The 70,469-nt window shown below is 44.8% G+C and overlaps 1 protein-coding gene across 2 annotated transcripts; it reads right to left on the reverse strand.

The window, feature by feature from the left end:
• Positions 1–16,120: 16,120 nt before the first annotated feature.
• Positions 16,121–48,468, reverse strand: CMPK1 (cytidine/uridine monophosphate kinase 1). Of its 2 annotated transcripts, XM_044677202.1 has the most exons (6): positions 48,191–48,468; positions 25,358–25,504; positions 20,627–20,779; positions 19,241–19,317; positions 18,879–18,975; positions 16,121–16,691 (listed from the first exon to the last, which is right to left on the reverse strand). In XM_044677202.1, exons 1-6 carry the CDS (start codon positions 48,413–48,415, stop codon positions 16,650–16,652), a joined length of 741 nt encoding a protein of 246 aa, XP_044533137.1. In that variant the 5' UTR covers positions 48,416–48,468; the 3' UTR covers positions 16,121–16,649. The 2 variants fall into 2 exon arrangements, with proteins under 2 accessions (XP_044533137.1, XP_044533138.1); XM_044677203.1 differs by lacking the exon at positions 25,358–25,504 and having other exon boundaries at positions 48,191–48,466.
• Between the last annotated feature and the right edge of the window lie 22,001 nt (positions 48,469–70,469).

A 70,469-nucleotide genomic window follows, 5' to 3' on the forward strand; every position in this document is an offset into this window, starting at 1 on the left:
GGAAGAGGAAGAGGAAGAGGAAGAGGAAGAGGAGGAGGAGGAGGAGGAGGAGGAGGAGGAGGAGGAGGAGAGGGAGAGACAGAGAGAGAAAGAAGGAATGGGAGGGACAGAGGCAGACAGAGAGAGACAGAGATAGGAGACAGAGACAGAGGGAGAAATGGAAGGAGAGAGAGAAAGATAAAAATGAGAGAGAAAAGCTTGATTTCCAAAATTTCACTTTGGATAGTAGAGACCATCTAGAAGCTAGTACCCAGGACAGTGAGAGAATTGGTGATTATAATAATAAGAACTTATATTAATTAATTAATTTAGCCTTACAATAACTCTGAGAGATAGGTGTTATTATCCCCCTTTGATAGATGAGGAAATAAAGGTGAAGTGACTTACCCAGGATCACACAGCTAGTAAGGGTCTGAGGCTGGATTTGTCTCTGGCGGTCTGTTAAAGAAACTGGGAGCTCCCTGAGGTCAGAGACTGTGTTTTGCCTTTCTATGTATCCCCAGTGCTTGGTATAGTGCCTGGCACTCAGTAGGCACTTATTAAATGCTTGTTGACTGACTGATTAACTGATTCTGCCTGGGGAAAGGAGAGCTCAGAAAACACATGTAGCAGCTACATTCAAGTTTATGAAGAGTGGTCATGTGGAAATGGCATTCGATTCCTTCCGCTTGGTCAGAGAGGGCAGAACCAGAAGCAATCGGAGAAGAGGCAAAGAGACAGAATTAAACTTGATGTCAGGACACACTTCCTAGCAATCAGTTGGATGCCCAGGCTGGAAGGGGCTGCCTCAGGAGCTGGGAGGCTCCCCCTCACCGAAGGGCTTGGGTGTATCAGGCTTCTTGTTCAGGTGTGGGGTGCCCCAGGAGTTCTCTTTTAACTCAAGTGATTCTATGAGCCTGAATTCTGACCCCAGGTAGGAGAGGGCTTGTGAGATGGCTCAGGGTGGCTCCTCCCAACGGCTGCAGGCACAATTCCTCCAGCATGTGGAAAGGATGGAAGTGAGAATCATCAGCACAAGTAGGTCAAAGATGCCACATGGTTACACTCATTGTACCTGAACTTTTCCCATCATCTCCCCGCACTGAAAGGGGCAGGAGGCAGAGTTGAGCAACATGATCCCCTCTCATCACATCAATGAATCAAGGTCTAGACAAGTTAAATGCTCAAGATCACACAGCCAAGTGGTACTGTTCTTAGCCTGAGTCCTTCCTCCCTTCGGTACCTCCCTTGCTTCTCAAAGTATGTGCCTCTCTCCTCTTTTATGCCTTCTGTCTGTCCTTCTGTCCTTAGTCACTAGTCTATCATTCTTTCTATCTATCTAGCTGTCACCCATCTATCTATCTAGCCACCAATCCATCTGTTTATCCATCCATCCACCTATCATCCATCAATCCATCTACCTATCTATTCATCTACTTACTCATCTATGGAACTATTCATCCATCTTCTCTTCCATCTCTCCACCCATCTATTCCTCCATTCACCTGTTTTATCCATCTCTCCACACATCTATCTATTCATCTATTCACCCACCCACCTCCACATCCACCCATCCATCCATCCATCTGGACATCATCTCCCCACTGAAATGGTGCTCTCCGAAGTTACCAATAATCTCTTATTTGCTCAATCAAAAGACTTTTGCCATCTTCTTCCTTCCTGACTTCTCTGGGCCATTTGGCACTTTGGATGGCCTGAATATTCTCCTCCTAAAGTTGCCCAGTTCAGCTCCTCTATTTACCTCATTTTCATTTGTCCTTTCCCCTTGGGTCTGGGCTCTCCTTTTTAGTATCAGTCCAGTTCCAAATGATGCAAAAGGATGAGCAAAACTCTCCCAAGTCAGGGGCAGCTGGGTAGCTCAGTGGATTGAGAGTCAGGCCTAGAGACGGGAGGTCCTAGGTTCAAATCGGGCCTCAGACACTTCCCAGCTGTGTGACCCTGGGCAAGTCATTTGACCCCCTATTGCCCACCCTTAACACTCTTCCACCTAGGAGCCAATACACAGAAATTAAGGGTTTAAAAAAAAATCTCCCAGGTCTATGCAGGTCCAGGCCACTCTTGCCTGACTAAGGGGAGGAACAGAAATTTTCAGAGCCAGGAAAGACTTAAGAATGTCAGTGGAATTGCTTTTCAGCTCCAGGAGAGGGGAGGAAATCGGGGAGGGAAAGAACATGAAGCTTGTAATCATGGGAAATGAGTCTAAAGAAAGAAAGAACTACCAAAGAATGTAGAACACAGAATGTTAGCTACATGACATAGAACATGGAATGGCAGAGCTGGGAGGAACCATAGAATGTTAGCGCCAAGAAGGTTCTTAGAACCTAGAACAAAGACAATTATCACTAAAACGTAGAACAGAGACAGCACTGAGAGGAATCTTAGAGCATGGAACATCAGAACAGCAGAAGGAACCATAGAACTGTGAATATCAGCTGAAAATACTCTTAGAACAGAAAACGTTATAGCTTGGAGGACTCTTGGAACATGGAATGTCAGAGGTGAGCTGGACCTTTAGAACAGAGAATTAAAAAAAAAAAAGAACAGAGAACATCAGAACTGGAAAAGACCTTAGAACTCCTTCAGCATGGCAAGAGGTCTCCAGTGGAGCGCCCCAAGACTTAGCCCCAGGCTATTTGACATATTTACAGATATTTGGATAACGCTATAGAAAGATAAAGAGACATTAAATTTGCAAATTCTCCAAAGCTCTGAGGGACTCCAACGCTGTCACAGTGGATGACGGTCAACTCCCAAAGCCCAGAACATTGGGCTGAATCCAATAAAAGGAAATTCCATAGGGCTGAATGTAAAATCTTGTAGTTGGATGCAAAGAGTCACCTTCAAAAGGGAATAAACCCTTATTAAATGCCTACTATGTGCCAATACGTCATCTGAGATTCACAATGTCCCTGGGAAGGAGGTGCTACTATAATTCCCATTTTATAGCTGAGGAAAGTGAGGCAGACAGAGGTTAAGTGACTTGCCCAGAATCACAGAGCTAGTAAGTGTCTGAGGCCAGGTTTTAACTCAGGTCTCCATGATTCCTGGTCCAGCCCTCTAACCACTGCACCACCTGGGTGAGTGAAGGGCCTTGAAGCATATAAGAACTGGGAGAAGAGAAGCCTCAGGAGGGAGACACAAGAGCTGTCCTCAAGTATTTGAAGACTTGTCAAGCGTTGGAGGGTCTTGAGCCCTGTCCTTCTTGGCCCCCGAGGGCAGAACCAGGATTGATGGGGGGAGCCGTAAAGAAACAATTCAAGGCTGAAGCACAAACTTCCCCAAAATTAGAACTGATTGAAAGTGGAATGAGCTGCCTTGAGAGGTGGTGGGCTCCTCTTCCTTCGAGGCCATCCAGGGGAAGCCGTAGGACCCCTTGTCAGGCATGAAATAGTGAGGATGCCTTTTTGCCTTCTGAATCTCATTGATAGTATTGAGGCTCTTTTGAACTCTCCAATTCTGTGATTCTGGGAAATTTAAGCCCTTCACTTTACAAAGCAGGAAACCGAGGCTAAGAGAGTGCATGCGGTTTGCCCAAGATTATAAAGTGGGTCTGTAATGAGCCAGAGCTAGAATTCAAGTCTCTTGATCTTCCTCATAGGATGGTAAAGAGATAGCCCTGCTTAGAGGTAAGAAAGTAGATTTGATTATCTTATATTTACAGGCCGTACCTTCCAGCTTTAAATCTCTGAGCCTATGAACTCTGGATCCATTTTACCTAGTCAGGCTTACATCCAAGCTCCTCCACCTTCTCTAAAGAGTATCAAGCAGGGGGCAGCTGGGTGGCTCAGTGGATTGAGAGCCAGGCATAGAGATGGGAGGTCCTAGGTTCAAATCTGGCCTCAGACACTTCCCAGCTGTGTGACCCTGGGCAAGTCACTTGACCCCCATTGCCTACCCTTACTACTCTTCTGTCTTGAAGCCAATACCCAGTATTGACTCCAAGACGGAAGGTAAGGGTTAAAAAAAAAAGAGTATCAAGCAATCCTGCCCTTTCATGGAGCTCATCTTTACCCAGAAACTTTACAGTCTGCATGACTCACAATGCCAAGATGGGGCTATGTCTGTATTGTTTCTCAGAATAGATGACTCCCAGCCAGATCTGGAGGTTTATTTCTCTCTCTCTCTCTCTCTCTCTCTCTCTCTCTCTGGCTTTGTCAGTGTTCCAAAGTCTCTGGTACTAGTTTCTTAGTTCCACAAAGGGGGCAAATAGGTCTGAAGCCTCTCTCCAAATCCACAAGCATCTGGGCATCTCTTTGTCCTCATGTTCCCTCCAGAGCAGCCTCCAAAGAATAGGAGTTAAGGAGGAGATAAATAAATAAATAAGATATAAAAAAATAATAAAAATACTTAAAAAATTTTAAACACTAATAAAAATAATAATGCTTCAAGACTCAAGAAAAAAAAAAGGAAAGCCTGTGAAAGATCATGCCCTGGAAATTAGGTCTTGCTGATCCCAAGTAACAGCCTCCTGCGGCATTGACTTCTTAGAAGTCTGACACTTTTTACATTTCATTCCTTTCTGATCAATGAACCTCCAAATCCAAACACGGAAGCACTTCCCCATCCTCTTCCTCGACTCAGAGATACAATGAACCCAGTTTCCAATCATGGAGGAAAGTCAAGGATCTGGAACTTCTTCAGAATCAGGACTCCTGGGTTCAGCTCCCAGTCTGACCCTGGCTCACTACGTCCCTTTCTTTCTCTGAGTCTCTGGGTCCTCCTCTGTAAAACATAGGCATTAATCTTTGCCCTGCTTGGGGCAGAGGGCAGCTAGGGAGCTCAGTGGGTTGAAAGTCAGGCTTAGAGATGGCTTCAAATCTGGCCTCAGATACTCCCTAGCCGTGTGACCCTGGGCAAGTCACTTAACCCCAATTACTGAGCTTTTACAGCTCTTGCTTGGGGAGTGATATTTAGGATAAACTATAAGACAAAAGGTAAAGGTTTAAAAAAGTGATCTAGCCCAGCCTCGAGTCCCTGTCCCCACCTGCATTCCTGTGTCATGGTCATCTCCGCTGGTGCCCCAGCTCCCTCCTGGGCTGCAAGAGAAGGGAGGGACTGTCTCAGCTAACCTTCCTTTTGTCACTGCATTGAGTTGGGTTTCAAAGTCTAGAAAGGAATTCAACTGGCAGAGTGAGGCATGCTAGATAGAGAGAACTGAATGAACCCGGTCAAAGAAGCAGGCGTGAGTAGAACTCGCCACTCTTGCACCCAAGGATAAATGACATCAAATCCTCTCAATTCAGCTTTGTGATTTTTTTTTTCCAAAGAAGGAAGGGGGAGGTAGGGTGAGGAGGAGAGAAGGAAGATATAGAGACCAGGGTGAAGCTCATCCAGGGATTCACCCGGACGGAGAGGTTTGAGGGAGAGTGTAGTTTCCTATTTTAATTAAATAATTATTTACAATATTTTTATTTTTATACATTATTTATAAATGTCCATAACTATTATATCTCTACGTAATTGTTACTCATTTATTTACATTATTAATGTATAATTAATTGATGATATATCATTGCATTAATAAATTGAATTTTAAGTGATTAAAAATAAATTTCTCTATAAAACAATAAATACACATTATTTATTTTATAAATAAAGAAACGAATGTTTTTGCTAGCTAGGTGCTAAACTGCTGCCAGGCCTCTGACCCTCTGAGTGCCCTCTAAATCTGAGGCCCTGGGCCAGCTGGGTAGCTCAGTGGATTGAGAGTCAGGCCTAGAGACGGGAGGTCCTAGGTTCAAATCCTGCCTCAGACACTTCCCAGCTGTGTGACCCTGGGCAAGTCACTTGACCCCCATTGCCTACCCTTACCACTCTTCCACCAAGGAGCCAATACATAGAAGTTAAGGGTTTAAAAAAATTAAAAAATAAATCTGAGACCCTGATCACAGTTCTTTTTTTTTTTTAGGCCCTTAACTTCTGTGTATTGGCTCCTAGGCAGAAGAGTGGTAAGGGTGGGCAACGGGGGTCAAGTGACTTGCCCAGGGTCACACAGCTGGGAAGTGTCTGAGGTCAGATTTGAACCCAGGACCTCCTGTCTCTAGGCCTGACTCTCAATCCACTGAGCTACCCAGCTGCCCCCAGCACAGTTCTAATCACCCCACCTTAGCTCCAGTCCTGCAAGGTTAAGAGCCTCCGCTGCTTTCTGGGCACAGAGACTCCTTTCGCTTGGCCGGAGGCTGGTCTGTGGAGGCTCTCTCCCTGCCCGCACTTTCCCTCTCCCGGGTGCTCAGAACAGTAGCCATAACAAGAAGAAGAACCTGAAGACTTGGGAAAGGGGCCAGGCCATGGGGGCGGGGCGGGGGGCTCCCGGGCAGCCCCCACCCTTCTAGAGCCCGCGCGAGTCTCCAGCGTCCTGCCCCAAGAAAGGCTTCGGAGCCCGCAGCCCCAGCGCCGCCCAGTCAGAACGCTGGGAATAGCCGCTGGGCTTCCGCCGGGCCGACCCTTCCCCAGCCTGGGCATCTTCAGCTCTAGAACGGGGCTTGCTGGACTCCCCACGTTAAGGGCTTGTCACTCGGGGATCCTGTCGGGGCCGACCAGCAGGCGAGACGGGATCGGAGCAAAGGCATCCCCGAATTCAGCCTCCCTCCATCCCGAGCGCGCCGGTCTCCTCCTTGGAGGAAAACAGACCTGAGGGTGGCCGGGTGGAGCCCGCCTGCCCCCTGCTGGCCGGATCCGGAAATGCCTGCGCTCACGGCAGAACCGGCACGGGGAAAGCTGAGCCCCGGCGAGGAGGCACCTAGCAATCGTCCCTTCGTCTCCTCCTCCCCGTCCCGGCCATGCCCGGTGCAGCCCGGCCCCGGGACTAGTGCGGGAGCCGGTGGAGCCAAACCAACTGGCACGTGGAAAGCCGGGATGGCTTGGGGAATGGAGGGAGGGCATACCCGTGTGGGTCTACACGCATCTGTGTAGATGCCCTCTGGGTCTCTGATGGGGCGTTTGTCCGTGGGTCTGGCACGGCTGAACGTCTGTGAGCCTGGGTGCACGCACGTGTGTGCCCAGCTCCGTGCTTTCACCCGGATTAAGCCAAAAACACATCCACCGGGATCTGTGTAGTGTAAGCCCATGTGTGCCCAAGTGTGTGCCCAAGTGTGTGCCCACCTGTGCCCTCAGCTCTGTCTTCATCCAGATTAAGGCAACAACCCCTCCACTCGGATCTGTGTAGTCTATGCCCATGCGTATGCCCACATGTGCCCATGTGTGTGCCCACCTGTGCCCTCAGCTCTGTCTTCATCCAGATTAAGGCAACAACCCCTCCACTCGGATCTGTGTAGTCTATGCCCATGCGTATGCCCACATGTGCCCATGTGTGTGCCCACCTGTGCCCTCAGCTCTGTCTTCATCCAGATTAAGGCAACAACCCCTCCACTCGGATCTGTGTAGTCTATGCCCATGCGTATGCCCACATGTGCCCATGTGTGTGCCCACCTGTGCCCTCAGCTCTGTCTTCATCCAGATTAAGGCAACAACCCCTCCACTCGGATCTGTGTAGTCTATGCCCATGCGTATGCCCACATGTGCCCATGTGTGTGCCCACCTGTGCCCTCAGCTCTGTCTTCATCCAGATTAAGGCAACAACCCCTCCACTCGGATCTGTGTAGTCTATGCCCATGCGTATGCCCACATGTGCCCATGTGTGTGCCCACCTGTGCCCTCAGCTCTGTCTTCATCCAGATTAAGGCAACAACCCCTCCACTCGGATCTGTGTAGTGTATGCCCATGCGTATGCCCACGTGTGCCCATGCATGTGCCCATGTGTGCCCATGCCCGAGGTCTATGTGTGCCCCCCTGTGTGCCCAGCTCTATGCTTCCACCAAGATTAAGCCAAAAACATCCCCCTGGATCTGTGTAGTGCGTGCCCATGCCCGAGTGCCCGTGTGTGTACAAATCACACACGTGGATGGGGCTCCGTGCACAACCCGCACGCATGCCTGGGTCTGTGCTTGTGCTTGTGCGAGTAAACGTGTGTGAGGCGAGATCTTGTTTTGGGTCACACATTGAAGCAGTTAAGGCCCCATAATCGTATTGTTTGTTTAAAGTTTGCTTTTGGACCAGGGCCGTGGCCAGAAATAGAGAGCAGATGCGCAGAGCAGCCATTATGTATTTTTGCAATTAGCCGAAAATCCAGAGACTTTTCTTAAATAACAAACACAATTCTGTGGGATGCTGAGCGCTGGGAGCCACCCCTCTCCCGGCCAGGCAGGGCCAAACCCACCCCGGGGAGGGCTCTGTTGGCGAGTGATCCCCGGGGAGATGGAAAGAGGCACCAGGCTTTCCAAGGAGCGCTCGGATGCCAATGCACCAGAAGAGAAATGCTGCCCTGGAAAAAGAAGAGGGCGGGGGGAGAGAGGAGGAAGAGGACAGAGAAGAGAGGGAGAAGGAGGAGGAAGAGGAGGAAGAAAGAAGAGGAAGGGAGAGTGCCAGGCAGGAAAGAGGGAGCTGGCAAACTAAGTGAAATGGGCATCCATGATGGGTCTACACTGCCAGTCCTTGCACTAGGTTTTGGAGAAACACATAAAGTCACAAGGTCTCTGCTCTCGAGGAGCTTACAGTCTATGGAGGGAAATGCCACACATTCAGAGAGGGTGAGAACACCCTAGTTCAAGGGCGAAGAGAGGGAGATCAGGAAAGGCTTCCTGGGAGAGGTGGCACCAGAGATGAGCCTGGAAGGAAACCAAACAAACATTTACATGTGCCTTTAGGGTTGGACAAATGTTTTTCATGTGGTATCTCATTTAATCCTCACGACAACCTTGTGAGATGGGCGCTCCTATTACTACTCCCCAAAGGGCACAGGAAACAGAAGGAAACAATGGTAGAGAGGATTTGTAGAGGGGTCACACAAAGAGAAAGTACTGAGGCAGGATTCAAGACAAGCCTTTCTGATTCCTAATTTGGGCCTCTACCCACTCCCCTACCTGGCAGGCTAGTGAAGTCCTTAATAGAAACAGAACATTTAGAGGAGGGGTTCTGTTGTCGTCGTCATTGACATGCCTGTGGGCTATCCAAGGACAAGGGATTGATTGATGATGTAAGGCTAGAGCTCAGGACAGAACTGAGGATTGGATATGAAACTGTGGAGAGGAAAAGAGGCTCTGCATCAGACTATTAACGGTATTCATGGGAGCTGGAGCTGAAGAGATCACTAAGGTGGCAGCAGATGGAGGAGAGAGCCTCGGCGGAAGATCCGAGAAGAGAGATGAGAAAGAGGAGTCAGAGAGATGGAGTGGCATTGGGGAAGTTTACGAAGCATAGATTAGCCAAGAGAAAGAGGTGGTCCATGGAGTCAGAAGCTTTAGAATGGTCAAGGATGATGTAGTTCAGTCGTGTCTGACTCTTCATGACCCATTTGGGGTTTTTTGGGCAAAGATACTGGAGTGCTTTGCCATTTCCTTCTCCAGCTCATTTTACGAGATGAGGAAACTGAGGCCAGTAGGGTGAAGTGACTTGTCTGGGGTCACACAGTTAATAAGAGTTTCAGACAAGATTTGAATTCAGGACTTACTGACTGACTCCAGGCTCAGTGTTCTACCTGCTGTGCCACCCAGCTGCCCCCATCTGATGGTCATGAATCTTCTTTAGTGTCATTTCCACGAATAGCAAGTGTTCTGAGGCTACTATTCCAGCCTCCACTCCTACGCATAAGTCCCCAGAGCCTATCCATTTGCCTTCTAGTAAAACCTCTTCTGTATGTTGTCTCTCCCTATAAGAAAATGAGCAGGCAGCTGGGTAGCTCAGTGGATTGAGAGTCAGGCCTAGAGACGGGAGGTCCTAGGTTCAAATCTGACCTCAGACACTTCCCAGCTGCGTGACCCTGGGCAAGTCACTTGACCCCCATTGCCCACCCTTACCACTCTTCCACCTAGAAGCCAATACACAGAAGTTAAGGGTTAAAGAAAACGAGCCTTTTGCAAGGTTGGGGCCCCTTGTTTTTCTCTTGTTTCCCCAGTTGCCTGATGAGCACTTAATAAATTGTTCCTCATTCATCCATCAATCATCTTTTATTTTTTAAAAGATGTGTGCAGAAGAGGGAAGCAAATGCTAGTGAAAGAACCGAGACCCCTTGGCAAGAAGAGTTAGAGTAGGAGCGGCCAGGTCTAGAGTCAGGAAGATCTGAATTCAAGTCTGACCTCAGATGCTTCCTAGCTATGTGACCCCATTGCCTAGCCTACCTTGGAACCAGTGCACAGTATTAATTCTAAGATGGAAGGTGGGGGCTTAAAAAAAAAGAAAAGAAAAAAAGAAGCAGTTGGCATAGCAGATGGGGAACTCCAATGTCTCTGTTGGTCTTTAGTTGTGCTATTCATCCTCCAGACCTCAAGAGCTTTCTTCACTCCTGATCTTGCACCACATCTCTCATCCCTTCCAACCTTTAGCTTTGTTGAAGTCCAAATGGGCATCCCCTTAGAAGAGCAGTTTTTTAAACCCTTACTTTGTCCCTAGTAACAACTCTAAGAGAGAAGAGCAAGGGCTGGGCAATCAGGATCAAGGGACTTGCCCAGAGTCCCATAGCTAGGAAGTGTCTGAGGTCAAATTTGAATCTGAACCTCCTGACTCTAGACCTGGCTCTCTAACCACTGAGCTACACAGTCGCCCCATTACAGGAGCCTTTTGTAAGAGCTCCCGTGAGCAGAAATGGTAAGTATGGACTTCATCAAGCACGGGTCACGACAGCTTAGCCACAGTCTAGACGAGAGGTTTTTCTAAGGTCCCTTCCAAATTAGAGAGTATGAGAAGGGACAAAAAAAAAAAAAAAAAAAAAACCAAGCCAGTGTGTAAAATCTACGACGCAGATTTCCAAAGTAAGAATTAAGGTAGGATTAAGGGCAGAGAAGGGACCCCAAAGAAGGCAGAGAGAGAGTAAAAATCAGGGATGACTTTTCTAGTTTGAGGAATGGCACCCTACCTGGAACAAAATCCAGTTGAAGAAAGGTTGGTCTCAAGAAAAGTGAGGACGCGCCCAATCCACCCCTTGGTGGAGACGGGAGGTTCTCCAGTGGTCTGCGTTACAAATGTTTTCAGACTTTGCCAATGTGTCGATTGGTTGTATTAAAATTTTTTCTCTTCTGGTCTTTAAAAAATGCTATTTAGAGGGCATCTAGGTAGCTCAGTGGAATGAGAGCCAGGCCTGGAGACGGGACATCCTGGATTCAAATCTGACCTCAGACACTTCCTCGAGGGGTGACCCTGGGCAAGTCACTTTACCCCCATTGCCTAGCCCTTAGCGCTCTTCTATTTTGGAACTGAGACTCTAAGACAGAAGACTCTGTTTAAGCAGGGAGTCAGGGAAGGTTCCCTGGAGGATGGAGGTGCTCCTGACACGCAGAGTGGGTGAGTGGAAGGAGAAAGACTGTGTTCTGTTGGAGATGGGTCATCCCTCTTCGAAGCTTCTCGGGTGACTGGGGAGGGGTGACTCCTTCCCCCTTCCTGCCACGGATGTCCCTCGGGCAGCCCTCACCCTGGGTTTCTCCACACCTAAAACACCCCTTGCCTTTGCCCTGAGATACACACAGCCCTTGGGCTCCCCCGTCTGCCTCTACGTGCCTGGCCACATGAGTGTGGGGGCCAGCCTCAGAGCGACGGTCCCTGGAGGGGCCCGAGCGTCTGCAGGACTGCAGTGCCTGCCACATCATCACAGGCAGCTTCCTAAATGCTTCAAGATGCTCTTTCTCGGCCCTCCTCCTTGGACGTTTCCTCCTGCAGAGGCTCCCCGAGCCTACAGGGCCAGAGGGGCCGAGTATAAACTTCAGGGCAGGCCGGGCATCGGGCAGTGCCCAAGGAAGAGCCTGGCTAGGCTTGGCAAAGCTTCTCTTCTAGGTGGTCCAGTGGATAGAGAGCCAGGCCTGAAGACGGGAGGTTCTGGATTCGAAAGTGGCCTCAGACATTTCCCAGCTTATATGACCCTGGGCAAGTCACTTGACCCCCATTGCCTAGCCCTTACCACTCTTCTGCCTTGGGACCAATCCTGAGTACCAATTCTAAGACAGAAGGTAAGGGTTTAAAAAACAAACTCCTCTCCTGAAAGTGGCTTTTTAGCCAAAACAACTCATGAAAAGTCACGTCCCCTAAGGAAAAGGAAGGCTCTGATCTGTGTCATGGGGGCGAGGACTCCCATTGATTTTTTTAAGATAATTTTTATTTTTTAAAAATATTTTTCCGTGGTTACATGGTTCTTGCCTCGCTCCCCTCTCCCCTCCCTGCTCCCAGAGCTGACGAGCAATTCCACTGGTTATACATGTATTATCACTCAAATCCTATTTCCATGGGATGCATTTTTGTAATAGAGATCTTTTAAAACCCAAACTCCAAATCCGATACCCATAGAAGCAAGTGATGAATCGTGTTTCCTTCGGCATTTCTTCTCTAACCGTTTTTTCTAGACCCACATTGGTTTTTAAAAAGCCTAGACGTGCTCCCCGCTCAAGCATTCAAGTGATGCAGCCAGATCCTCTTCCAGGCTCAAAGACTACAAGAGGGCGGGAGGGCAAGGAACAGCGACGCACCCAGCCTTTGAGCCCTGAAGATGAGGGTCCCATCCCTGAGGAGCTGCTCCTGAGCCAAGCTCGGGATGCGTCTCTTGGGCGTAGACACAGAGAGAGAGTAGTGGCTTGGCCACATGTGCCGCTGAGAGCCCAGGAAGATCAGGCAACCATAAAAGGACCCAAGCAGGAGGGCCTTAAGTCTATTAAGAAGACCTCATCCCTACACCCACCCCCTGGGGCCAATTTCCCTAAGAATAGCAGAGCCTACAAAGGTGAGGACAGCAGAGCCTAGAATGGTGGGGACAGAAGAGCCTAGAATGGTGGGGTCAGCAGAGCCTAGAATGGTAGGGACAGAAACCTAGAACGTTGGGGACAGAAGAGCCTAGAATGGCAGGGACAGCAGAGCCTAGAATAACGGGGACAGCAGAGCCTAGAATGGTAGAAACAGAAGAGCCTAGAATGGTGGGGAGAGAAGAGCCTAGAATGGTGGGGACAGGAGAGCCTAGAATGGTGAGGACAGAAGAGCCTAGAATGGTGGGGACAGAGGAGCCTAGAATGGTGGGGACAGAGGAGCCTAGAATGGTGGGGACAGAAGAGCCTAGAATGGTGGGGACAGAGGAGCCTAGAATGATGGGGACAGAAGAGCCTAGAATGGTGGGGACAAAAGAGCCTAGAATGGTGGGGACACAAGAGCCTAGAATGGTGTAAACAGAAGAGCCTAGAATGGTGGGAACAGAAGAACCTAGAATGGCGGGGATAGTGGAGCCTAGAATGGTGGGGAGAGAAGAGCCTAGAATGATGGGAACAGAGGAGCCTAGAATGAGGGGGATAGAAGAGCCTCAAATGGCAGGAACAGCAGAACCTAGAACAATGGGGACAGCAGAGCCTAGAATGGTGGGGACAGAAGAGCCTAGAATGGCAGAGACAGCAGAGCCTAGAATAATGGGGACACAAGAGCCTAGAACAGTGGAGACAGAGGAGCCTAGAATGAGAAGATAGAAGAGCCTAGAATGGCAGGAACAGCAGAGCCTAGAACAATGGGCACAGCAGAGCCTAGAATAGTGGGGACAGGGGAGCCTAGAATGGTAGGGACAGAAGAGCCTAGAATGGCAGGGACAGCAGAGGCTAGAATGGTGGGGACAACAAAGCCTAGAACAATGGGGACACAAGAGCCTAGAACAGTGGAGACAGAAGAGCCTAGAATGGTGGGGACAGTGGAGCCTAGAATGGCAGGGACAGAGGAGCCTAGAATTGCAGGGACAGAAGAGCCTAGAATGGTGGGGACAGCAAAGCCTAGAATAGTGGGGACGCCTTGGATGGGGGTGTGGGGGGGGGGGGGAAGCACAACAGAGCAGGCTCTTGGGGCAATGGTCCTGGCTTCTTTCAAAGGATACAAAGGGAACTTCTTGCTCCAAGGTTCAGATGGCAGAAATCTCCTGGCTCCCATGGGTGCATATGGTGGCAGTGTTTTATTAGAATCACAGAGGCATAGAATGGCAGAATAGGAAAGGGCAGCTAGGTAACAGTGGATAGAAAGCTAAGTCTGGAGACAGCAAGTCTTGGGTTCAAAACTGGCCTCAAGCAGTTCCTAGCTTGTGACCCTGGACAAGTCATTTAACCCCAATTGCTTAGCCCTTGCCCTTCTGTCTTAGAATTGATACTAAGAAAGAAGGTCAGGGTTTAAAAAAAAATAAAGATGGGGGAAACCAAGGAACAGTGAATTGCCCCAAATCACAGGGCCAGGACTAGAACCTGGGTTCTTCCCTTGTCTCCTAATTCCATTGTAGCATCCTGCCTCCCCCAGAGCCTAAGGCTTGCCTCGGATCCTCGAGCTTCACAACAGTCTTCACAACAGCACAACAGTCTAGAATCAGGAATTAGCAAAGGCAACAGCACAAATTTATTGATTTCACTTTAAATAATTCACACTCTTTAACATCACCAGATAGAAATAACAATCATAAGTTAGTCAGTCAATAAACATTTATTAAGCACCTACTATATGCCAGGCACCAGGCTAAGAGTTGTTTAAAAAAAAAGAAAAAGAAAAGAAAAAGATTCCAAATGAGAAGCGTTTGAAACCCACACGAACGTCGCGGTGACTGTATCTTTAACAAAAGGAATGACCAGAGTAGCCAAGTCAGATGTGGCTCCATCAGCTCCAAAACTCAGCGGTGCCAACACGTTTTTCTACTTATAAACAAACAAAAGAACAGCCACCCAATTTAGCTATTCCTGGGTTTCTGGGTTTCAGCTTGAGAATATCTGATGAAAAGGAAACAAGGCAGCCCTCCTCTGTGGCCCTCGCAGTCGAGCCCTCGAGGCTGCCTTCCTAACATCCGAAGGCCCCCCCCCTCTCTCTCTCTGTCATCCTCTCTGTCTCTCTCTCTTCAGTCTCTCATTTTTTCTCTCATCCTCTCACTCTGTCATCCTGTCTCTCACTATCTCTGTCTCTTTCATCCTCTGTCAACCTCTCTGTTTGTCTGTCACTCTCACTGCCTCACTCTTTCTCTCACCGGCTCTCAATCTCTCTCACTGTCTGTCTCTCTCCATGTGCAGCTGGGAGGTCTCTACGAGCTCCTTCTCAGCCTTCACTTGACTGGATGCTCAAACACAGACCCTGAGAAGGTCCTTTCAGATTGGCTAATTCAGTAGAAAAGGGTTTCTGCGGCCTCGGCTCTCTCCTAAGAAGCCTCACCCCGGCTTTGGTGGGGTGAGACGCTTCACAGCACTGGCATCGAGGCAGGGAGGAGGGCGCTGGGCTTCCTATCGACTGGAAAATTCATCTGAGAAGCCCCCTCCCTGCCATGACTATGGTCACACGGCAGATCTGTAGTCATTTCTCAGCCGTTCCAGTCAAAACGCCTCTTCCCGCATCAGCCGGGGGCAGAGAGCCGGACAGCGTCCAGAAGCCCCGGGAAACGTGACAAACGTGCTCCCCAGAAAGCTACTCGGCAAGCCTGCTTTGTCCAAGCGGCCGCTGAAAGGGGAGGAGGACGGACCTGGGAGCTCGAGGTAAGACTGCCCGAGGAAGGTGTCGTCCCGTTCCGGGTGGACTAGGGAAGGGCAGGAGGCAGGAATTCTGTCCATAGGATTTCTCGAGTATGGCTCACTAATTCATTCCAAATCGGGCCATCTCCATGGAATATCTGAAGCTGGAATGAAACCCTTATAAGATATATTCATTTACTGTTTTCTTGAACAAACCAATAAGGGCAATTATTTGGGGGGAAATCCTTTTGTACAGAAAACTATGCAAAAAGGAATCCACCAAGAAAGCAAATACAAATGTCAAATTTTACCTTTAAGAGAATTTCGCCCCCTAGTCTAGACCAGACCTCACTTCAGGTATCCTGAATATCCGGGATCTCTGAAAATCTCATTTTCCCTTACCCCCAGCATATGTGTTTTCAGGTTTGTCACCGCAAGGAATTTTGCTCGGGTTCCTCTGAATCAGGAGGAGTCAATCAGAAGGGACGCGTCCCTCTCCCCGCTGCCGTGGCCCCTTGCCATGACTCAATCCGGGTTTCCCACAGCCCAGGAACATGGCCCGGACCCCTCTCCACCACGATCCACTGCAAACTGCCACAGCGGTTCAAACCGTGTCCGATTTCTTACAGTCAGTTAAGTAACAAACATGGAAACAACTCTGGGTCTTTATTTACCCATTTGATTTCCCCCCACCAAAAAAAATGAGCAAACAGTGACTTCATGAAAAAATTCCTGACATTTGGTCCACAGATCCACCCAGCAGGTGGCACCTGCTTTTTAACTGGCTGCTCAGAAAAGCCGTTGGTGACCGCCTCTACTAACGTCCTGCCACTACCAAGAGGATCGAGACACGCATGGCGCGGCGTGGCTGGACAGGCTTCGCTCCCGAAGGAAGGCACAGCAGGAGAGGAGGGCAGGGACGGTCTTATCAAGGAGCTGCTGAGGGCCTTCTCTGCGGGGTCAGGCCTGGACTACGACTAAGCAACGTCCCGAAGGGTCTGTCTACTAGTCATGTAAAATGGCCACTGTAAAAAAACAATTCACTTAATTCCTATTTATTTTCCAGTCATCCATCGAGACATAATGACAAAAAGATTAAAATTTTTTTAAACAAAGGGTGGTCGACGGGAGTAGCAGCTATCCAAGCGAGGGTCGGGCATGATTTGTAGAGGGACATTAGCCTTCTTTGTCGAAGATCTTCAGGACTTCCGCAAACACCTGAAAGGAGAAAAAGAAGATGGCCCACGTCACAGGACGTCTGAAGGAGGGGCATCCCCTTGCCTGGGGTTCTAGCCGGTGTGGCTGAGTCCCTGCATCTCCCAAATCACTGTCATCCTCTAAGAAGGAGGAGGAGAGTGTCCTTGTTGGCCCTGACGGCAGAGAAAGGGCAGTGGGGGCATGGGGGAGCACACAGGCAGAGCTGGGTCCGGGGGGAGCACACAGGCTGAGCTGGGTCTGGGGGGAACACACAGGCAGAGCTGGGTCTGGGGGGAACACACAGGCAGAGCTGGGTCTGGGGGGAGCACACAGGCAGAGCTAGGTCTAGGGGGAACACACAGGCAGAGCTGGGGTCCGGAGGGAGCACACAGGCAGAGCTGGGTCCGGGGGGAGCACACAGGCAGAGCTGGGTCCGGGGGGAGCACACAGGTAGAGCTGGGTCCAGGGGGAGCAGACCTTCTCATCAGCACAGCTTCCCTGCCAGGGAAGCCCCCTGGGGGAGGGCCTGCCAGAGGACATTCCTGGGCGAAAGGGGGCATCCTCTGCTCCTGTTTCTGGGGGGACCTCATCAGCCTCTTCTACTGACATGATGATGAACACATGCTCAGGCAAATAGCTCTACATGTACTGCAGAGTTTTGTTTTGTTTTTAAACCCTTACTTTCCGTCTTGGAAATCAATACTGTGTATAGGTTCCAAGGCAGAAGAGCGGTGGGCTAGGAAGTGGGGGTTAAGTGACTTTCCCAGGATCACACAGCTAGGAAGTGCCTGAGGACACATTTGAACCCAGGATCTCCCGTCTCTAGGCCTGGTGCTCCATCCACTGAGCCATCTCGCTGCCCCGGCAGCATTTGTAGCAGAGGAAGAAGGTGCTGCCTGGTAAGCCAAATGAGCCACAGAGAGGCCCTGATGGGCCTGATGGCTACATCTCAGGCCTGTCCTGGATGTATACCAAGTAGAGTAAAAATGAAGAGTGTTCGGGGAGAACGGGCATGGGCGCCCAAGGTAGCCCCGAAGGGCAGGGCTGATGACCAGGCTCAGACACGTTCCAGCATGCCGCGGGGCCCTTCTTCTTCCTCACTGGAGCACTGCCGGGCAGACACAAGTGCTCCCTCACCCTCAGAGGGTCCATACTGTCCCCTTCTACAGAGAAGCTGGAGGGGAGTCACTTTCTAGGCCGCCCTGTGAAGTCAGCAGCTGGCCTGAGAGAGACATGCAGGCCCCTTTCTGTGCTGCCCCAGCACTTTACAAACCCCTAAATGCACTAAAAATGAGCAGTTCTATGACTTGAGGATATACTATATCATCCCAGAGGGTTGGCTTCTGGTCTGTTCTTACAGTTAACGTCCTCCTCTTGGGGAGGCTTAGGCAGGGATAAAGCTGTCCCTGAAAGATTCTGCCTTCAGAGCTTTGGGGTCCTGTTTCCTATCCCAATGGCTGGGGCTTCCATGGAAGAGTGCTAATCCTCACGGCCAGCGCTGGGAAGGAGGGCTGCTACAAATGGACCTGCATAGGGTGGGCAGAAAACTGTACTCTACACAACTGGTGTCTGCCTACAAAGAGGGTGGACAGCAATCTCTGGCAACTTCAAGACAGGCCATGAGCTTGTCTTGATTTTCATCTTCTCTGTTGCTCCCCAAGGACCCGGCCCCTCTCTGGGAGAAGCAGAGCCAGGAAAGGTCTAAGGAGGGAAATGGGTATGGTGAGAGCAGCCAAAAACCTCTCCTGGGTCTCTGATGGCCTCCAACCACAGTCTGGAGATCAGTGATTGCAGAAAAAAGAATGAGAAGGAAAGGGAAGTGACGGCTCAAAGGCCCCTCTTCACTGAGGGGGGCAGGAGAAGAGAGAGGGGACCAGGATGGGCCTTCTGAACTAGATGGCCGACCCAGCCCAGCGACAAAAGTCTTTCCATGAGTCTGTTCAGACCCCCAGTTTCCAAAATACCCATTTTCCTAAGCACAGGAAAAAAGGGTTAAAGTTAGTAATAAATCACATACTCCTTATAAAGAGCAAGTCTGGAATTCTAAAACCCATCCTAAATGGAGAAAAAAAAATCTATTTTTACCCCATTGCCAACGACTTGAAACATACTAATCCTTCAAATACTCCTTCCTGTCCTGCCCACCCTGAGAGAGAGACCACAGCGCCGCTGAAATCATTTCCCCCTTTTCAAAGATCAGATACTTACCTCATCCACGGATTTAGAGGCGTCCACCTTCCTGACTTTCCCCATCTCCTCATAGAGGTCAATAATGGGCTTAGTGCACTGCAGATAGGTCTGAATTCTGTAACCGAGAAAAACAGGGCCGGATTTTATGCTGAAAAGTTCTCTCCCCTTTCCCCAGCCTGTTGGAGGGAGGCTCAGGGGGCACCACCCCCACGTCCTAATCGTGACCCTGGCCCTGGGCTCGGGGATCCTCAGGCAGGGCGTTCCACCTTTCTCTGCCAGGACCTCTGAACAAAAGGAGCGTGGGATCTGCCCTCCCCCCACATCTGACCCAGCCCAGCCAAGAGCATCCTCCCCCGATGAGTGCTGACAAACAAGGGTACCTCTTTCCTAGGCTTTCCCGATTGTCGTCACTCCTCCCACTGCTCTTGCCCCTCTCAAGACAGCGCTCAATGCAGGTCTGGTCAAATGGAATGTGGAAACAATTACTAGGAGGAGATGCAGCCCCCAACCTGTCATTCTCTTAACCTGAACAGCTTAAAGGAAGCAGAGGGGAAACTGGGGGAGGGGGGAGGGGGGGACCCAAACACGAGATTCCCTGCGCAGAGCTCCAAGTGTCTGATTCATTAATCAACGAGCAAAGGCTTTTACGTTGAAGCATGTGTTTCGATTTAAACAAACTAGGTTAAACAAGTCCAGAGCACCCCAAGAATCCATTCATGACTCAGTTTTTCCTGGGTATTCTTTTACAAACCGCAATAAAAAGAAGATCTATATGAATGTGGCTCCCTCTAGGACATGTTATTAACTTATTAGGTATGAATTACATGCCTCCGTTTGGGTCCCATTTTTGCTTACTTGTCAATAACACCATAAATATCCCAATATTTAATCATCAACATATTTGCACTTAAAAAAAGCATCTCTTGTTAGTAACAAATAAACATTCCTTCATTATAAAGCTGTGGTAACATTCTAATGCTGACTTTGAAGAATAAGTGAAAACAGATTGGTTTGGGGTTAGAAAAAGAAGGGGATGGATTTTCAAATAATGCAAAGTCTCCAGTGATTCTCTGTTACCACAAACAAGGGCGACTTGTGCTTGTATCCAAGCACATATCCCATGGAGTCTTCAAGGATCCCTTTCCAATCCTCAGCTTGTCCAGCTATTGACATGAGCTTAACAAACTTTAGAGCAACTGTCAACTGGAACTAAGTATCTTAGTTACATAATTCCTGAAAATCCAGGTCTCTCTTCAAATACAATTCCAAGAGCGTTCCAAGTTGTCTTGGAAAGGAGGAAACAACACAAAGGAACACCTGTCTTCTGTATCTACAGATGGTGTCATCTTTGGAGAAGAACCCCAGAACATCCTGAATGCTCTGGCTAGTTGGGAAGGTCCTTTTGAGTGCCCAGGAATGTCAAGCAGTGGCTCTGATCTGGTAGGGGCTTAAGACAAGGGTGGTTCAGCTTGACGGCTCAATCTTGCCATTTTGCCAATTCCCGTAAGAAATGCCCGGGCCCTCGTTACTGGGAAGAGAAAGGCGATTCTAGTTCTGCAAGGCTGACAGCCCCATCACTGATGCCAAAGTGTCTTCAATATTCAAGACACAGGGTTACCGTTCTTTCGGGCTGAATTCATTTCTACTGGCAAGTGCTGTAAGTGCCAACTGGAGGCACAGGTGAAAGCCATTTGATGGGCTTCTGCTGGTGACAGCCAATGTCTTATAGACCCTGGACTAGCAGGGAGGGTTAACATGCTCATTACCTCATTATCACAGTCAAAAAACAGAATGAAAGAGACATCTGCTTTCCCGTCCATGGTCTTGTTCCAGCCCTGAAGGTTGTCCTGATTTCGAGGAAACCCATCGATCAAGAATTTATTCTTCTGGGCATTGGCCTCCATCGTTTGATCCATTTCCTAGGGGTCAAAAAGACATTTTCACATTCCAGGGTTCATTAAGAGAAAGTTACAAGAAGGGCTGTTTAGGAGGACTATCTACCAACATCTTCCCTAAAGCCACTGGGAACCCTACAAGGAACCCCATCCTTTTCCTCCCTCCAACTGAGACACATCACTCCAAGGTCTGACTCAAATCTTTGCTAAACTAAAATCCACACTTCATTTTTCCCTCATCTGGGGATAAATTCCTGCTAAGGGGACAAGGCAATATTGCTATGCAAAAACACTCAGAAAAGAGGGAGCAGTAAGATGTAGGGGAAAGAGCACTGAATTCAGAGTTAGGAAATGGAGGTCCCAATCCTAACTCTGCCACTTAGGAGGAGTATACTAAAAGCTCCATCATTTCCCTTTGGTAGTTGTCGAGTCCTTCCAACTATAGAAACAAAGGAGTCAGACAACATGCTTCTCCTAGATCTCTTGGAGCATTCAAGTCTCCTCTGCTTTCCTAAATAGCACTAGGTAAATGTAATGGATTAAAACTCCTCTCACACAGTACTGGATTTCTTACTTTTTATTTTTAATTTTTAAAAATTATTTTAATGTTGGTCACATTAAAATTCCTAGGTATCTCCCTCCCTCCCTCCCCAATCTGTACTAGAGAAGGAATCATTTGACAAAAAAACAAAGATATATATATATATATATATAAACTGTCTTTCATGTTTCTATGTATCAGTTCTTTCTCTGGGGATGGATATGCACGTTATCCTTCAAACATTAATTCTTTATCTGTATATAATGTTTTCTATCTTTTTTTTTGTTTGTTTAAACCCTTGTTTTATGTCCTAGTAACAAGGCTAAGACAGAAGGGCAAGGGCTAAGCAAATGAGGTTAAGTGACTTGCTCGGGGTCACACAAATAGGAAGTATCTAAAGTCAGACTATAATGTTCTCTTGGTTCTACTTGTTCCATTTTTCAGTTTCATATAGGTTTTTCCATTTTTTTCTAAATTAACTTGCTCATCATTTCTTATAGCAAAGTAGTTATTCCATCAATCATATGCCACAACTTGTTCAACCATTCCCCAATTAGTAGGCATCCCTTCAGTTTCCAGTTCTTTGCTACAAGAGCTGCTATAAGTATTTCAGAACATCTAGGTTCTTTTCCTTTTTTTTTTCTGATCACCTTGGGAAACAGTAGTACTGCTTAGGGCATCCACAATTTTACAACTCTGGGCATAATTCCAGATTGCTCTCCAAAATGGTTGAATGAGATCACAGTTCCAACAGTGTATTAGTGTTCCCACTTTTCCACATCCCTTCCAACATTTGTAAGTTTGCCCTTTTATCATGTTTAGCCAAATGGATAAGTATAAAATGACATCTCAGAATTGTTTCGATTTGCATTTCTCTTATCGGTAATAATTTGCAACATTTTTTCATGTGCCTATATGTGGCTTTGATTTATTCATCCAAAAAACTGTTCATCTCTTTTGACCCTTTGTCAACTGGGGAATGGTGTTATAGGATTGCTTAACTGTTCACTGAAACCTCCCTCTGGAAGTCAGATTCTCCAAGGAGGAGCCATGTGCAAGTTCTCAACACTGTGGAAGTGGCAGTGCCCCAACTCTGGCAGGTCTTACCAGGCCTATCTGTTCTCCAAGGAGCAGGTTAGTTACCCTCAGAGACTCCCATGGCCTGGCTGCCAAAGGACTTCATTGGTAGAAAGACTTCCAGGTAAGGAAAATTCCAATAAGAAGGGGGTTGACACTCCAGGGCCATCTCAACCACAAGGTGGCACCATCAGCCTGAAGGACCAGTCACCTCCATCTAGGAGAGGGGAAGATAGGAGGACAGAGGCTCCTGGGAAAGGAGTTACTTTGGATGGTCATGTCCTTAGAGTTGAGTTCTTTGTGTCTGTATGTGCTTTTTTTTTTTTCCTGCATTTTAATTCTATCTAAAGAGAGAAATAAAGGCTGTCCTATATTTGACAGATACTGTTAACATGAATGCTTGCAAGGGAGCTGAGATCCCTTTTGCTGGACCCAAACAGCCCACAGTAGCATTGGAGAAAAAAAGTCTAGGTTGTTCCTCAACCTTGTGACTGTCCCTTGCTGTCTCTCCAGCTACATGAGTAGCCACATGAGTTTGTTCTTCTCTCCAAGAGGCCTGATTCAGAAACTCAAAGAGAACTCTGTCCCTCTTTCCTACGGAAGCTGGGATTTAAGAAATGTAGTCTAGGAAACCTTTGTCTCCCACAATCTCACTGTCTTTTCTGGACCAGATCTAGGCCTTCTCTCTGAGGCTGTCCAAGAACTCTTGCTATACCATGACCAGGCTGCAACCATCTCACTGCCTCTGGGGACAGGGGGCTTCAGGAGGGCTTTACAGGGACACAAGATGGATCTCTCTGTCTTCATTCTCATAGCCCTGGTTTCCAGCTCAATTCTGGCTCTCTTTTCTCAGGTCAATCTGCCTATTCTCTAATAGGTTCCCAAGACACAATTCAGGTCTATTATAGCTCTGACCCCAGAATCACAGAATCTGAGAGTTGGAAGTTAATTTCAAATCTCTAATCCAACACATACTCAAAGGAATGCCCCATTAAAACATCCAAGAAAATGGTCACCTAGTCTTTGCTGGGAGATGTCAAAGGAGGGGGGATCTATAGCCTCTCAAGGCAGCCCCTTCTACTGTAAAACAACTCTCTTGGTTAAAGAGTTCTTCTTGACATCCACCATAAATTGGCCTCTAGGTTCTCCCCCCAATCATTGCTGCTCCTGGTATTGCTCTCTAGGGCAAACAAAATAAGCCTAATCTGGCCTCAGACACTTCCTAACTGTGTGACTCTGGGCCAAGTCACTTAACCCCCATTGCCTAGTGTAGTGCAAAGAGGGTGCATAACAGCCCTGCAAAGCCTTGCTGTGGAGTTTTCTGTCAGTTGATATGCACCCTCTTTGCACTACACTAGCCCTTACCACTCTTCTGCCTTAGAACCAATACACGGTATTGATTCTAAGACAGAAGGTAAGAGTTTAAAAAAAAAAAAAAAAGCCTAATCACTCCTTCCCATGATAACTCTTCAAGTCTTCTTAAAGACTATTCTCGGTCAGGTCCCCTTCCTTTCCTTCTCTTCTTCAGGATTTTCTAACTAGCCTACACATGACTTGGACTTGAGGTCCATTCCGGCTGTCCTCCAGATACTCTCTGTTTATCAAGGGTCTTTTTAAAAATACATTTTTATTTATTTTATTAAGTATTTCCCAATTACATGTAAAAATTTAACAATCATTTTTAAAAATTTTAAATTCCAAATTCTCTCCCACCCCCTCATTTGCACATGTGAAATCATACAAAACATATTTCCATATTAGCCATGTTGCAAAAGAAAACGGACCAAAAAACCCCAAGTTAAAAAGGTCTGCTTCAATCTGCATTCAGAGTTCATCGGTTCTCTCTGGAGGTGGATACCATTTTCATCATGAGTCCTTTAGAACTGTCTTATCAAGGTTCTTATTACATGGTGGCTTCAAAATAGAACCAAGACTCTAGATGAGCTATTAACAGGGCAGAGTAAGAGCAATAACTGCCTCCCTGTTTCTGGAAGATCTGAAAGTTTCTGGAGGGACTCTTTTAGTGTATCCTGAGATCACAGTAGTTTTTCCCAACTGCCGCAGCTCACTGTTGACTCCAAGCTACCCAACCTCTTTAGGCACTGTGTGGCCTAACCAGGTCCTACCCTAATAAGTTCATTTTTTGAACCCAAGAGCAAGATTTTACATTTACTCCTACTGAATGTCATCTTATTAGATTCTGTGCAAAGTTTTAGCTGAGAGGCAACAGAGACTCAGCTATAATACCCAATTGTAGCCCAAACCAGATTAAAATGTAATTGGGAAATATTTAACAAAATTTTTAAAAATATAATAAAATAAAGATGATAATATATTTTAAAACCAAATCAAAATGCAGCCCACAGGGATTTTTATCTACAGATTAGTGGTTACATATATACATATATTACATATACAATTCTATACTGTATAAAATCATTGTAACATTAGATAAGTAATACAGTAGAGTCTGAATGGCTCTAATAATGGCCACTCAGATGTGTGAAGCTGTCATTATATAACAGAGGTTTCCAACTTTTTTCTGCAAAACAGTGGCCTGCTGCCAAGAGGCAGTTAGGACAGCTGTGGCTATCTTAACCATCTTCCATGATATAGTTCATGTTTCTTTCCTCATCCTTGTACTTTTTCCTTTTTCCTTTGTAATTTTTCTCCTTTCCTGTTCTTTCCTTCCTCTTAATTTTTTCCTGTTTTACCCACATATGAGGACATACATATACATTACACACATATGCCCATAAAGGAGGCTGGTCACATGTAAGGACCTAATGTAGACAATTCCTAATCTAATAAAATATTCCTTCCTCTTTCATTCTCTAATGCCACAATCTCTCCACAATGTGGTCACTGCCTGTAAGACAGAAACATAATACTCTGATGTCTTCTTTTAGTCTGTTCAAGTGAAAGATGGATTTAATTTCTTGCTTGTTTGTTGGAATAAATTAGTCATCATTCACACTCCTTACCCTTTTTAGCAAGCTGATGGTTATCTCAACTGGCACAATCTCTCCTTCTCTTATGTACTTTTCGATGAGCTCACCATACTGAGAATCTGGCTTGTTCCTCTCATTACGAAGAAGATCTCCTGCAGAAAGGTGTGTATAGCCATATTTCTGAAAGTTACAAAAAAAAAAAAAAAACTTAACACACAATCCATTCTTAACCAGGGTCTTGAATTTATATGGAGGTTTCAAAAGAGACAAGGTAGTAAAATAGTGAAAAGAACATTAGATTTGACATCGGAGAACCTAGTTTTGAACCCTGAGTGGTTATGCTACTTACTATGGGTTTTCTAACATCTCTGAGGATATTTCCAAGGTTTTAAAATGAGGAGATTAGCCTAGAAAAGCTTTAGCAGCTTCCTTTCCATCTCGAACTATCTGAACTCTAAGAATCCACAGCAATCCATTTTCTTCCTGGAATCCCAAGTGCTGCCTCCTTCCTCAAGTTCTTCCTGACGCTCCCTCCATCCTTCCTTCTTGGTACTAACCACAAACTTCCATTCTCTAACCTCAACATGTCCTTGCTGGACACTCGCCCCATGCATGACCTTATGTAATGTAGTTCATGTGGGGAAATCTATCTTCTTAAATCAAGTGAGAGTTCCCTAAGGGCGGGGAGTCTGCCCTGTACTCTGCACACTTAGCTTGATGTTTTCTAATAAGGGTTTAATGACTGTTAATAAAATAAATAAATCTGATACAGAGAAACAACTCCATCTAGTAGCTCAAAAACTTTTTCTTCTTCCCCCAACCCCTCAACAATCATCCCCTAAGCCCACACTAGTAAAGAGAAGAACATCATGACTTCAGTATGGCTGTCCAATTCAAGGGGTATTTATTGAATGAGTAACTGCTGTTGAAGACCAAGACAGAACTGGACTCAGCATTCCTTCCAATCTTATCGTGGCACTAAACTGCCCTCTCCAAAGTTCCTGATGATCTCCCAGCTCTCAAACCCAGTGGAGTCTCCCACCCCCCCACCCCCCAACCCAGTGACAGTACTCATCACTCTCTCCTCCTCGATACTCTTCTCTTTAGGTTTTCAGGCCCTGACTCTCTCCTGCTTCTCCTCTGACCCAGCCTTCTCTGTCTCCTTGGCTGGATCCTCCTCCTGATCAACCTGTCCTGGGTGCCCTTCTCTTCTCCCTCCCTACTGCTTCACTTGGTGATCTCATCGGCTCCCAAGGATTTAATGACCATCTCTATGCTGATGATGCTCGGCTCTTGCTTGCTTGAACCTCTCTTTACTCTAGCATCTGCAACGTCTTAAACTCACTAAGTCCAAAATGGAACTCAATCTCTCCCCCCCCTCCCCGCCCCTGAGCACTCATTACCATAGAGGGCAACACTCTCCTCCCAGTCCCTCAAGCTCACAACGTTGGTCATCCTGGGCACCTCCTCATTAGCTCACCCCACCACAGCCAAACTGTGGCCTTGAATCTCTTCCTTCTCTCCTGACACTGACCCCTCATCATCTTGTGCCTGGATTACATTACTGACATCTGCCTGGGAGGCTCTGCCTGCCTCGAGATCTCCCCACTCCAGTCCATCCTCCGTTTGGCCACTAAAGTGATTTTCCTAAAGTCTATGTCCTGACCGTGTCACTTCCCCTCTCAGTAAACTCCGGTAAGGAGCTCCCTATCTGCTCCAGGACCAAAGACAAAATCCTCCATTTTTACATTCGAAGCCCTTCATGACCTAGCCCCACTTCTCCCTTTCCTTTGCTGGATCTTCCTCCTGATCCAGGCTTCCTTCCAGGCTCCTTACACCTTACATAGCCTAATACATACTTCTTCCAGTGACACTGGAAACTCCCTGTTGTTCCAGAAACAAGACCTACCCCTTCTCAGCTGGAAGTATTCTCTCTGGCTGTCCCCCATGCTTGGAATGTTCTTCCCTTCTTTCCTCTGACTCCTGACCTCTCTGGCTTCCTTTAAGTTCCAACTAAAACTCCACTCTCTCCAGGAAGCTTTCCCAACCTTTCTTAATCTAGTGCCTTCCCTCTGTTCATTATATGTATTTTTTAGCATGTTGTCTCTCCTGTAAGATTGTGAGCTCCTTGAGGGAAGGGGCTATCTTTGACCTCTTTTTGGATCCTCAGCACTCAGTACAGTGCCTGGCATGTACATAGAAAGTGCTTAATAAAGTCCAAAATAAAACTGAATTTTTCCAAAAAGATGGATTTGAGAGATGTGTCGTGTGCAAAGAAGAACAAGGAGGAGCCAAGTCAGAAGCCTGGAAAGGTAGGAAAGGGTGCTAGGGAGTTTAGATTTCATCTAGGAAACAGTGAGGAGGCCAAGTGGGCTGGAATGTAGTGTGCATCCTGGGAATGGGAAATGTCCACAAAGAACCTGGAGCTATCAGCCGGTCGTGGGCTTTAAATGATACCCAGAGGACTTTGTACTTCATCCTGGAGGCAACGGTGAACCACTTATATTTCCTGACAACAAACTCCCATAGTCAGACTTATGTTTAGGTAGATCCATTTGGCAGATGTGTGGACCATGGGTTGGAGAAGAGAGAAGATGGATGGAAGCAGGGAGGCCCCAGTACTAGGTAGAATTACAGTCATTTTCTTCAGGGGCTCTGGGGACCGACAAACAACCAGGCATCTCTAGAGAGGAACCACAGCCACATGAGCATCAAGGAATGTGGCATTTTACTTCTTATGGGCCCTGGGCATCCTGTCACTGCTTCTCCAAGGGGCAGGCTATCTGGCTATGTGCATAGGAAAAAGCAACAACCTGGGATGCTAGCTCTTTAGTGGCTCTGGGCTTCAGTTTTCTCAAAACAATAACTTATATTTACATAATTTACAAATGATATCCCCCTTGCCCCAACACCCCTTGGCTCTTCCCCTCAAAACCCCTTCTGAGGTAGGTGGTGCAAGTCATTGTAATAGCTGCTACTGAAAGAGTTCTCCGAGGTAGTCAAGCTTCTTGCAAGCATTCCCTTAACGGTGAGGTTCTGTCTTCACTTCAGAGAGGAGCCACATGAAGTGACCTGCCTGAGGTTGCCCAGCTCTTAGCTCTAGATCCAGATGGCTCCTCCTCGTGTCTCCAAGGCCATCACAACACACTGTCCCTGAAATATCTGAATTCCACAGATAAGGAAACAGGCTCAGCAAGCGGAAATACTTTCCTGAAGATCTTGCAGCTGCTACAGTCCTGCACCAGAATTCACTGCCAGGCCTCCACAAAGTCCCCCACGACGGTCCCATATCTGTAAAAGGTAGCATGTGGCCTACCTGGATGGTTTCTAAGGTTCCTTCTGGCTCCAAAGCAAAAAAGGCTTTGTCTTGAAGCAATGACGTGTCGATGCTTACCATAATCTACAAACATGGAGAGGTGGGGAAGGATCCAGGAACAGGTTTGGTGACCTCAGGCAGGTTCTGTTGCTCTCTGGGTCAGCTTCCCCCTCTATAAAACAAGGGGCTTGGCCTAGGCTTGGCATCCCATGTTCTAGCTGACCTTTGAACTCTAGGTTCGATTCCAACCTGCCTTAGCCTCAGTTTCGTTGTTTGTAAAATGGGGACAGCAATATCTGTAGTATTTACTTAATAGGGTCGTTACAGGATCAAAAGCCATCAGTTATGTAAAATGCTTTGCAAACCTTATCAGTGAGAGCATTAAGTGCCTACTGTGTGCCATCCCCTGGGGATGCCAACAACGGGAGAGGCGGCTCCTTTGCGGATGGTCTGCAGGCTGAGATTCCTTCTTGCTTTCAGTCCAGGAGGTACTGAGGAGCATCAATCAGCAGAATCCTTCCAACACTCTCCGCTGTTTTGTTAAGTGCTTCCTGGCCTCTTCCAAAGTGCCCACTTGGGTCCCAGATTCCCTAGAAGCTTCTCCAAGCCAGCTGCCTCCAGAATGTTTGGGGCTCAGCTGCTTTCACACTCAGGCTACACAATTTCTTTTCTTCTGAAAGCATTTCACAACCATGAGCAACTACTGTCCACACAATTTTCCGGCAGCTTCATTGTTTCCCCTGTTTGTTTTGGCGCTGCCTTGGCAGCTTCCCTGCTGGCCTGCTGCTCGGCCTAGTGATTCCAGGCTATGGTAAATATTGCCCAAATGAAGACACAAACATTACCAAACAGCAGTCAAAGCGTATGCTCACATCCCGCCCCCACCCAAGAAGCTTTGCTCCATAATGGTCTGCCATGCATGCAACATATACATTATGAAACCAGGCTAGTAATTTAGAAATTAGTGCATATGTGGTGTGTTTCCTGACATTGCCAAACTGGGGCCTGCATTAAAGTGGGTTTTGGCAATTACATTCTTATTTGGTTGGGATTTTATTTAGAGAGAAAAAGAGCATGGAGTTGGGAAGGTACCGAATAGTTTCTAAAAATAGAAGCTGCATCACTGAGAGAGAGAAAATAAGCTCCTTTGACAAGTCCTAGAATTTAACTCACTGGGAAGATGACCTGAAATATTTATTGCACCTGGGTCAAACCCACCCAGTGATCTTTCTACCCAGTGAAAATTTCTTTCCTTATTTCATTTCTAAAGCTTCTTTGAGAGTTACCCACTGGCAATTACATTTTATTATTTACCTTCCTTATATTTTACCTCTCAAGGAACTGAAGTCTTTGCTGAAGTTTTCCCCATCCCAAAGTTGTGGGCTGTTTGTTTTCTGAACAATCACAGTACAGTGGTAATCAGGGTATTTTATCATAATAAGTAGAGTTTAAACAGCACTCATACTTTCAAAGCATTCCATCATAATCAAGTGATAGCCAAAGTGAATTTTGAGACAAGCAAAGATGGAAATTATGGAGCTGTACCCCAAACATTTTCCCATTCCCCAGAAGCTCCTAGCAATGGAAAACAAGGCCTAACTGCAGCCTCAGCAGCGGGACACAAAACCACAGCAGGTTATAAATACCATAAAACTACAGGAATGAAAATTCCAATCTTTTCTCTTTAACCTCCAATGGGAAAGGAATCCACTAAATATGCTGCCAGCAACGGCCTCAAATCTTCACTTTCAGATCTCTCGTTATTAAATTACAACACAACCTAATAATTATTTTATATATTAATCTCATAGTCTGAGGGTAAGAAAAAAAAAGCATGAGACACTCCTTATGTCATGATTCTTATTACAACCAGGTCTCATGCTGACAATTTTATGGTATTAGCTGCCCCAGATAATCCCAGGCTATTTATCTTTCTTGTACAACTCCTCAGGTCTCTTCTACTACTTCCCTGTTGAGGTCCCTGCATGGCAAGCCTCCCCTTCAGCTTTTCATTCACACAGGCTATGAATGGCAAGTCTCTGAGCCAGGCCCTATACCACCCCCCAATGGGGTGGGCAGCAGCAGTAAGGGCACAGATGAGAAACTTGGCGAAGGTTGTCTGATACAAAGATTTTCTGAAAACATCTATGTGAAGAAAACCTGCCAGCTCTCCTTGCATTCAATTCACAGCTCAGAGATATTACAGAGACATCCAGGTAAAATGGACTCCCTCTCTTTCGTCTCTAAAATCTACACCTGAGCACCACCCTGAGGTGCCCATCCATGATGACCACCAAGAAGGGTTGCCGCCTTTCTTGTCTGAAGATATAATGCTAGTGTCTATCCCCTCTTCCATGAGCAGGGCTGAGCCCGTCCATCTGTCTGGCCCTCCTTTCTGTTTCCAAAAGAACCTCTCCAAACCCATGAGTTGAAATGGCTGATCATGATCTCCCAACACCAGAGAACTTTCCTTCAAGGCTGAGTGTGATTGCGCCACAGCTTCCAGATGCTTCCTACTGGCCAATTTTTCAAGTTTCCATCCAATTCCACCCACAGGGAGTTGGAAGAAGTTTTCTCCTCCTATACTAACCATTTAAGGGAAGTTGTTACTACAAAACAGGCAGCCTCCAGTAGGAGAATGAGAGTCAAGATTTGTTTTCAGTTGCTCAGAGATTCAAAGCCAGCCCCATTTGGTCCATGCCCTCCCTGGGGCCTGCATGAGCAGCATCACTCTGGGGCAGATCTATTGGGTGCAAATCTACATAATAACTCCAAACAAGAAGTAGTAAAGGGACTTACCCTTTTCATAAACAAACTTATGCAAGCCATCTCTGAGCCAACAGGGAACTTCTGTTCCAATTAAAGGGTGATACACTATTTTAAAAACCCACATTGAACAAAAGAGAGAGTACCAGTGTAGCTCACAGTGCGCCCCCCTCAACAATCTCAAGAAATGACAGTTTTGTTTAAGCTCCCTACATTTTATCCTTCATACTAGAAAAAACATTGAACTTGGGCAATCCTTAAAATCTTCCTCACAAGACAGAACTTAAATAGTTCTGAGTCTCCAAAGAAAAGGCTTTAAGAAAAGGTGAACAAAGTATTATGGAAAGCTTGCAGCAGAGCCTGGATGACATCTGCAGACTTGAGTCCTGCTAAGGAGAACATGAATGCTTCGCAATTCGAGAGCACTTTCCCCCAAGCCACGTTCACAGCCCTTTGCCTAAAGGACAAGCAGGCCACATCTTGGGGCAGCCTAGAAGCTCAGTGGATAGAGCCCCAAGCCTGGAGTCCAAATCTGGCCTCCAACGCTTCCTAGGTGTATGACCCTGGGCAAGTCGCTTAACCCCAACCTCCTCACCCTTCTTGCTTTCTTCTGCTTCTGAAAGGATACTTGGCATAGATTCTAAGATACCAGGTAAGGGTTTAAAGCAAAGGAAGGCCACATCTTCAGAAACTGCACCCAAAAGGCTGATTTGTGAGGGAGCTCTAGAGGGAAGGAAGGGTCACAGAATCACTGACTTATGAGAACCACTCAGGAGCAGCTCTGAGAATCTCAGAAAAGGTTTGCTGGAATCAGGGCTAAACAGGCGTTTGGCCAACTTTGCTCTGGTCAGCAACAGAGTGAGGTCTAAAGCCAAGATCAGGCTCCAAGCCAAGGCATTTCCCTTTATCCTGGGGATTGGGGAGGGAGGAGGGTGCCCAACGTGGATCTAGAAAGCAAAGCAAAGCTTTAAGTTCCGGAGGCTTCTGCTTTTTCTCCCCAAGGCATCCGGGATATATGAATGCTTCTGGAGCATAGCTCACACAGCAGCTCACTACTTATGTGGAACTAAACTCCTCCCACCTGACAGCCTGTTTCCTGATCTCTATTAAACCAGCATTTGTTCAGAGGGTCACACGGGGGTATAGGCATAAACCAGTATTTCCTACATTCTGTTCTCTATTATTCCTGAGTTCCATGGGACATAAATGTGGAGTCGTGAGAAAATGCCAATGCTGACAATATTTTTATTCTAAAATATTAATAGGAATTTGTGTATGAATCAAAAATGTTACATAAGGCAACTTTTCAATAGGAAAAGAGGACTAATTCTTTTTCTCTTTTGCTCCCAAATATACCAAACTCTCTTTTATCCCAGAATATCCCACATGCCCCAACACCCTGATTGGTTCCATTAATATATTTCCAGCCAAAAAAAAGCTCTGTGGCCAAAATCATCTGGGAAATGCAGTCCTGAGCCATTCTGGAAGCAGATTGGCTGATGTAATATAGGAAAATACTCAGATGTGCCCATGCCCTCCGTTGTGTGTCACTAATATCAGACCACACAGAACAAGAAAATGTGTGCCAACCGTAACAGCCCAGGGACCTCCAGGAACTACCCACATTGAGCCCCAGTGAGGCTCTCCTGGATGCCCCCAGAGGCAATTCACTGGCACTGGGAATTAGGAAGATGACACAGATTCCTCTCCTCGAGTCACTCCATGCAAACACTTACAGGGATCAGAAGGAAAAGGACCACTCCAGTAATGCACACACCTCACAGGCACAAAGTCCCAAACTATCTGGACCTAACCACACAATTCACACTAATCACAAACAGAACTACCATGGACACTGCCTGCATTGGCACAGGAGCTGAAGAAAGGGAAGGACAACATCCAAAACTTCTGATCCCAGGGCAAGCAGATTCCCACGAACAGACTTTCCTAAGGACTGAGGACACAGCACAGGCCAAAATGGTCCCCAAAGAGAGGGAAGAAAATTTCACAGGGAAGGCACAAGCAGTGCTAAGGAAGCAGGAAAGTGAGATTTTAGCAGCATCTTAAAGAGTCAGGAACACTAAGAGATGGAGGTGGAGGGGCAAAGCATAGAACATCCAGGAGATAGCCAACAGAGAAACATGAAAATGGGGATGTTCAATTGGGAATGGCTCAAAAAATTGTGGTATCTGTTGGCAATGGAATACTATTGTACTGAAAGGAATAACGAACTGGAGGAATTCCATGTGAACTGGAACAACCTCCAGGAACTGATGCAGAGTGAAAAGAGCAGAGCAAGGAGAACATTGTACACAGAGACTGATATACTGTGGCACAATCAAATGTAATGGACTTCTCTACTAGCAGCAATGCAATGATCCAGGACAATTCTGAGGGACTTGTGAGAAAAAACACTATCCACATCTAGAGAAAGAACTGTGGGAGCAGAAACACAGAAGAAAAACAACTGCTTGATCACACAGGTCGATGGGGATATGATTGGGGATGTAGACTCTAAACAAGCACCCTAGTGCAAAATATCAATAATATGGAAATTGGTTTTGATCAATGACATATGTAAAACCCAGTGGAATTGCACATTGGCTATGGAAGGGGGTGGAAGAAGGGGAGTTAAATAATATGAATCATATAACCATGGGAAAATAATAATCTAAAATAATTAAACTTAAAAAAAGGAAACATCAAGATGGGAAATGACAGCTAACATTTCTATAACTAAGTGCTTAGATATTTCCAAATACCATCCCATCTGATGCTCACAGTAACACTGGGAGGTAGGTGCTATCATGATCCCCTTTTACAGATGAGGAAACTGAAGCAAAGGGGAAGGGACTTGCCAGGGTCACAGTTAGTGAATATCTGAGGCTGGATTTGAACTCAGATCTTCCTGATTCCAGGCTCAATTCTCTCCACTATAGCCCCTAGAGCAGTGGTTCCCAAACTTTTTTGGCCTATCATCCCCTTTCCAGAAAAAAAAATATTACTTAGCGCCCCCGAAAATTATGAAACTATTTATTGAACTCAGAATAGAATGTAATACAAAAAAAAGTGTGGCCATCACCGCCTCCATGGATCACTGCAGCACCCACCAGGGGGCAGTAGCGCCCACTTTGGAAATCACTGCCCTAGAGCATAGATAAATCATAGAGCAAAAAGCAAGACTAGAGAGGAAGGAGAGGCAGGCTCTATGATCTGGGAAATGACAGGGTGCAGTCAGAGTCCCTGAGCAAGGGTGACATGGTCAAGACTAGATTTTAGGGAAAAAAAAAAACAGCTCTGTGGGTGAGCACAGGCAGGTCTTAGTGTGTTGCATTAAAACCCCAAATGACTTTTCAAAGACTTGTACAAAAATATTTATAGCTGCGCTCTTTGTGGTGGCAAAAAATTGGAAAATGAGGGGACTGTCTTTCGATTGGGGAATGGCTAAACAAATTGTGGTATCTCTTGGTGATGGAAAACTATTGTGCTCAAAGGAATAATGAACTGAAGGAATTCCATGTGAACTGGAAAGACCTCCAAGAATTGGTGCAGAGTGAAAAGAGCAGAACCAGGAGAACTTTGTACACAGAGACTGATACACTGTGGTACAATCAAACATAACGGACTTCTCTACTAGCAGCAATGCAATGATCCAGAGCAAGGCTGAGAGACTTATGAGAAAGGAAACTAGCCACATTCAGAGGAAGAACTGTGGGAGTAGAAACACAGAAGAAAAACAACTGCTTGAACACATGGGCTGATGGGAATATTATTGGGGATGTAGATGCTAAACAATAACTCTAGTCCAACTATCAATAATATGGAATTAGGTCTTAGTGATACATGTAAAAATCCAGTGGAATTGTGCATCAGCTATGGGGGGGGGATGGAGGGTGCAGGGGTTTGGGGGAGAGGTAAAGAACATAAACATGTAACTATAGGAAAATATTCAAAATAAAAATTTTAAAAAAGGGAAAAAATGACTTTTCAAATTTGAACAAGGATTTTTCTTAATGCTCCCCCATTTATGAATGAAAGAGAAAAAAATAATAGGACAATCCAAAAACCCTCTTTAAGCATAAAATCAAGAGTGATTGAGATAGAAAACAGTGAAATGCCAGTACAGAAACAGATGGGGATTTAGTCACCTATCCATGGAACATAGTAAACTAATAGAAGAGCTTACACCTGACCCAACTAGAAAATCCATGTTTGCTTTTCCTCCTACACAGATCAAATGGCATCCCTGAAAAAAGAATGGAATTGAAACACTCTTTACTTGTATTTGGTTTCTGGGCAGTGCTTGCCTTTCCTGGTAAGGATGTGAGGAGGCCCCAGAAGGACTCATACTGAGAAGTAGAATGAGATGCCCAGGCAGGCTTAGACTTTGAAGCCTCTCAAACAAGGAATAGACTGTTGGCCAGGATATCTGGGCCATCATCTCTCTTATTGTATGGGAAAAATGCCATGGGCAAGGGCAAGAGTTTAAAAGCCAGACCAAATAAAAACTAGACATGGAGAACCATTTGCTGTCCCCACTGTAGAATACAGGGCCCAGGGAGTACTTAACAAGGTCAGTCTGTATAGGTGATATATATATATAAAATATATAAAATGCCTATGGGTTATAAATGGCATCTAACTGGATATTAAGGTTAAAAAGTCTAATGAGTGCCCTGATGACTAGGCATGTATAGTCTTTTTTTTTTAATTTAGAATATTTTTCCATGGTTACACGATTCATGATTTTTTTTTTTTTAAATAAAAACCCTTACCTTCCATCTTGAAGTCAATACTGTGTATTTGGCTCCAAGGCAGAAGAGTGGTAAGGACTAGGCAATGGGGGTCAAGTGACTTGCCCAGGGTCACACAGCTGGGAAGTGTCTGAGGCCAGATTTGAACCTAGGACCTCCCCGTGGTTCTCAATCCACTGAGCTACCCAGCTGCCCCGGATTCATGATTTTTCCCACCTCACTTCCCTCCCTCTCTCCCAAAGCAGTTCCACTGTGTTATACATGTGTCATTGTTCAAAACCTATTTCCATGTTATTCATATTTGCAGTAGAGCAATCCTTTAACATCAAAATCTCAATCACATCCCCATCGAACCACATGATCGATCCTATGTTTTTCTTCTGCGTTTCTGCTCCCACAGTCCTTTCTCTGGATGTGGATAGTGTCTTTCTCATAAGGTCCTCTGGATTGTCCTGGATCGTTGCACTGCTACTAGTAGAGAAGTCCATTATGTTCGACTGTGCCACAATCATGTATACTGTCTTAACCGTTCCTCCATGGCCCTCAAGACATAGACAGGAAACTTCTTTTTTTATCCCCCTGAATCACAGAGGCAGCCTTGCCCTTGGCCACTGGCCCAGTAGGCACCAAGAGACTGAAGTTACCAAAATAACAGTAAGAAAGATGAATTCTTAATGTAGGAAAACTGGGAGGAGATGCCATTTGAAGCTTTGCATGTAAATAAGCACAGGAAGAATATATTACCAGAGTGATTAACAGCCCATACATAGGAATAGTTATAAGGTACAGTAGACATTGTCTAATCCAGAAGTATCAAACACCATGTCCTCATTTGGCCCATACCACTCCAGGGTGTGGCCAGAACCAGATTAAACTATAATTGGGAAATAAAATAAAAAATACAATAAAACATAGGTATTACATTTTAAACCTAAGCCAATACAGTGATTCTGAAGTATCTCCACCCCACTCTATTTCCATTTGAGTTTGACAACACTGATCTAGTCCAATCCCTTCATTTTCAGATGAGGAAACTGAGGCTCAGGGAGATGGAAATTGAACCTCTAATTTCTAATCCAATCCTCTTCCAGTTCTTATATATTATCTTGCCTTGGAGAATAGTTAGGCCAGAGGTTCTTCTTCATCACCTAGGAGGCAGGAATTTGTATTTGTTTTTGTTTTTCATATCAGGATAGTCGAATTTTCATTGATTTCATTTGTAACTATGTATTTTAAACAGTTAAAAACATCATCCTAAGAAGGGGTCCACCCCTAGGCTTCATCAGACAACCTGCCAAAAGGATTCACAAAAATGGTGATGACTTCTCTACTCTAATCCAATCCCTCTTGTTTTAAAGATGAAAGTAGGTGGGGCAGCTAGGTAGAATCTGGCCTCAGATACTTCCTAACTGTGTGATCCTGAGTAAGTCACTTAACCCCAATTGCCTAGCTTTACTGCTTTTCTGCCTTGGAATTCATACCTTAGAAGGTAAGGGTTTAAAAAAAAAAAGACAAAGGTGAAGCTCAGAGAGATGATACAGCAGAATACAGTTTGAAAGCCTGGATTTGGAGGAGCACCATGAAGGAATCAGGAAAAACTTCACATGGGCACCCTTTGAACTGGACCTTGAAGAAGATTCAAACTGGAAACAAAGTAGACGTCCAGCACTTTGGGCATGGCTAAGCAAGGTGCGGTACATGAATTGAATGGAACATGACTTGAGCTAGAAGGAGAATGTGATGGATCCATGGGCAGACTTCTGTGAACTGATACAAACGGAAGTAAGCAGAGCCACCCAGGAAACAATACATTCGATGGCCACAACGTGAGTGGAAATGAAAAGAACCACAGCAACATCATGAGCAGGCCCAACTGGCCTCAGAGGAGAGCTATGAGACATGTTGTCTCTGTCCCTTCTCAGCAGAGGTGGGAGACCAGAGGTGGGAAGACTGTGGATATCAGGTCCTTTTCAATATGGTGGTCAGTTTTGCTGAAATTGCTTTTTTCCTTTTATATTCTTTGTTATGAGGGGTGACTCTGGAAGGGGAGAAAGGAGAGAGATCCAGGGGAACATGCAGGGGATTTAAAAAAAAAAAAAAAGACAGCGATACACTTTTATTCTTCACAAAATGATTCATGATAGATTTCATCGGGAGGAATAATGGCTGAGAAAAGGATCACTGGCAGACGGTGGGTACCTAGGGCAAGAAAGCCCAGGACGAGCTCTGGGAATAGCCAGGACTAACAGCGTGGTGGGAAATGGAGTTGAGGGGCCACAAAGCAGGTCAGACAGATGTGGCACCAGTTAGAGGAAAGGGTCTTTTGGGTGAAGAAAGGCCCTGGACATGCCTGGGTAAACACATGGAGAAAGGAAGGGGCAAAGGGAAGATGGATTCATCTCTACCAGTCATATTTCAAGCCTCTATTCTGAGGAGGAGAGGGAAGAATAGCCCAGGGTTACATAGCAGGAGGATGCTAGAGTCAAGGCTAGTGCCTGAGGCTGGTCTCTGATAGGTCTCTATGTCTCCTCCTGGCCTCAGCTGCCTCTGTACAGATCCTGATGGACTGCTCAGAAAAATAGTTCATGGGGGCAGCTGGGTAGCTCAGTGGATTGAGAGTCAGGCCTAGACAGGAGGTCCTAGGTTCAAATCCGGCCTCAGACACTTCCCAGCTGTGTGACCCTGGGCAAGTCACTTGACCCCCAATGCCCACCCTTACCATTCTTCCACCTAGGAGCCAATACACAGAAGTTAAGGGTTTAAAAAAAATAAACAAAAAAAGAGAAAGAAAGAAAAATAGTTCACGCATGGGGGCAGCAGTGGATTGAGAGCCAGACCTAGAGACGGAAGGTCTTGGGTTCAAATCTAGATTCAGATACTTCCTAGCTGAGTGACTCTGGGCAAGTCACTAACCCCCTTCCCCCCCTTGCCCCACCTTTATCACTCTTCTGCCTTGGAACCAATACACAGTACTGATTCTAAGACAGAAGTAAGGGTTTAAGGGGGGAAAAAAAAAAGAGGGGGCCAAAGAGCCTTTAGGAACAGCTCCAGTGCTGGAAGGAGCATCTTTTAGGATGCAAAAGATTTGCTATCCAAAGCTATTGTTCAAAGCAGGAAAAAATTAATTAAAAAAAAAAAAAGGAAATCTAGCTCTGCAGTGCTTTATTTTCCTCTCAAAGGGTTTCCTCTCAAAAGTCACATGCCTAACTGTGTGACCCTGGGAAAGTCACTTAACCCCCATTGCCTACCCCTAACCCCTCTTCTGCCTTGTAACCAATACACAATATTGATTCTAAGACGGAAGGTAAAGGTTTATAAGGGGGAAAAAATAGCCCGTGCCAAAGCAGTGAGCACAATCCTAGCCTCAAATGGGAGGCTCTCAGAACAGTTGGGAACAATCAATGCTTTTCCTTTGGTGAAGCTTGCACGAACTGGCAGCCTAAGACTGTCTTCCTGGCAGGATGTCAATCACACCTGTTCCCTATTACGTTCTAAACGCTCTTATCAAATGTTTAGTCTGGGAAAATGTTCCAAATTTGTCAGGTTAAGGCTGCTGGAATGTTGGGGCAAATATGTTTTCACATGGTAATTAGGCTAAAGTAACAGCTTAAAGCCCGATTAACCCCTCCCACCCTCCAAGCAGTCCAGATTTGATATGCAGAGGGAGGGCCATCCCCACCCCAGGTGAGCCTAAGGAGACAGGGCCACCAGCCCTCCTCCTCTCCCCCCAGCCCCATCCCATCCACCACCTGCCCCCCTCTCGCTCCCGGACCCCAGCCAAGAATTCTCTTTCTCTCTGGGTGGCCAAGCCTTGAGGTGTGTGTTGGGGGGGGGGGGGGAGGGAAGGGCCACTCTCATTAGCATTAAATAGGATCCGTTAATCAGATTAGTTACAGCTCAGGAGACAGCAAAAGCATCACCGAGAAAGGCCCGGCCCTCTCACCCCATCCAGGCCAGGCTGGAGCTCGGTAATGGTCTCTCGGCATTTCCACTGAGCCCCACTAGCTGAGCCCATCCAACAAATAATTAAGTGAGCCACGCGGAAGGCTCCGTGCTAGGAAGAAGGACAAAACCGGGGAGCAAACTCTGCCTGGGAGCACCTCACGTTCTAGTGGGTCAGGAGCCAGTACCGCCAAGCGGTGTCAAGAAGCAAAGGCCCCGCCAGGAGACCTGCTGGCCCTCTCTGGACAGCCTCCACCTAGGCCCAACCTCCCCCGCTCAGGCCTTTGTCTTCCAGCCTCTTCACCAACAAGTCCCCACTCCAGATCTGCCGCCCCCTCAACGGCCCCTCAGGCTTTCCCCTTGGAACGTGGCTCGGCGGGGCGGCCCATGGCCGAATGCCTGCCATCACTAGACGATGCCCCCCACCCTCTCAGGAAGCCGCCCCCTCGGGCTGGAAACCTTCCGGCATTCCCCGCCTCCGAGCCCTCGGCAGTTCTGGGATGGCGCGCTCATTTCTAGCGGGCGCCCCACGAGCCCACGAGCAGGAGCCCAAGGGTCCTCAGCCCTCCCACGAGGGGGAGAGGCTCCCGAGAGGCTGAAAGCCGCCGTTTCCGCTTTGGGAAGGAAGCTCAGGAAAGGGCTCGCCCAATCAAACGGCGGAAATAAATGGCGGTGTCCTTACAGCCAGCCCCGAGCGAAGGGCAGGGGAAGGCAGGGAAGGGGAGCGAGCGGACCCGGCCCGGTAACAGGCCGCCGCCGCAGTGCCGGAGGTCCAAGCTGGACAAAGACATCCCTGCGCGGCCACGGCCTGTCCCGCCAGGGGGCGCTCTCACAACGGCAGGGGAACATGGTCTCAGAGCACCTACAGCGATCCCTGCCGTCCTTTTCCGGTAACACCAGAGAGAGGGAAGGGCGTTAGTCCATTCTGGTCCCCGCCTCCCCGGCACGTTCAAGGAATGACACACACCACATAGAGGCGATCGCTCGCTCTGGGTTTCCCACCGGCACTCTACGACCCGGCCCAAATGCTGCCTCTTCCCCAGAACGCGGGAGCCCTTTACGGCCTGCCCCGGCTCCACCCTCCGAGTGAGAGGAATCAGCCTCCGGGGTGGGCAGGAGCCACAGACAGGCCTCCTCCCGCCCAGTGCAGGGGGCAGCGCCTGCGGAGCCAGCCCTGGGGTCTGACGGAGGGCAGGGGGGAAGGGCCAGGGAGGGCGCGCCCCCCCCTCCTCCCCGCAGCCTGGCCACAGCCTCCCTTCCCGGCCTGCTCAGCCCTCCCGGATTTCTGGCTGACTCCTCCAGCCTAATACAGGCAGCCCTCAAACTGCCCTCGGCCTCAGGGAGACCCTTCCTCCCTTCCCCGGCTCTTCGGGAACCACCGTCAAATCTACTAGGCCATTATTCCTAGCCCAGCAACCTCCTCCCCTGGGGTCCCGCCCTAGGCAAGCAGAGGGCCTCTATCCAGCCACCACACCTTCCTCAGTGGATAAAATACAGGCTCCTCCAGGGCAAGGAATTTTATTTCATTTTTTTTTGTATTTGTGGGGCAACTAGGTGGGGGTGCAGTGGCTAGGCTGTTGGGCTCCGGGAATAGGAAAGACCTGAGTTCAAATTATGCCTCAAGTACTAGCTATGTATGAATCCCTAGGCAAGTCACTTCACCTTTGCCTCAATTTCCTCATCTGTAAAATGTAGATAATAGTACCTACGATGAAGGTCGAAGTGAGCTTCAACCCAAACCTGAAACTTCTACAGAAATATCAGCTTTTATGACTATCATTCTCCTCTCTGAATCCATTTCTTTGGGGGAATCATCTTTCTGTGAATCCCAATAGCCAAGTCATTCTGAACTTCTCCCTCTCCTCATTGCCCACACTGAATCCATGGCCAAATCCTCTCTTCCACCCAGAATAGGCCTTCCCGTAGCACCTCCTGCCAGGCTCATGGCTTTCCCCTAGTCTCCAGCCCCATTTTGGTTCCCCTCTCCCTCCATCTCCTCTTTTCCCCAACATCTTCTCCTCCTCCCCTCAGCCCCAGCTCAGACTCATTCTTCCCGAAGGTTTCCATCTACTTCCCCCTTGGATTCTACAGCTCCATGGTTCCTTGAGCCAGGACATGGCAAGACCCTGGGAGCCACCAGAGTCCATGTTCTAGTCTAGCTCCAGCCTGGGTCATACAGACAAAGTAAAAATGACTTTACAAGGTTCCCTGCCCTCAGAAGAATTTGGGTGCTAGAAAATACCTGCAAAGCTCTCCAAGAGAAACTAGGCTAGCCAGAGGGCCTAATTCTAGAGCTTCTGTGATAGAGCCCAAGGGGAGGCAGGTTTTCTTGGTATTTCAAGAAGCATCCAATAACAACCACCTGACAAAAAGACCCCCTGGGGGAGCAGAGTTTAGGTCTGGTGTGAGTGCCTGGTGTCAATTCAAGTGACTCCTTACCCTTTTCCTGGCCGTTATACAATAACAATAATTCACCTTTCTAGGGTGCTTTAGAGCTAACGCATGTTTTCCCCATAATGAGACAATAGTGTAAGCTTTAAAGATGACACAGGAGGGCACCATCGGGTGGAGGACTGGACTGCTGGGGCTAAAGTCACTAATAAAGATGGGAGGGAAATCAAGAAGCCCAGGTGTCTACACCAGGAGGGTTAAATAGAAACCAAGATCTCTAATCCATACATGAAGACCCCTATAGCCACATATTAGTATTATCATGTTTTACTGTATTTTTATTTATTTTGTTCAGTATTTCCCAATGACATTAAAAAAAAATTTTTTTTAAACCTTACCTTTCTCCTTGGAATCAATACTGTGTGGTTCCAAGGGAGAAGAGTGGTAAGGGCTAGGCAATGGGGGATAAGTGACTTGCCCAAGGTCACACGGCTGGGAAGTGTCTGAGGCCTCAATCCACTGAGCTACCCAGCTGCCCCCTCCCAATAACATTTTAATCTGGTTCAGGCAGCACTCAAAAGAGTTAAGGGCTGCATTCAGCCCCTTGTGTTGGATGCTTCTGGTCTAGACAAATTGCAAGGGCTTGGAAGAAGAAAAGACTTTAGAGGGAGGGAAAGAAAGAGAAAGTGGGGCAAAGCAGATGGAGCTCCAGATCTGTGCTTGTTAGCAGGGGCTTTGAATCCTTAAGAGGCTGTCCCACAAAGTCTAGAAGGCTTGGGTGACCCTAGGAGTCTAGATAATACCAGGAACTCAAGTTCATAATAAAAGGACAGTCAAAGATTCACAATGTTGTTAGCAGCCACTACTGTGCCCAGATAGGGAATGAGAAAGTCCAGCTCCAGACCCCATAGATTATTTTTAATTCAGTAAAGCAGGTGGTGGTATTGTTTTGGGGGTGGAGGTGATGCCTGACTGAATCACAGGCTTCATCACTAAATCACTTAGAATATCCACAGGCCTCATCTGAGGTGGCTCAAACCTACCCATGAAAAAGGTTTCACTGCAGCTAGCCCTCCCACCCTGGACAACCCAATCCCAGCCTAAAGGACAACTGAAGTGTTAAAGAGGGAAAAGCAAAAACATACAAAGTGAAAGCAACGTTGGGGGGAAAGGAAGCACAAATTTAGGTGGAAGACACTGAGGCTGCCTGCCCCATTTCACTAACCTTTGTCAAAGCCCAGTCATCCTTTCTCTTTTAAAATAAGGGTACAATCAATTGAATGTAATGGACTTCTCTACTAGCAGCAATGCAATGATCCAGGACAATGCTGAGGGACTTATAAGGAAGACGCTATCCACATCCAGAGAAAGAACTGTGGGAGTAGAAATGCAGAAGAAAAACAACTGCTTGAACACATGGGTTGATGGAGATATGATTGGGGATGTATATTCTAAACTATCACCTTAGAGCAACTATCAATAATATGGAAATAGGTCTTGATTAATGATACATGTAAAACCCAGTGGAATTACTCATCGGCTATAGGGGAGGGGGAGAAGGAAAAGAACATGAATCGTAACCATGGGAAAATATTCTAAAAAATAAAATAAAATAAAGGTACAAGGGGGCAGCTAGGTGGCTCAGTAGTTTGAGAGCCAGGCCCAGAGATGGGAGGTCCTGGGTTCAAATCTGACCTCAGACACGACCTAGCTGTGTGACCCTGGGCAAGTCACTTGACCCCCCACTGCCTAGCCCTGACCACTCTTCTGCCTTAGAACCAATATACACAGTATTGATTCTTAAGTCAAAAGGTAAGGGTTTTTAAAAGAAAAGAAGAGTAGAGTTGTACATAGGCTTATTAAACACCAATCTAGTTGGCTGCTAAATAAACAAAGTTTTTCTCTTTTTCTTTTTTTCTCTTTTTGCTTAATAAGTTTCTGGGGGCACACTTTGTGGGCTATGTTAACTAAACTCATAACTAAAATACAGACTTGCCAAATGCCTTAGAGGGAGATGGGGATTTAAGTTTAGCAATAGGTCTGGACTTGAAGAAAGCTGGGGAGAAAGACCAAGAGATAAATCCCAGCTCAGACTTTTACTGGCCCTGAGATGCTAGACAAGGATGTCACCTCCCCAAGATTCAATTTCATGTTATCTGTAAAGAAGGAGATGAGGAGACTTGCAAATTGATTAATGAACTCAAAAGATTTAGACTGATTAAAGAGTCCTTTGAGACCCTCAAGGATAAGGATTCCTCACCTCTCAGACCCTTCTGGATCCATCTGGAGCAGCCTGAGAAAGGGTCCCTGCTCACCAATCATGCTTTGGGTTAAGTGCAAATAAATAAAAGGTTAAGTGAAAATAAAGATATTAAAGATATTTGTTTTCTATCCAAGCTCAATGAAATCCATCCACAAGTCCCTTGAGTAGTCTGTGGACTCCAGGCTAAGAACCTCTAATCTAGTTCAATCTTCTCACTTTTCATTTCTTTCTTTTTTTTTTTTAAACCCTTACCTTCCATCTTGGAGTCAATACTGTGTATTGGCTCCAAGGCAGAAGAGTGGGAAGGGTAGGCAATGGGGATCAAATGACTTGCCCAGGGTCACACAGCTGGGAAGTGTCTGAGGCCAGATTTGAACCTAGGACCTCCCATCTCTAGGTCTGGCTCTCAATCCACTGAGCTACTCAGCTGCCCCTTTCTCACTTTTCAAAGAAAGAAACTGAGGCTCAGCTACATGACACTCCACAAAAGGCATGAATAAAAGACTTAGAATTCAAATCCAGCTCATCTGACATGAAACCAGTGTTTATTCCACTAGCCTTGAAACACTATGAACATCATCTAGAATTTGTGAGCTATTATTAATTTAAAATTAGCTGAGAAGACCGCCATACTTTTCCCCCACCCCTATTCTTCCCTTTATCTTCTGCCTTTAAGAAAACAGGCAAAAAAGAGGCAAAAATAATCTAGAGGTAAAGAAAAAATGGAATTTGGAAATTATTTCCCTTGTGAACATGTTGGGTTTGGTTTTTATTTCTTAAAAGAAAAAAGAAGTTGTGGTTACAAAACCCAGCTGTAGAGCTCACTACCTCTGACCCAGTGAGCAGCAAGAGAAAAAGAGAAAGAGACACAGACAGACATCTCAGACACAATGACATCTCACTCAGAGTTAGGGCAAAGCAACTTTTGTTTGAATGGTCTAGAAAAGAACCCAGGAGGAACCTCGGGATAACAGCATCTAAGGGAGTAGTAAGTAGCAAAGGCTTTGAAGAAGGGAGGGTCAAGGAGGAAATGATCTTAGCCAGTCCCACAGCTCCCCACCTCTCCCAGCAAGGGCTGTGGCTGAGAGCTGGGAAGGGCCCCCCTTCCCTTGGGATTAGAATGCTGCTAGAGAACCCACTCAGAAGCTCCTCCGTTGCCTCCCAGCTGCTCTTCCTTCTCTGGAGGCTGGCATTTCAATGACTCTCAACCCATGCATACCCACAAGGAAATACAGATCCAAGACATTTCCTCTTAGCTGCAGAAACAAATTTTGGCTCAGGTAAAGAAAAAAAAACAAAACTGCCCAAGACTTTAGATGGGCTGCCTCAAGCTAGAGTAAGTTAACACCATTCCCAATAGCTTCAGAAAGACATACAAGGTCTCATCTGGTCCTTCTCCCCCATATTCCTGCTCCAATGGAGCTTGAACTGTGTGTCCTTTGAGACCCCTTTGAACTGTGTGATCCTGGGAGAAGGTGCATGCCCTTGAATTCCTGCTGCCAACTACTTTCTCAGGCACCTTAGCTCCAAAAATGCCTCTCTCACAGCATTAATGGTAAAAAGATACTTGCAGCACTCATAAGTCAAGGTCTGCAGAGTATTTGACATCTGTTATCTCGTTTATACAGTACCATGAGTTGTACTGAGTACTAGATAGGGAGTTGGAATATAGGTTCAAATCCTGCCCCAGACTAACTGTAACCTGGAGCACATCACTTGTCATCTCTGAGTCTCAGATTCTTCATGTAATAAAAGAAGTTGGGCTAGATTATAGAGTAAACTCAAGGTGTACAAAACTCCTCAGTGTGGCCCAAACCATATTAAATGTAACTGGGAAATATTTAACAAAATAAATAAAAGTACGAAAGAACCTAAATAATTACTTAATTTACTGACTGACCAGTGGCAGGAGTCTGGAGCCCTAATCCAGATTCTTCCACCACTGCAGCTTTCAAACCCCAAGAACCAAAGGGGGTCAGTCCCCCCTAAAAAGTCCAGACAAGCCTTCTAGGAGGATCCTAGAGCTACTCCCCACCCAAGAGATGCTCTTCTATCTCTGCAGGGACCTTTTTTTTGGGGGGGGGGAGTTGCCTCTTGGTAGAGAGAGAATTCCTGATTAGACATTTTTTATTTTTTATTTTTTTTTTAAACCCTTGTACTTCGGTGTATTGTCTCATAGGTGGAAGATTGGTAAGGGTGGGCAATGGGGGTCAAGTGACTTGCCCAGGGTCACACAGCTGGGAAGTGGCTGAGGCCAGGTTTGAACCTAGGACCTCCTGTCTCTAGGCCTGACTCTCACTCCACTGAGCTACCCAGCTGCCCCACTAATTAGACATTTTTGCAGCCATCAGTCTCACAGATTCCCTTGGGGCCAGGCCAGAGTTTTATCCTCCACATATTCCAACAACCAGTGGGCACTTGTGGTGCTGGGGACAGACAAAGTCCTTTCACAGAGGCAAAGGCATTAGACTAGCAGGGCTGGAGGGGCACAATTATGACTAGTGTCTTAATAAGGAGGAAACTGAGGCTCAAAGGGGGACCCTATAGTCTAGCAAGGAGAGGGGGTGGAGAGAACACTGCCAAGAGAAGAGTAAACAGGTTCGGAGGGGGACCCCATAGACTAGTAGGGATGGCCAGGGCTTAGAACACTGACTGCCAGGGCTGAACCATAAACTGAGGTTCGGAGTAGATTAGCAGGGATGGAGGGAGGAGGGTGTTAGAGCACTGAATGCCAGGGTTAAAGGGTAAACTGAGGCCCAGAGGGAGGACCCTATGGACTAGCTGGGATTGGAGGATTAGAACACCGACTGTCAGGGCTGAAAGGTAAACTGAGGCACAGAGAAGGAACCCTATTAACTAACAGGGCTGACAAGCAAGCTGAGGCTCAGAGAGGGGTCCTCATGGGCTAGCAAGGGGGTTTAGAAGGCTTGGAACACTGACTGCTAGGGCTGACGGGTAAACTGAGACCCAGTGAAGCAGTCACTGAATGTCAGTGGCTCCTAGGGACTATCTAGGCCCAGCTCCCCACTGTATAGAAGGGGAAACTGAGGCCCAGGGCAGATAAGGGCCCCCACATCAGCCTAGTGCTTGCTACGTGGCGCTTAGCCCGTGACCTTTGGTTGCTCCAAAGCCCCACCCTCTGGCTGGGGCAGTGGTAGGGCCTGGGCGCCGCAAATCCCGGCATTCCTCTCAGGCCCTGGGCGCTCAGAGGGGTCCCGGCATCCTTTCCCCAGGGCTTGGAAAAAACTACGATTCCCGGCATGCCGCGCGGGCGGCTTGGGCTCGGGGGTCCCGGCCTCACTCTCCCGCCATTAGATGACTACATATCCCGGCATGCTCCACGGGCTCCGAGCGCCTTGGCCGTGGGACGGCACCGCGGGACACGCCGGGAGCTGTAGTCCAGGGGTTCCCAAAGCTGCAGGCCCCGCTCTCACCTGCACAATGCGAGCACACTGGGTGCCCTTGCCGGCACCGGGCCCGCCCAGCACGAACACAACGAGCGGCTTCATAATGAGAGACTGGCGGAAGCTGAAGTCGAAGGTTGGAAGGAGCAAGCGGCGGACGCTCGGACCCGGAGCCCGAGACGGCGGCAGCAGGAAGGGCAGCGAGAGCGCGAGGCCCGGCACGGAGACTCGGAGGCGGAGGCAGCAGCTCAGCATGCGCCAAACCTCGACTCCCGAGGACTAAGTCTCAGGCTGCCTGGAAGGAGGAGGAGCACGGGGCGGGGCGCGAGGGCGAATGGCCGGCAGGGCAGGACCAGAGGGAGCAGCGCGGGAGCGCGCGCGATGGGCGGGGCTTTACGGGGAGCGTACGGGCAGAGAGGGAGCGGGGGGTACGGCTCAGTACAGGGGGCGGGGCTTCGGGAGCGCGGAAGCGAGCCAGGCAGGGCACGGCATAGGAAAGGGGGCGGAGCCCGGGGAGAGCTACGTGGGAGGGCGCTCAGCCCCTAGGAGAAGCCTTAGAAATCCGAGGGCTCTAGTTCCCTAGACCCAGCCCCACTCCCTCATTCTCTGCACCCCTTTTCACGCCTCTCTTTGAGAGTCCGAGGATTGGTGTTCAAGGCTCTAATCTGCCATCTGAAAGCTGTATGACCTTAGCCAAAACGCTGCCCGCCTCTGGACCTCAGTCTCCTCTTCCGTAGGGTGGGCTGCCGGGGTTGGGAGGAGAAAGCAGAGAGCCTAAAGATCTGGACCAAAACCGGAGAATGAATGAATGGCTAAACAGAAATGTGTGTATTTGATTCTAGAGGAGTTTAAAAAAATACATCAGGAAGTGATAGAGTCAGATCTGAGTTTTAGGAAGACTATGTTAGCATCGATACAGAAGATGGATGGTTTAAACCCTCATCACCTCTAGCCTGAACTATGGTGATATTTTTCTTTCTTTTTAAATTCTTCTGTCCTAGAATCTGTACTAAATATCTGTTCCAAGGCAGAAGAGCAGTAAGGGCTAGGCAATGGGAATTAAACTCCTGCTTCAGCCCCTAACTACCTCCTTCCCCGAGCTACCCACCCCTCCAGGAGGCAGCTCTGCAGCAGATCTGGGGGCTTCAAGTCAGTGGGGTGCAGTGTGGGAGGGGGTGTGTGGAACCAGGGACTCCTGGGTCCCTACATTGTCACGAGACCTAGGAAGGCAGCATTTTCTTGCCTATAGATTGACTAGATCGCCTTGAGGGCAGGCATTGTCTTTTGCCTCTTTTTGTGGACCTGGTGCACTTAATTAGTGCTTAATAAATGTTTATTGAGGGGCTGCTAGGTGACTGTGGATCGAATGGCAGGCTTAGAGATGTGAGGTCTTGTGTTTAAATTTGGCCTCAGACACTTCTTAGCTGTGTGACCCTGGACAAGTCACTTGACCCCCATTGCATAGCCCTTACTACTCTTCTGTCTTAGAACTGATATTCAGTAGGTAAGAGTTTAAAAAACAAATAAATAATTAACTTTATTGAATTGAAATAACATAGAGAACTCCTGGATGAGGAAAGCTCAGCTACCCCTTCTCTGCTACTTTTTGAGATTTTTTAAAAGTTGCCCAGAACCCTGAGAAGTTAAATGACTTTCTCCAGGGTCACAGAGCCCAAGGCTTCCCTGCCCTGAGTCCAACTCTCTCTATTACCATGATGCCAATCTTTGTCTCTGGCAACCTATTGACCCTGGCTAGGTGCCCAGCCCATTTTATTACTGATTTGTTCCTGATAGGTCCTTTATAATAAAGGCTCTCTTTTCACTAGAGCTTTCATAATAAATTACTAAAACAGTTTCGAAACAGAACCTTTTGTCATTGGATCAGATATGATCAGTTAAAGGAAGCACAGGCATGGGCATATGAATCTTTTGGCAAGTCTTTTCTGATCTGAAATGGCTGCTTGTGCTGGTTGACAGTCTCCCCAGAACAGCAAATATAAAGAGAATGGTAAGGGGGACCTGAGATCTTGATTGTTCTCTCCATATCCATATTATCTCTCCCATCTGCCCCCTCCTTTCCATTCACACTACCCTGGTTTAGACCCTCATCACCTTTAACCTGCACCATGATGATATTTTTCTTTCTTTTTAAATTCTTCTGTCTTAGAATCAATTTCAAATATCTATTCCAAGGCAGAAGAGCAGTAAGGGCTTGGCAATGGGAATTAAGCAACTTGCCCAGGGTCACACAGCTAGGAAGTATCAGAGATCAGATTGGAACCCAGGACCTCCTCTCTCTCTAGGATTGGTTCTCTAGCTGCCTGGCAATGTCTTTCTAATGCATCTATCTCCCTGCCTCTGGTGTTTCCCCCCACATCGATCTTCTGCATCAATGCTAACATAGTCTTTCTAAAACTCAGATCTGACTCTATCACTTCCTGATAAATTGTTTAAACACCTCTAGAATCAAATACAGACTTTTCTGTTTAGCCATTGAATCCCTTAACAGTCTAGTTCCAGCCTACTTTTCTGATGTTAGTCAACATTACTTCCCTTCATACTGTGAGAAAATCGTGAAGGAGATTTGGACAGCAAGTGTTTAATTGTGGAAACTGAGTCCTCCACAATGACTCCATGTCGTGACTCAATTCTAGAGGTGATGTATGTGATATGGAAGCCAAGAGAGCTTCTTCGATTGTAGGTTTCTAGAACCAATGTGAAGTACACAGAGGGAGGGCCAGTAAGTCCCATGACCTGTAAGTGGTGTGTATTTGAATTCAGATCTTTCTGAATGAGCGTAACTCAGGATAGGCTAGGTATAAACACACTATAAACAGGAAACAAACTAGCAAGATGCTGATGCATATTAAAAATTAGTTGCAGGTATAGAGATTAAAGAAACAAATTCCAACTTCTCTTTTCTTGGTGATAACTTACCCAGGTTGTTAAGGATTAATTTAATTGTCATGAAAAACTCTATCCTGTCTAGTAGGAGAAAACTGAGCATTGGTGAACAGTAACCACAGCCTGTTCAGTGTCCTCTTGCTTTTGGTGACACTGTATACACACAGGATATTAGCATCCTGCAATTTGGCGAGTCTCTGCTTTGGGTGGGTAATGAGATCTTTTCTCCTCCAATCTGCAACTGTTTTAGACCAGCTGGTGTCCTGCCCCTGCTGCGACCATAAATATTTGTCAGATGAGTCAGATTCTGCAAAGCTGAAAGTTCTTGCCACCTTGCCAAAACTGTTCTCGTAAGTTTCATGGGCGTCACTTGCAGCCTTGTCAATTCCCTTGTCAGTTCCCCCACATCCCTCTCCATGCTCAGATTCCAGGAAGTTTGTCTAAGGCAAAGGTGGGAGGATACTTCAGGTGGTTGTGAGTCGTTTTTGGTTTTCTCAAAGGCTTTCTGTCTTAGTAACAACTCTGACAGAAGGGCAAAGGCTAGGCAAGTGAAGTTCACACAGCTAGGAACTGTCTAGAGATCAGATGTGAGCCTAAGTCCTCCTGACACCCGATCTGGCGCTCTAGCTACTGTACCACCTCGCTGACCCCCTGTAAGTTCTTTTTTCTTAAAAGCCCCTACCTTTCGTCTTAGAATTAAAACCATGTAATGGTTCCAAGGCAGAAGAACGGTAAAGGGTTGGCAATGGAAGTTAAGTGACTTGCCCAGGGAGACACAGCTAGGAAGTATCTAAGGCCAGCTTTGATCCCAGAACCTCTCATCTCTAGGCTCAGCTTTCTATCCATTAAGCCCCCTATAAGTTCTTTTAATAAAAAGAACTCTGCAGAGCAGAGTTGGATGGGAGAAGGTCTATTCTAGTCTGAATCAACTATATCATTGATAGATAATTACTGGTAAATAGTATAATCAATTTTCTCTGTTCTCATCTTAATAAGCACTGATTCTACTCCTCTTTCCAAGGCAGTGTGAGGAAAAAGGCAGCCACTCTAGATTTCCTGCTTAGAGATGACTCCATCCAGGGAATTATATGGGCTCTTGTGGATCCACAATCTCACTGATATGAGTGGCACTGCCACGAATCGTGAGTATTTGACGTTCTGACTGAGTATGACGTTGGCCGCTGAACTTTTTTACATATTAAAGGGGATATATTGAACGCCCCCATTAGGTATATTCTGCAACTTTCAGGAAGCCTCCAAATAGCTTTTCGGGAGCCAGGAAATCACATGGGACTCATACCGGAATCTCCCTATCAAAAGTACAATAACAATCCTTTAAATCATTTCAGCCAACCCTTAGGAAATAGCTTTGATTTACCCAACTTTTGCAAAGCCTCCTTTCATGGATGACTTCCTCTTTCTGGTTTCAGTTCTTATCCATTGGAGCTCTCTCATATTTGGGTGTGTGTTACAATTTCTAAAAAATATGAAACAACAACGTAGCTTCTGTTTATAACAAAATCATTTATAATAGTGAAAATTTGAAGAAAACCTGAATACCTATTGGGACAGTGCAAAGAACATTGAGTTTAGAGTTCCAGTCCTGGCTCTTCCTAGTCTAGCTATATGACTATCAGTGAGTTTTTTAATGCCTCTGAACCTCAAGTTGATAAGAAAAGCTTTAGTTATCTCATCTGTAAAATGGAATTCATCACACCAGTACAACTTACCTCTCAGGGTTATTGTGAAGAGCAAATGGGGGAATATTTGTAAAGCACTATTTAAAAGCCAGCTATTGCTATTATATTATCATGCTGCCATTGAGAAAGACAGTTTTGAGGCACATAAAAATTATCTTCCATTAAAGTCCTTATTGTGTTGTGGAAGTAAACCTAGGTTAGAGAAAGGTATATCAGAAGAGATAGGTTCTGTCAGGTCCAACCCAGGCATGAAGGATATGGTTTGTGGGTGGGGACACCTAGGTTGCTCATTAGATTGAGAGCCAAGTCCTGGGTTCAAATGTGGCCTCAGACATTTCCTAGCTGTGTGACCTTGGGCAAGTCACTTAATCTTCATTGCCTAGTCCTTACCATTCTTCTGCCTTGGAACCAGTATACAGTATTGATTCTAAGATGGAAGGTAAGGGTTTAAAAAAAGAAAGAAAGTCTGTAGGTACATCAGACTATAGGTGAACAGAAAATATTCCTCTATGAGCTTCACTCCTGATTCTTTGTATGTTCTGTACAGAGCAATCACTTCCTTACCTGCCGGAAGCCATCGAGGCTGTGAGGTTAGCACGGCTACTCACAAGCTCTGACAATCCAGCATGGCAGGTTGTCAGGAGGATCGAGATTCCACACTCAGTTTACCCTATATGATTCTTTTTACAGTGACATTCACTTGCATTGAAATTATTGCAATCAATATCCTTATCCAGCTCAGAGAAGACACAGAAAAACAATACAGGTTCATGGCAAGAACAATCACAGCCAAAGACTACCCACTATCCAAAAATAAACCCCTGTACAACCCCTTAGAGTATAGAAATTTCCCCTAGAATCAGCCCAGCAGAAAACCAGCAGTTAGTGAGTTAATGCAAGTTTCTAAAGTTCCCAGCAAGAAAATACCTGGCCTGAGTTTGTTCCCAAACTCCTACAGACCGTAGAAACAGTGAAACACAAAGAAATTAAGGCAATGACAAATTAGCACAGAATCACCCTACCAGAACTGTATTCTTAGTGATCCTATAACAGAAAAAACACCATGGGAACAAAACATTGGACCAGACTGATATTATTGTATCTTATTGGATGTAATCAACTACCATAACTATCTCCTTGATTGATGATGGAAATGAATAGTATAACATAACTATATACATAATATAATTAGTTAAAATATAATTAAATATTATGTTTAGCTAGGAAGTGATGTACTTGTACCTTATGCATGGCTGAAAAGAATAAGTTCAAACTAAGCCACCCTGTAATGAATAATTTTTGACAAGCTTGCTTCTTTGTTTAACCATAGTAAGATATTTGGTAAATGTCAATCTCGTGATGTTTCAAAAGTTAATATGTGATTTTGAATGTATGGGAAGAAAAAAACCTGTATGAGATCATAAAGAAAAGAGGGTATAAAAATTAAAATCAGCAGATGGCACAAGAGAGAGAAGGAACAGCGTCTGCAATTTTGACTTGTACTCTGGCTCAGTTTCATTTCATTCTTCACCACACCACCCTCCCTCCAGAGAACCAACCAAGCAAAGAGCGGGCTCTTCGCGCTTACCCTGGAAACTCACTCTACCCCTGAACTTTCCATACTGAAAGTATACTCTTCTCCTGTGATTCCTTCCTCTGATTCATTGGTTCCTCCCAGAATCTCCTTTTTATTTTTAGTTCTTGGTTTTATTTATGTATTTTCAGAATCTCCTTTATAAGTGTAACCCCAGTCCCAAAGCCGATTGGTAAAGAACTCTCTCCTCATTAGTGGAGAGGAATGTCCTGCTCCTGTGCAAAGGGTTGGGGAGAGTTGACAAGATGAGACCCGGCCAATCTCTGTAGCTTGCTTTGATTGTCTTTGAGCTGCTGAGACTCTGAACTTTGGATGCTTCTAGCTCCCAGCTTTGAGAAAGTAAGGAAAGCCTGAAGTAGGGTTGGCATCTTCCATCTTCCCTCAGATACACCTTATACAGACTCTAGGGATCTCCTTTTTCCTCTCAACAAGTCTGCCCCATCCCTCTCATGGGAGCAGAGGACTGATCTCTATCAATGAGGAGAGAATCCCATATGGTTAGGCTTTGAGCCTGGAATCACATAAGGAAAGCCAACTAGCCTAATGCCTCCTCTCTAGGCTCTTCACTCTCTGATGCCTTCTCACTCTGCTTGTTTTTTCCCATTTAGAGTAAGGATTGTCTTTCTGTTTGTGTTTGGATTTCTAGCACTTAGCATGGTGCCTGGCACACTACTGTAAGCTATTTGAGAGCAGGGATCTCTGCCCCTTGCACAATGCCAGACATATAGAAGAATTTAAGAAATGCTTGTCAGTAGAGCACGAGACATAGAGTGGGGAGGTCTTGGAGAAAGGGTCAAAAGAGAAATCTCAGATTTTTATCTCAGGTAACCCAGTCCAGCCTCAACCTGTAAAGGGAGAAAAGTTCAACACGCAGCTCTGCTGGTCTGTGTTGATCCTTTGATGGGGTCCAGATAAAAATATCTATTTGAGATTCTAATTTCTCTTAATGACTTCCCAAATAATTCCCCATTTTCTTTAAATTAAAATGATTTATTACACAGGAAAACTTTGAATAATGAAAGGAGTTATCAATTGGTTGTAATCATCAGCTATAGCTGGATCTGATAGGATTTACAGATAAAATTGTTTATTTATGGCTCTCAACAACAATCGCTAGCTTCTATTCTGGAAATGAACAAAGAACAAATGAAACAGAGGAAGACCAAGGAATTCCAGGAAAAAAAAACAGAAACTCCAGTAAAGCTCTAACACTTGATAACTTCTGCACTGAAAAAAAAAAACAGAAAACAGAGGAAGACAAACAATTAAAGACATCCAAACCTTTCCAAAAAAATGAAAATGGGTCACAAGATCTTGAAGAGTTCAAATCTGAGATTATGAGAAAAATGGAAGAGATCGGCAAGAAAATAACAGCTTAAAAGGCAGAATTTCGCAATTTCTCAATGAGGCTGAGAAATCAGATGAATTGATAAGCAAACTGAAGACTAGAAATAACCAGCTGGAAGCCTTGAAGAACCAGATAGACCAGATTGAAAAGGAAAACCAAAAGATTATAGCTGAAAACCAGTCCCTAAAGGCTAGAATTGGGCAATTAGAAGCCAATGATTTCTCAAGACAGCAAGAACAAATAAAGCAAGTCAAAAGACTGATAAAATAGAAGGAAACATGAAATATCTCAATGAGAAATTGAAAGATCAAGAAAACAAATCTAGAAGACACAATTTGAGAATCATTGATCTTCCTGAAAAAGCAGAAATTAATAGAAATTTGGACTCCATACTAAAAGAAATTATTCAGCAAAACTGCCTTGAAGTTCTATAACAAGAGGGCAATATAGACATTGAAAGGATCTATAGATCACCCTCTACACTAGACCCTGAAAAGACAACCCCCAGGAATATAAAAGCCTAATTCGAGAGCTTCCAAGTAAAAGAAAAAAATTTATAAGAAGCCAGAAAGAGACAATTCAGATATCAAGGAGCCCAATCAGGATCACACAGGATCTGGCAGCCTCCACACTAAATGACTGCAAGCTTTGGAATATGATATTCAGAAAGGCAACAGCACTAGGTCTGCAACCAAGGATAACGTACCCATTAAAACCGACTATATACTTCCATGGGAAAGTATGGGCATTCAACAAGATAGAAGATTTCCAAGTATCTGCACAGAAAAGACCAGGACTAAATGGAAATTTTGATATCCAACCACAAAAACCAAGAGAAACATGAAAAGGTAAATAAGAAACAGAGGGGAAAGAAAGAAAACTCTCATTTTTAAATTTGCCTCTTTAAAGGCTTGAATAAGATCAAATTATTTGTATTCCTATATGGGGAAATGTTATGTGTAATTTTCAAAAACTATATTAACTATTATAGTAATTAGAAGAATTATTCATAGGAAGAGGTTGGAGTACTAAATGGTCTAAGATAATATGGGGTGGAGGGGAGGAAGACGAGGGGTGAATAGTAGATGGCACCAAGAGAAACTTGAATGAATAAGAAAAATATACCACACAAAGAGAGCATGGGAAGGGGAGGGGATGAATACTATTATGAAAAGGAAAGGAAGAGAGCATTAAGAGGTAATATTTAAACCTTACTCTCACTGGAATTAACCCTGAGAGGGAAGAGTAGCTATATCCATTGGGATATAGAATTCTATCTAACCCTACTGAGAAAGTCAGAAGGGATTAACCAAGGGGAGCAGGGAGGTGGGGAGGTCAAAAAAGGGAGGGGAGGAGAGGGGAAAGGGAATTCATTAGGCCTTAAAAAATAAAAAGAGGGGAGTAATAAAGGAGGGAGTGGAAAGGGAAGTAAATCAAGGGAGGGGAAAAGGGAGACTGGCCTAAAACAAACCACTGGTTTAAAAGGAAATAGTGTAAGAAGAAGGGGTAGAACTAGGAAAACATACCAAAATGTTGGGGAATACACAACTGATAATTATAACTTTCGGAATGTGAATGGGATGAACTCACCCATAAAATGGAAGCAAATAGAAGAGTGGATTAGAAACCAAAATCCTATCATATGTTGTCTACAAGAAACACATATGAGGTGGGTGGACATACACAGGTTTAAGGTCAAGGGCTGGAGCAAAATCTTTTGGGCTTCAAATGAGAAAAAGAAGGCAGGAGTGGTGATCATGATCTCTGACAGAGCCAAAGTAAAAATAGATCTGGTTAAAAGAGATAGGGAAGGTAATTACATCCTGATAAAAGGCAGTATAGACAATGAGGAAATAACAGTACTCAACATGTATGCACCTAACGGTATAGCATCCAAATTCCTGAAGGAGAAAGGGGCAGAGCTCAAGAAGGAAATAGATAGTAAAACCACACGAGGAGGAGATCTAAATATTCCTCTTTCAGATTTAGATAAATCAAACAAAAATAAATAAATAAGAAAGAGATAAGAGAGGTAAATGAAATCCTAGAAAAATTAGATTTAATAGCTATGTGGAGAAAAATAAATAGGGACAAAAAGGAATACACCTTCTTTTCAGCTGCACATAGTACATTCACAAAGATTGACCATGTAATAGGGCATAGAAACATCACAAACAAATGCAAAAGAGCAGAAATAATGAATGTAACCTTTTCAGATCATAAAATGCAATAAAAATAATTAGTAAGGGCACCTGGACAGGCAAATCAAAAACTAATTGGAAATTAAATAATATGATTCTCCAAAGAAGAAATAGAAACAATCAATAATTTCATTGAAGAGAATGACAATGATGAGATATCCTACCAAACTCGGTGGCATGCAGCTAAGAGGAAATTTATATCCTTGAGTGCATGTATTAACAAATTAGAGAGGGCAAAGATCAATGAACTGGGCATGCAAATTAAAAAACTAGAAAGGGAACAAATTAAAAATTCCCATCTAAACACCAAATTAGAGATTATAAAAATTAAAGGAGAAATCAATAAAATTGAAAGTAAAAGAACTATTGAATTAATAAATAAGACTAGAAGCTGATACTTTGAAAAAACAAACAAAATTGACAAAGTACTGGTCAATCTAGGTCTGTCACTTTCTCATTGAGATATTTCATGTTTCCTTCTATTTTTTCAGTCTTTTGACTTTGTTTTATTTGTTCTTGTTGTCTTGAGAGATCATTAGCTTCTAATTGCTCAATTCTAGCCTTTAGGGACTGGTTTTCGGCTATAATATTTTGGTTTTCCTTTTCAATCTGGTCATTTCTGGTGTTCAATTTGCTTATCAGTTCATTTGATTTCTGAGCCTCACTTTCCAATTGCAAAATTCTGCCTTTTAAACTGTTATTTTCTTGCCTGATTTCCTTTTGAACTATTTCCCATTTCTCTAACCAAATCTTTTCCAACTTTCTCGTCATCTCAGTTTTGAACTCTTCAAGAGCTTGTGACCAGTTGTCATTATTTTGGGAGGGTCCGGATGCTTGTTTGTTCTCTTCTGTTTGCTCGGTTGTCTGGATTTTCTCTGTGTAAAAGTTGTCGAGTGTTAAAGATTTTTTCTTCTTGTTGTTAATCTTTCTCTTCTGAACTTCCTGATTCTGGGTAGCCATTGTTAGCCCAGCAGCTTCTCAGCTTTTCCTCATGCTTAGGGTCTGTCTGCACTCTTTTGGGTCCTGAGGTCTGAGGTCTGGTTGTTCTCAAGGTCAAGCCCCCTGGTAGACCCCCTTGCTTGATCCTCTGCCGGAGGTTCCTTTACAAGTCTCAGGTCGCTGCTTCCACAGTCCTATACCCGTCTGCACTGGTTCCCCACTCAGGGTTTCAGAGCCTTTGCTCGCACCTGTGTTCACCTCCACCCGCGCCTGCGCTCTGTGTCCACGCTCAGAGTCCGTGTGCATTCTTTAGCTTTTTGGGGTCCTAAGTCTTGCTGCTCTCAGGAACAGGCCCTGGAGCTGCCAATGACTCAATGGGTGCCCTAAACTTGCTCTATTTCTTTTTAGCTGGTGTGTGTGGAGGGGCGGGATTGCTCAGCCCGTGATTTAGTGAGAGCTGTTTCACCCCTTTATAGCATGGAAATGTCCCGATTCCATGTACCTTCCATGCTGCGCCCTGTTGTGGGGTCCCTCTGTTTGTCTGGATTTGTTTTTATGTCCCCTTGAGGAGTCCTGTATGTTTCGGTCAGGAGAGGTTAAGAGCTGCTTTTTATTCTGTCGCCATCTTAACCCGGAAGCCTCAGTACTGGTCAATCTAACTAAAAAAAGTAAAGAAGAAAACCAAAGCATCCATATCAAAGATGAAAAGGGAGATCTCACCTCTAATGAAGAGGAAATCAAGGCAATCATTAAAAATCATTTTGTGCAATTGTATGGTAATAAATATAGCAATCTAGGTGAGAGAGATGAATATTTACAAAAATATAAATTGCCTAGATTAACAGTAGAAGAAATAGAATACTTAAATAATCCCATATCAGAAAAAGAAATTGAACAAGCCATCAAAGAACTCCCTAAGAAAAAATCCCCAGGACCAAATGGATTCACAAGTGAATTCTATCATACCTTCAAAGAACAACTAATTCTAATACTATACAAACTATTTGACATAATAAGCAAAGAAGGGGTTCTACCAAATTCCTTTTATGACACAAATATGGTACTGATCCCAAAGCCAGGTAGATCAAAAACAAAGAAAGAAAACTACAGACCAATTTCCTTAATGAACATAGATACAAAAATCTTAAACAGAATACTAGCAAAGAGACTCCAGCAAGTGATCACAAGGGTTATTCACTATGATCAGGTGGGATTTATGCCAGAAATGAAAGGATGGTTCAACATCAGGAAAATTATTCACGTAATTGACCATATCAACAAGCAAACCAACAAAAATCACATGATTATCTCAATAGATGCTGAAAAAGCCTTTGACAAAATACAACATCCATTCCTAGTGAAAACACTAGAAAGTATAGGAATAGAAGGACCTTTCCTAAAAATAATAAACAGTATATATCTAAAACCACCAACAAGCATCATATGCAATGGGGATAAATTAGAAGCCTTTCCAATAAGATCAGGAGTGAAACAAGGATGCCCATTATCTCCTCTATTATTTAACATTGTACTAGAAACACTAGCAGTAGCAATTAGAGAATAAAAAGAAATTAAAGGTAGCAAAATAGGCAATGAGGAGACTAAGCTATCACTCTTTGCAGATGATATGATGGTCTACTTAAAAAATCCTAGAGAATCAACTAAAAAGCTAGTAGAAATAATCAACAACTATAGCAAAGTTGCAGGATACAAAATAAATGCACATAAATCATCAGCATTTCTATATATCTCCAACACATCACAACAGCAAGAGGTAGAAAGAGAAACACCATTTAAAATCACCCTAGACAATATAAAATACTTAGGAATCTATCTACCAAAACAAACACAGGAATTATACGAAAACAACTACAAAACACTTTCCAAACAAATAAAACTAGATCTAAATAATTGGAAAAACACTGATTGCTCATGGATAGGATAAGCTAACATAATAAAAATGACCATTCTACCCAAATTAATTTACCTATTTTGCACCATACCTATCAAACTACCAAAAAACTTTTTCACTGAATTAGAAAAAACTGTAACAAAGTTCATTTGGAATAACAAAAGATCAAGAATATCAAAGGAAATAATGAAAAAATGTGAAAGAAGGTGGCCTAGCAGTACCAGATATTAAACTATACTATAAAGAGGTGGTCATCAAAATGATATGGTGCTGGCTAAGAGACAGAACGGAGGATCAGTGGAATAGACTTCGGGTAAGTGACATCAGCAAGACAGTGTATAATAAACCCAAAGAGCCCAACTTTTGGGACAAAAATCCACTATTTGACAAAAACTGCTGGGAAAATTGGAAAACAATATGGGAGAGATTAGGTTTAGATCAACATCTCACACCCTACACCAAGATAAATTCGGAATGGGTGAATGACTTGAATATAAAGAAAGAAAGTATAAGAAAATTAGGTGAACATAGAATAGTTTATCTGTCAGTTCTATGGGAAAGGGAAGATTTTAAAACCAAGCAAGAGTTAGAAAAAATTACAAAATGTAAAATAAATAATTTTGATAATATTTAATTAAAAAGGTTTTGTACAAACAAAAACAATGCAACCAAATCAGAAGGGAAACAACAAACTGGGAAAAAATCGTTATAACAAAAAACTCTGACAGAGGTTTAATTTCTCAAATATACAAGGAGCTAAATCAATTGTAAAGAAAAATCAAGCCATTCCCTGATTGATAAATGAGCAAGGGACATGAATAGGCAATTTTCAGATAAAGAAATCAAAACTGTTAATAAGCATGTGAGAAAGTGTTCTAAATCTCTAATAATTAGAGAAATGCAAATCAAAACAACTCTAAGGTACCACCTCATACCTAGCAGATTGGCTAAAATGATAGCAGGGGAGAGTAATGAATGTTGGAGGGGATGTGGCAAAATTGGGACATTAATGCATTGTGAACTGATCCAACCATTCTGGATGGCAATTTGGAACTATCCCCAAAGAGTGATAAAAGCCTGCCTGCACTTTGATCCAACCATGGCATTGCTGGGTTTGTACCCCAAAGAGATCATAAACAGACTTGTAGAAAAATATTTATAGCCACACTTTTTGTGGTTGCAAAAAACTGGAAAACAAGGGACTGCCCTTCAATTGGGGAATGGCTGAACAAATTGTGGTATATGCTGGTGATGGAATACTATTGTGCTCAAAGGAATAATAAACTGGAGGAATTCCATGTGAACTGGAAAGACCTCCAGGAACTGATGCATATGAAAGGTGCAGAGCCAGAAGGACATTGTACCCAGAGACATGATACACTGTGGTAAAATCGAATGTAATGGACTTCTGTTCTGGCAGCAATGCAATGACCCAGGACAATTCTGAGAGATTTATGGAAAGGAATACTACCCACATTCAGAGGAAGAGCTGCAGAAGTGGAAACACAGAAGTAAAACAACTGCTTGAACACATGGGTTTATGCAACCACACCAAAGCAACTATCAAAAATATGTAAATAAGGGGGCAGCTGGGTAGCTCAGTGGAGTGAGAGTCAGGCCTAGAGACAGGAGGTCCTAGGTTCAAACCAGGCCTCAGCCACTTCCCAGCTGTGTGACCCTGGGCAAGTCACTTGACCCCCATTGCCCACCCTTACCAATCTTCTACCTATGAGACAATACACCAAAGTACAAGGGTTTAAAAAAAAATGTAAATAAGTCTTGACTGATCAGACAGATAGCGAGGTGGCTCAGGCACTAGGCCTAGAGACTGGAGGTCCTGGGTTCAAATGTGGTCTCAGACATTTCCTAGCTGTGTCACCCTGCCCAGACTTCCTGTAACTGGTTTCAGTCTGTTAACCATCTGGCAAATGATAGCCTCTTTGGAGAGCTGTGGCCACATAGCCAGAACTGGAGAATGGGAGGTGTTCTCATCTCTGTGTCTGACTTCTCTTCAATTTTCTCTCTGATGGCAGACACTGGGCAAGTCACTTAATCCTAATTGCCTAACCCTTACCACTCTTCTGCCTGAGAACCAATACTCAATATAAATTCTAAGACAGAAGGTAAGGATTTCAAACAAACGCTATCTATAAGCTGGGCAATTCATTTCAGTTCAACACATTTATTAGGTCCCTGCTATGGGTAAGTACCTCATCTTTTCAGAAACAGAATTTCTTCATCTATAAAATGACTATAACAATTCTTATACTAGTTACCTCCGAAGGTTGTTAAAAAAAAAAAAAAAAAAAAAGGATTTCATAAGAGTCAAAGTGTTCCAGAAATGAGAGAAAACCTTATTAGTATTTATTAGTAGCAGTAGTCGTCGTCGTAGAACAGGAATTTTAAAGACTACCTCAGAAAGCACTAGATCAGTTGCTTTTATTCATTTTTTTTTAAACCCTTGTACTTCGGTGTATTGTCTCATAGGTGGAAGATTGGTAAGGGTGGGCAATGGGGGTCAAGTGACTTGCCCAGGGTCACACAGCTGGGAAGTGGCTAAGGCCAGGTTTGAACCTAGGACCTCCTGTCTCTAGACCTGACTCTCACTCCACTGAGCTACCCAGCTGCCCCGCTTTTATTCATTTTTTATTGTTGTTCAGTCATTTCCGTCGTGTCTGATGTTTTGTGACCCCATTTGAGGTTTTCGTGGCAAAGTGGCTTGCCATTTCCTTCTCCAGCTCTTCTTGCAGATGAGAAAACTGAGGCTGCCCTTTTTAAATATGTTTCTGTTATAGCCTAGCTTTAAATTTACATTATATATAATATTGTATATTGTGTATATGCCCTAGAAACACTGGTTTAGAGGGCACGTGGGGACTGGGGGAGAATGGAAAGAGGAAAAAGGTGACAGATTCAGGCAGCCACTTATAGAGGCGGGACCAGGAAGAAGAGAAAAATTCACAATAATTATCTGTGAAAACTTGGCCACTCTCAGCAAATGCAAGGATTTGGGACGATCCTGAAGGACTTAGGATGGGGAAGGCTCTCCGCCTCCAGAGAAAGAACTGATGGAGTCAGACAGATGAGGAACAAAGCAGACTGTCTTTCATTTAAGTGTATTTATGGTTTGATTTGGGGGTTTGGGTTATGTACGATGGGCTCTTACAACTGGGACCAATACAGAAGTGTGTTTTGCATGACAGTCAAAATGGAATTTAAAAAAAAGGGAAACACTCTGGAGGATTCCAGGGCTGTGCTGAGCCAAGACTTGGCTGTCAGGGCAGATTTAGAAATGAGTGAAGGACCTAGCCCTGGGACGGAAAGCAAAGGGCCCTTGGACTATTTCCAAGTGGAAGAGCTGACAGATGCTTTAGTCAGCTGACATGGTTTGAACCCGGATGCTTTCCTCCTTGAAACAAGAATAGCCCCTTGTTTGTACCTGGGTGTCCCTCCTTAGGGAAATGAACTGAACTGCCTTAGTGGCTCAGTACTGCCCTCATGCATACTCCCACTGGGTGCTCCATTTTCTATTTCTGACTACTGAGGTGCTTCTCTCATCTCACCCAATAGAATGAAAGATCCCTGAGGCTAAGAGCCCAATCTAATTTTTCCAAATTTCCCCCAATGCCCAGACTAAATGAGGAAATTGAGTTCCAGAGAAGGAAAATTATTTGTTCAAGGTCACTCATGTTTCAAGTAGAGAGGAGGGACTCGAATCCAGGGCCTCTGATACTACATCTCTCATTCTCTCTGCTATGCCACTTGTGTAGATAGTTGTCCTGTGTCAAAAGATCTTCAGACTTGGCTTTGCCTGGTTACAAGCTCCTTGTGTTTGCATCACAGTTCCACCCACTCCCTTCAGAACAAACAAGACTGCCCGGCTTTTGGTGCCCTTTAGTTTTGGTGCCCTTGGCTCCATATTGTTCTTATCTGGTTGAACACTACAGCCTTCAGCCACGATGCCCACTGATAGAGAAAGGGTCTTATTTAGGAGTTAAAATCAAATCAGCTTTAATTCCTAAGTTTGTGGGGAAGAAGATAGCCACGATCTCCACACAGGAGTTCTTTCTACTTTAGAGATAGGCACACTCCTCCCCCTACTGGCACAGCCTCTGTCTTTTTCTCTCTGTCTCTGTCTCCTGTGTGTGTGTCTGTCCGTCTCTTTCTGTCTGTCTGTCTCTGTGTGTGTCTCTGCCTGTCTCTCTCTCTCTCCTTTTCTGTCTCTCTTTCTGTCTCTCTCTCTCTCACATACACACACAAACACACCCATTTTCATGCTAACTTCTAAAAATGATTCCAAGTTCTTTAATAATCATAATTAATAAGAGGTCATTTTCTATGGCAATGGAAAGCTTACACATGTCTGGAATAGTTAATATAAATATCATTATGCCCACTTTATACCTGAGGAAGCTGAGATTCAGACACACTAAGTGACTGACTGATGGTCACACAGCTTTCTCAGCGCCTGAGCTGAGGGTTCCCTAAAGAAGGAGTCATTTTCCCAGATCACAGAGTAAAAAATGACATCAAGACTTGAAGTCATTACATCTGAGCCTGAAAGTGGTGAGCAGAACCCTTCCAGATTTGAATAATAGAGACCCTGATCCCTAAGCAAATGACTATAATTAGGACAAGGTGAGTGGCAGGGAGGGAAATAAAGCTAGGCAAGAGACCATGTACCTGGGCTCCTGCCTGAACTAGACAGCCTCAACACCAGTCCATAATCATATCATGGCCCAAGCCTAGAAGGTTAGGGAACATAGTTTGGGTATCTTACCTCATGGGAAGCAGCAAGCATGCCTCGTCTGTTTTCTTTTCCTTTTTTTTTTTTCCCCTCCAAAACTTTACTTTCATCTTAGGATCAATACTAAGTATTGGTTCCAAGGCAGAAGTGAGGTAAGGGCTAGGTAAGAGGTTAAGTGATTTGCCCAGGGTGACAGGGCTAGGAAGTATCTGAGGCCAAATTTGAACCTAAGACTTCCTGTTTCTAGACCTGGCTCTCAATTCACAGAGCCACCAAGCTGCCATCTCCTTTCCTTCTTTTTGAATTTTTCATTTAGTATTTTTTATTCTGAAATTAATAACACATTTTAATTTCCGTGTACTTTGTAAAACAGGAAAGGATTACATTCAATTGAAAATTAAAATTTGATTTTCTTTTAAATTATAATACAAATCCAACATTTAGCTATAAGAGCTAACCTTTCTCTTCTCAGTTTTGTTTTTTTTTTGGAGGGGGCAAGAGTAAGGACTCTATCCCAAGCCTACTTTTCCATCCTATCTTTCCCCCTCTCTAATTTATTTATTTATTTTTTAAAACTCTTACCTTCCATCTTAGTATCAATACTATGTATTGGTTTTAAGGCAGAAGAATCACAAGGACTAGGCAATAGGATTAAGTGACTTGCCCAGGATCACACAGCTAGGTGTCTAAGGCTGGATTTGAACCCAGGATCTCCTGTCTCTAGACCTGACTCTCAAGCCAGTGAGCCATCTAGCTGTTCTTTTCTAATTAAAAAAAAATTTTTTTTGGTAACAAATATGCATGGTTAAGTTAAACAGATTTTCACATTAGCAGTATCTAAAAATGTCTCATTCTGCATGAATATCCAAAAATATGTCTGATTCTGCATGACCAATATAAAAATTTGTTTTGTATATTTGTTCAAAAGATTTAATTTTTTTCCAACTGGGAGTGAAATAGGAGGAAGAGAAGGATTAGGAAGAAGAAAGAGAGAAAGAGAAAGGATGAAAGAGAAAGGAAAGGAGAGAAGGAAAGAGGGAAGGAAGGAAGGAAAGAAGAAAGGAAAGGAGAGAAGGAAAGAGGGAAGGAGGAAAGGAAGGAAGGAAAGGAGAGAAGGAAAGAGGGAAGGAGGGAAGGAAGGAAAGAAGAAAGGAAAGGAGAGAAGGAAAGAGGGAAGGAGGAAAGGAAGGAAGGAAAGAAGGAAGAAAGGAAAAGAAAAAAAAGGAAGTAGTCACCATTGAAGCATTTTTTTAAATGCAGGAAGTCCAGGAAGAATTACAGGCAAGCAGAACAGCTTCAAAATGTGTATGTTGAATTGATTATATGTTTTAAATGAAAACATAATCCAGATTCATAGTTTTACATGCAATCCCCTCCATTCTATTATGTATATAGAATTCTCATATTCGTAGAAGACACATATTTGGTGTCAAAGTACATCATTTAAAAAAAAAAACAAGCTAATGTTGCTATTGCATATATTTTTAATCCTGGTTCTGCTCTTCTTTACTCTGCATTAATTAACATAAATCTATACAGGTTTTTCTGAAACTTTTCTTTTCATCATTTCTTAGGATACATTAATGGGCAATGAGGTGTCACAATGGATCAAGTGCCAGGCCGAGAGTCAGAAAGACTCATCTTTCTGAGTTCAAATGTGGCCTCAGACACTTACTAGCTGGGTGACACTCGGTTTCCTCATCTATAAAATGAGCTGGAGAAGGAAATGGCAGACCACCCCAGTATCTTTGCCAAGAAAATCCCAAATGGGATCACAAAGAGTCAGGATTGAAATGGTTGAACAACAATAACCTTCCATTGTATTTATATACTAGATTTTGTTTCTTAACATTCCCTAATTGATGGGCACCCACATATTTAGTTTCTGGTTCTTTGCCATTCTAAAAATAACCACTATAAATATTTTTGTGCACATAGGTCCCTTTCCTTCTTTGATCTCTTTAAGGTATAGGCTAAGTAGTAGTATTACTAGGGCAGCTAGATGGCACAGTGGACCTTTATCCATGTGCAGTACTAACTAGCTGTGTGACTGAGCAAGTCGCTTCACCCTGTTTGCCTCAGTTTCCTCATCTGTAAAATGAGCTGAAGAAGGAAATGGCAAACCACTTATCCTTTCTAAGAAGACCCCAAATGAAGTTGTAAAGATTTGGTTAGGACTGAAATGACATAAACAACAAAATGGTGTTATTGGGTCAATTCCATTCAACCTAGTAAACATTTATTAAGCACCTACTACAAGGGCAACTAGGTGGCTCAGTGAATGGAGAGCCAGACTTGGAGATGGGAAATCCTGGATTCAAACATGGCCTTAGACACTTCCTAGATGTTTGATCCTGAGCAAGTCATTTAACCCCAACTGACTACCCCCTTATAACTGCTCTTTTGCTTTGGAACCAATGCTAAATTTCCATTCTAAGACAGAAGGTTAAAAGTTAAACAAACAGACAAAAATAGAACAGGATGCAAAAAAGAAAAACAAAGTCCCTACCTTCAAGGATCTTACAGTCAAATGGAGAAAGACATCTCCCAAGGGGAAGGGGGGAAAGAGGAGGAAGGGATAATGCTTCTGAGTCAAAACCAAGCAGAGCTGCTAATTGAAATTGAAAGGGGTGGGGAGGAGAGGGGAGAAGAGAAAAGGAATGTTTGAAAAGTAAAAATAAAATAAAGTTAAAAGCAACTTTTTTTTTAAACCCTTACCTTCTGTCTTGGAGTCAATACCGTGTATTGGCTCCAAGGCAGAAGAGTGGTAAGGGTAGGCTGGGGGTCAAGTGACTTGCCCAGGGTCATACAGCTAGGAAGCGTTTGAGGTCAGATTTGAACTTAGGACCTTCCGTCTCTAGGCCTGACTCTCAATCCACTGAGCTACCCAGCTGCCTCCTAAAAGCAACTTTCTTGATCATTTATATTATATTATATCTTATAAATTTTATAAGAACAAAAATAGCCCTTAGCTTACACTTTCTAGTTTAGTTGCTTCCTATCAAATGCTGATTATACAAAAGATCATCACAAATAGTGATCTGTAAGCAAATTAATTTATTCAAGCAAAACAAATAAATTGGAGAATTTATGTTAGAATATGCTAAAGTATACATGAGTGAATGAATTCACAGCTGAGAGATTAATCTCCAGTTAACAAGAAAGGGAATGATCTCATTCAGAAGAGGTCCATTTTTAGTGCTTTCCTAGAAATGTAAGTAAGACTAGGGATATGATGGGGCCAGCTTCCCAGGCATGCCTGCCATTCTCAAGGCTCCCCATTTCTCTCCACAGCTTCCTTTGGAGTTCCTTTCTCCACATCTCCCCCAAAGATCATCTGGAACCAGTTTAAGTATGTTTCATCTGACAAGTCTTCAGCATTGTGTCCTGCTTTCTCTCCACCCCTTAGGGGTCCTACCTCTTTCTCCATATGTAGTGCAGCCCAGGGATGTCCCTCCTTTACCCCACCTGTGTGGAGGCTGTGTTACATTTGTCACCTTAGCCAATCTGATGAGTATAAGGCAGAACTCCCTCTGCTGTTCCATCATGTCCTTTCAGAGGGCCACTATCTGGTGAATGTAGAGAATCTGAAATCCGGGAGAGTGAGTCAGAAAAAAGATACTTTCTAGTAATAGGGAAGTGATAGTTCCATTGCATTCTGCCCTTGTCAGACTTTATTTGGAATATCGTATTCATTTATGGGCGGGTGTCTAATCTGGTTGTTGAAAGGAAGGCCATCAGGATGATGAATAAATCAATCATTCAATCAATTAGCATTATTAAATGTATGGTCCAGAAGGAATGTCTACTATATCAGAGATATTCAAATCAAATAGAAATGAGAAACCCTCCATAAGGATGTCATTGACAATTAGCCACAGCAAACAGCTGGGTGGCTCAGTGGAGAGAGAGTCAATCCTGGAAATGGAAAGTCCTGGGTTCAAATTTGGTCTCAGACACTTTCTAGCAGTGTGACGCTGGACAAGTCACTTAACTCCCATTCCCTAACTCTTAACTTCTCTTCTGCCTTGTAACCAAGTATTGATTCTTGGAATACAGTATTGATTCAAAGACTGAAGGGAAGCGTTTTTAAAAGAAGCTTCAATTAATTACATATTAGCTTAGCTTTCAAATGCAATACTGTCTAGCTATACAATAAAATAATTTTTGCTTCTTTTATTAAATATTTACATTTTAAACTGGTTCAGCCTGCATTTGGGAGTATTGTCTGGCATCACAGAATTCCAAAGCCTGTTGGCTGGATCACCGAGGACCTTTTAAAAGCTTTCACTTTTCATTGTTGACTTCTGAACCTTGCAGGATAGCAATATTTGTTGGTTACAGTTAAAAATGTGTAACACTTTGTTATAATAAAAATTTAAACACATTTAAACTCTAAGAGATATAAAAAAATGTTATCACAGAAAGCTCTTGATTTGTAACACTGTTTGTTACAATATTTAATTTAAGGCTGGGGAAAATATAATGGCTCTTAGTATTTACTTGGTTCCCTCTTCAGCTTTAGGGGGTTTATTTTAGATCAGGGATCTAACTACCTAAACTCACATTTATGTTGCTCTTATTAACCCCTAGACTCTTGGAAGTTAAGACCTATCCAGTTCCTTGACTTAGGGGAGCCATTTGTCTCTCAAAATGATAGTGCTTTATTAGCATCCTGTTAAGAATGATATGATGTGGGGGCAGCTGGGTAGCTCAGTGGATTGAGAGCCAGGCCTGGAGGCAGGAGATCCTATGTTCAAATCTGGCCTCAGATACTTCCTAGCTGTGTGACCCTGGGCAAATCATTTATCCTTCATTGTCTAGCCCTTACTATTCTTCTGCCTTGGAACCAAAACATAGTATTGATTCTAAAGCAGGAGGTAATGGTGAAAGAAAGAAAGAAAGAAAGAAAGAAAGAAAGAAAGAAAGAAAGAAAGAAAGAAAGAAAGAAAGAAAGAAAGAAA

The sequence above is a fragment of the Gracilinanus agilis genome, chromosome 4, assembly GCF_016433145.1.
Source record: "Gracilinanus agilis isolate LMUSP501 chromosome 4, AgileGrace, whole genome shotgun sequence".
Taxonomy (NCBI): domain Eukaryota; kingdom Metazoa; phylum Chordata; class Mammalia; order Didelphimorphia; family Didelphidae; genus Gracilinanus; species Gracilinanus agilis.

Coding starts and splice junctions, on each gene's coding strand:
- CMPK1 (XM_044677202.1), bottom strand. CDS start 48,415: ATGCTGAGCTGCTGCCTCCGCCTCCGAGTCTCCGTGCCGGGCCTCGCG. Junction 25,505..48,190: donor AGTGTGCTCGCATTGTGCAG/GTGAGAGCGGGG, acceptor TGTAACTTTCAG/AAATATGGCTATACACACCT. Junction 16,692..18,878: donor CCTCTAAATCCGTGGATGAG/GTAAGTATCTGA, acceptor TTCTCCTTTCAG/GTGTTTGCGGAAGTCCTGAA.